Raw genomic sequence first — 61,742 nt, forward strand, 5'->3', positions numbered from 1 at the left:
GGGGGTGTAGGCTGTGCAGATACTTCCTGCCTTTAAACCATGAGCCATTAATTTTCTTGCCCAGAAGGAAAAAACAGTCCCTCAGCTCCCTTCTCTAAGATGCCAAGTGTCCACGCGGCCTGGGGCTTCAAGGCCTGGGAGCTAGCCAGACCCTGGCAGGCCCAGGACCTGGACTTCCAGCAGCTGGTCTCAGAAGTACCAGTGTTCGAGTTCTCCAGCAAGGGAGGTGAGCCAGTGCCCCTTCCCACAGCATGCACGGGCACACCCTCCTCCTAATGTGTTCCTGTGTCAGGAGAGAGTCACATGTCCCACTACCGCCTCAGGTCAAGGGGAACCAGGGTCCCAAGCCCTTCATTAGCTAACCCCAACACACCCCGCCTGCCCCCTACCCCTCCATCCGAACCCTGACTGGTCCCTCCAAGTCCCTCATCCACCCAGCAGAGTCAGGGACATGGCTCAAGCCCACAGGAAATGGCCCCAGGACCTGCTTTCAAATGTTCTCTTCAGTCCCTTTCTGACTCCAGAAATCCTCAAATGATGCCCCTGCTTTAAAACCTTGTGTGATTAGCCCTACTTTTAGGACATTTGTTTGGCATTTAAGGCCCTGAATGAAACTGCTCACTACTGCTTGCTCTACCCTTAGCTCCACTGTTCCCCTTCTAAGGATCCAAAAGCCAGTTATCCCGCAGAAGGTGAGGACCAGATCTGCAGACCTTGCTAAACCCATTGAGGACTGTCCACTTGGTCCTGAGGGGTGATTGCAGAGCTGATGTGGTCAGGTCTTCTGCCTGGAGGATGGGCCAGAGGGAGGTGAGATCAAGAGTGAGCTGCAACTGCCATTCACTCGATGAAAACATGAATTAGGCAGGGAGGGTCCCAGATCAGACGCTATCAGGCCCCTCCTATTTTCCTAAAAGTTGTTACAGCACACTCTCAGGTCCTGGCCGAGCTTGCCAAAATTTGATACCCGGCTGCTTTGACAAAAGCAAAGTACTCAAAAGTCAAATGTTGGTGAAAATGGAAGTCAGCTTTTATTCAGGAATACCGGTGACCTGAGGAGAGATGTTAAGTTAACCCATCTCCCTAGTAAACCTGAAGAATGCCAGACTAAAGCCATCGCAAAGACTCAGGTTTACTGAGAGGTTTTTTAAAGAGGGGGCTGACAGAATGGAAAGTGGGAAATGAAAAGCAGGAGGGAGGCGGACGTGAGCAGCGAGGGCTTCATGCAAGGTCTCAGGTGCAAGGTCTCGCCAAGACTCCCTCTGGTCTCTGCTCCCATCTTTACTGTTATCCCAGGGTCTGGGTACTACGTACAGGTCTGCAGCTTCAGGCTGGCTGTAAAGCAACTTTACATTTATGTAATTAATATCATCTGGCCCCACAACCAAGGTTCAAAATATCAAATAACCATGGGAAAAGAAGGAACTCAGAGAAATGCATGCCAAAAAATTAACTGTGTCCTTTCAAAATCTTTTAGAGCCCATGCAGTTTTAGGCCCCGACATGGCTTCAGTCCTGCTCCCTCCAACAAAGCCAGCTTCCCAGGAGGAGAGAAGATTAACGACAGGGGCTCCAGGGCTTAGGGCTGTGCACCTTGGACGGTATAGGTTCACCCCGTGGGGAAGCGTCCGTGGGACCCACCCCCATCCACACGGGGAGGGGGCAGAGGGGCCTGCTTTCCTACCCTCAGCCTTCCGGCTTCATTGGCACAGAAGCGGCCGCGGCCAGGAGGAGGCGGCTGCCGCACAGGCAGGGGAAGTGCTGGGTTCCTGAGGCCAGCCGGGCCTGCAGCTTCCCCTCTCCCCGCCCGCCTCCTCCCGCAGTTCCCACCTCCGCCCAGGAAACCTAACCGCCTGGCGGCAAGCGGCCCGCCAGGGACACAGGGCGCGGAGGGCAGAGGGCAGGCCGAGTCCACGTGGGCTGGCGCGGCAGGAGGACGGCTCGGCGCGCGCGTGGGAGCCTTCGCCAGCTCCCTCCCCTCGGCGCCCGGGCGCGGCCGAGGCAGCGCGCATGCCCGGCCGCTCCGCCGCGCAGAGGCCAGCCCCCGCGCCGCCGGGCCAATCGGAGCCTGGGAACGAAGCCTGACGCCAGCTTGCCAACCGGAAGGAACTGACGCCAGGAGCTGAGGGCGGGACGAGGCTCCGCTCCGAGCCATACAAAGGGAAGCCTGCGACTTGATCCAATCATAACACAGCCTCGCCCGAGCAGGCGAGGGGGAGAGCGGCCGGGGTGCGCAGGCGCGCCTTCCGGCCCCGCCCCCCAGTCTACGCTTCACCAGCTGCCTGTTGGTCACGTGCCAGGAGCCAGCCAAAGAGAGTAGCCCGGGCGTGGCGAATTATTCATCCCAGCGGGGTAGCGGAGTGTCACCTGCAGTAGCAGGGGCATGACGTGTAGTGACAGCTCCGGAGTGCAGAGCTCGCCTAGGGACTAGAAGCAAGCGATGGCGTTGTGGCCAGAGGGCAGGGAGGAAATGCTCAGGAGCGCGTGTTAGGGCTAGGGTGAGGCCACGACAAACAGGGTTTATATCCTGTGTGAAACTGTAATGGTGGACACATGGTTTTATGCAACGCAGACAGGGAACCCTAATGTTATCCAGACTGCCAATACTATATAGTATTGGCTCATTCATAGTAAATTATCCCACCTAATGCAAAATGTTAATAGGGGAAACTATGAGAGGGGCGAGCAGGGGTAAGTGGAACTCTATTATCTGACCAATTCCTCTGCCGACCTAAAACTGTACTAGAAATGAAGTCTATTCTTAAATGAGGGCTCAGGCTAGAGAGTAGATTCAACAGGTATTAGGGTAATTGAACACACAGGACTTGCTGACCATTTGGGTGGCTGGGGAGGGTGAAATCATGGACCGTTGACAGGGCTGGAGCAACTGGGTAGCTGGTTGGGCTACTACCCAGACAGCTGTAGATAACCCCAACGTCTGCATCTGGAGCCCAGGAAGTAAGAATTGGAGCTGCTACAGCCTAAAGTGTCAGTAGTGAGAGAAAAAGGCAGAAGACGGGACATTCAACATACAAGCCAAGCAGAGGTAGTGAAGAATGTCAAAAATGGGATAACTACCTTTGAGGTCTGAGGCTGGCTAGCCCAGGCTTGTTCCTCAAAACACATTCAGAGTGGAAGAGCTAAAAGGGCCCTGAAGGACCATCTAGTTCAGCCCTGGGGCATTAATGAGGACACAAGGCCCAGCAAGGCAGTGGCAGAGCAGGGCTCTGAAGGCAGGGCGTCTGCCTACATGGCAGGGGTCTCCCTCCCTGAGCCCAAAGCTGCTCAAAGTGGTCAGATTTGGGAGTCCCACCTCCAAAGCCCTGACAGAGCTCTCTCCTTGTACTTGGGCTTGGCAGGACGCTCTGGGCCATGAGGCTGGGAGGCTCACATCCACACGGTCACAGAGGAGCTGGGGAGAGGCACACACCCTTGGATGTGCGCACACAGGCATGCACACGCACACGCACACACGCGTGTGCACACACAAATCCCCCAGGCCACGAGGTGAAGTTTATTGTGAAAGCTCGTGGGGTGAGGATGGGATGCGGCAGCTCTAGGAGGCTGAGTCAGAGGCCTCCGAGCTGTCCTTGACGTCAGTGCTCTCTGTGGTCTCGCTGACCTCGCTGAGGTCCTTGCTGTCCCCACCACTATCCTCCGCGGCCAGACTCTTCTCCTCACGACACGCTTCCCCTGCACTCGGAAGCGAATTGCCTTTGCTCTCCACCTTGTTCTCGATGGCACCCAGCACCACGTGTCTGCCTTTTTCCTTCAGCTCCAGGTGCCGCCTCAGCTGCCACCGGGAGCCCAGGGAGAAGCGAGAGGACAGAGATAGCGCCTAAGTTTCCAGACAACGGGGCGGTGAGAGCCTGGCCCTGTCGCCTGCCAGGGGTAGGGCATAATAAGAGGCAGCAGGGCCAGGACAGGAAACAGGACCAAGTGAGGAGACCTGGCTGGAGTCCTGGCTCTGGGCCTCAGCTTCCTCATCTGTAAAATGAGGCTAATCGTGCCCCCTCACACGGGCTGCGGTGAAGCCCCCAAGAGGGAACTATGCCCCTTCACCAGCAGTGCCCCCTGAGGAGCCTTGGGCAGGCCTCTTTCTCCACAGCCTGTTTTGTCTTACCTCTGAGCAAGCAGGCCGCAGCTGTCTCCAGGCCACCCACAGCTGTTCCTGGGCTGTACCCACTGCCCCTCTAGAAAGCCTCCTCCTTTTGCCTCTCACGTCACCCCCACAAGCCTCTTCCTCAGAAAACAGCATCTTGGGGGGATGGCCTCCTCGACAGCTCAGCCGAGGCCTGCCTCCCCACTGGACAGCTTAGGAAACCAAGGGCAAGAGGGGCCACGACTCCCAGCAACATAGCCACAAGGGCTGGCACCAGAGGCAATCTCCCCTTCCAACCACTGTGGACTGCCTCCTGTCTCAGGGCTCCCCGCCTGCCTTGCTCTTCTCCACTGTGGGGACCACTGCCCTGGCCCAGCTGGACTCTTACCTCATCGGCCATCTGGGTGAGGTCCCGCTTCATCGCATACGCATCTTCCCCATCCGCATAGTATTTGGGCTCCACTTCACTGATCCTGGGGGCAGGGGGTGGGGAGCAAGAAGGAAGACCCTGACCTGGTATCCTATGCTAATGCAGTGTTGAGTCATTTTTTCTCTCTGACGGACCCTTGTGGAGACAGCAAGCCCAGCTAGAAGGAATTCTTTTTCAGGAACCCCATTTCCGCCATGGCCTTCCCTCTGCTCTCTCCAGCGAAGCCTAGCAGTAAGTAGCGCCCATGCCCTTCCCTCCCTGTCCTGCTCCCTGTCACTTACTGAGCACGCAGCTAGTTGCTCTGCCTAGCTATGGCGAATGGAACCCGGGAGAGGGGTGCTATGGCCCTGGTTCGAGGGTAGTCACCCCAGGCAACATGGCCCCTGCCCAAGTAGCATGTGTGCAGACTCAGGTGGCCCTGCCACTGGAAGGGGAGCTGGACTTGATGGCCTAGAAAGGCCTGCCAGCCAGCCCTAAGACATGGCAACTGTTGACTTAGCATATGAAACAGTTCCTACCAGAGACATCCTAAGCCGGGTCCAAGATCACTCCCTTAAACACCCAGCCTGGTGGCCACCACCCTTCCTAACAGTCCCTCCTCTTCATCCTCCACCAAATTGGAGCCGAGTGCTCTGTTGACGGGCCCTCCATGGGCAGCCCAACTCAGCCTCACTTTCAAGTGCCTTTTGCCACTGTCTACTGGGCATGCTGACTCCCTGCCAGGTACTCTTTCACCTGTGCTGGATACACAAAGACCCCCACACGTCCTCGAGCAGACCTGCCCCCATCCACCAGGCTGCCCAAGGCTCTAGGTCCCTCCGCTGCTCTAGCTGATGGCCCTGCCCTCCTGGGTGCACACTACCCTTCCTTCTGCTCCTGCTTGGATGCTTCTAGGTGCCTGGTCACCCAGAGTCCTGCTTCTCAGCATCTGCTCATGTCCTAGGCCCGTATCTCTCTACTTCCAAACTTTTGCTAAAAGCCTGATGTGCTCTTCACCACACCGCCCTCCACCAGCCTCAGCCAGCATCAAGCCAAGCCACCTTCTCCATCACCACACACATCAAGCACATTTCATCAGGTAGGTGCCATCTGCATGCTAGCTTTTCAATCAGCAGCCACCAAGTGTGGAGCAGGCATCCCCCGCTTCTCAAGCCATCCCCACCCCTCTGCCTGGAAGGCAGCTCAGCTCATCTCAGCTGCCTGGATGGGCCAGACCCAGGACAAGTCCCAGCCCATTAGAGAAACCTAGATCTACTTACTGAAAGTTGAGGGTGTTGGAATAGAGGTGCAGGGCGGCCCGGTTACTGCAGGGGAATAAGGCACTGCTGAGCTGCACAGACAGGGACAGCATGTCCAGGTCCTGCCCCTCCTTCTAGTCCCCCCTTCCCACTAATCCCACTTCCTGGATCTTCTCCAAAAGCCAAGGTACCCCAAGTCCCCCTATCAAGATGGTATTGCTTCCTCCCCGCATTTCCCCTTCTCTTGGCCCGGCTGCCACCTCTTCCTGACATGCAGAGAGACGTATTTGGCATTGAAGTTCTCTATCATGGCTCGGGAGGCCTGGTCCATCAGCTTCTGAGCCAGGCCAAGGCGCCGGTGGGAACGCTTCACAGCCTGGTGGGAGAAGGGCAGGCAGGGGGTGGGACCTTGAGGGCTGCCCCAACTCAAACTTCCACCCCAGCCAGAGCATAGATGGGCCCTACGTACCAGTGAGGTGATATGTCCATGGGGCACGTCATCTGGGTCCTCTTCCCTAGAGAAGGAGAAAGGAGAGACTAGAAAGAAGTTGCAAGCAGATGCAGTCACGCCCAGGCCGCGAACATGGTGCAGACACAAATTCCTCTAGGCTGGCCCTACAGCCCTCTCGGACTTGGGCTGGGGGAGAGCTGAGAACCTCTCAGATCAGAGCAGCCCATGCTGTTCCCCTCTGCTGCCTCAAAACACATGCAGCATCCACCAGATATGTGCGGTGTCAAGAGAACACTATTCTGTGATCAGAAGAAATGGCTGTCAAGCCACAAAAGAACAGGAGGAGCCTTAAATGCACATTGCCAAGTGAAAAAGCCAGTCTGAAGAGGCAACAGACTGATTCCAACTCAATGACATTCTGGAAAAAGCAGAACTACAAAGACAGTAAAAAGTCCAGTGGTTGCCAGGGCTTGGGGGGAGGGAGGGGCGAGGCAGAGGAGCACGGTGAAACCCTTCTGTGTCATAGGTGGACACATCATTTGTCCGAACCCATAAAGCACACAACTGAGAAAACCACCATAATGTCAACTACGGCTAATAATGCATCAATGGCGGGTCATCGTTTACAATAAAGTACCACGTAACATGTTAGTAATAGGGCTGGCCCGTGGCTCACTTGGGAGAGCGTGGTGCTGACAACACCAAGTCAAGGGTTAAGATCCCTTTACCAGTCATTTTTTTAAAAAAGAAAAAAGAAAGAAACAACATGTTAGTAATAGAGGGAAGTGGGGGGGATTATATGGGAACTCTTTGTATTCTCCGCTCAATTTTTCTATAAACTTTATAGTCTATTAAAAAAAATGCGTATTATTTTTTCGAAAACCCACAGCAGCATCCACCAGGCATATGGTGCTGCCCCCTGCCCCAGCCCCGGCCGTAGGCTTCCCTCTTCCTCCTTGGTGACTCACATTTTGGCCAGGACGTACCCCACAATCTTCCCATTCTCATCCTCAGCAATGTAAGAGAGCTGGTGACAGGGAGGGAAAGAAGTTAGAAAACAATTTCATGTCAGAGTTGGAGGAGCCCTTGGAGGGCAGCTGCTCCTACAGCCCGCCTCCAGCTGTGCGCATGACACAGAAGCTGTTTAAGTGCTGAGCTCTGTGACGGTTCGTGACCTCTGGACACCACGCTGTGCCCTGTCCTTGACCCGGAAGGGGACAGACACAAGGTAGGAGTCCTGCTCCTGTTGTGCTCTCCCTTCAGATACCTCCTTTCCATTTGCCCCCTGACCTCACCGGACCACGCAGCCCCCGGGCTCTCACGGCCTTGCCCACTCCTCCGTAGCCACCCACATGGGCTTTGCTTTTCCTCGCCTGGCTTCCCTCGGCTCCCAATTCCACAGCTGCCCACCTGGGGCCAGGAGAGGCCGTGGTAGAAGTAGTACTTCATCTGATAGTTCTCGGGCAGGCAGAGGAGGTTGCAGTGCTGCATGTTCATCAGGTCCTCCGGCTGCGGGGGAGGGCGGTGGGACGTCAGTGCACGGCGGCGGCGACTAAGCCCCCCGTCTGTCTGCTCGACCCTCCGCGGCGCTGAGCGGCCTGACCCACGGCCGCAGTGCACAACCCGTCTGTTCCAGCAATGAGCGGGAGCGCCCCGGAGGTCCCCGAAGCCCACCCGGGTGACGCGATGCGGCCCCGACATCAGGCAAACGGGGGATGCGCAGCCGCAGCCCCGCGCCCGGCCCCGCCAGCCTCCTCTCCGGGCCGACACGGCGGCCGCGGGCGTTCGGGCCCCCGGGCCGGGCTGGGCCGGGCCCCTCGAGAGCATGCGCACGCGGCCGCCCGGCCCGGGCCCACGCGGCGCGGACAGCCCCCGTCCCGGGCCCTCACCCTGGCATTGCGGATGTTCATAACGGCGGCGGGGCTCGCGGGTCCCAGCGGCTCGCGAACGCGCAGACACCTGCCGCCGCGCTCCGGGACGACGCCGGGGCGGCCGGGCCGGGGCTGGGGCTGGGGCTGGGGCTGGGGCCGGGGCCAGGGCGGGGTACGGAGCTGGAGCTGGGCTTGCGGGGGCGGTGACGGAAGGGGCGGTGCGCGCCGACCGGATACCGGCCGGAAGTGCGCGGCCTAGGGCTCGCCCCTGGCCGTTCGGCCAATGAGAGGCGCGGGCCTATCCGCGGGGCGGAAATCGCCCCGGAGCCGGGGCAGGCGGAAGATGCGGCGCGGCGGCCGCCCCCGCGAGCCCACAGACGCGCGCACACGGGCAGCTGGGCGGGCTCGGCTTTATTCCGCGCCACGGCGGGCGGGGGCGGGGACCTGGGCCGGGGCGAGGCGGCTCAGCAGGGCGTCCAGCATCTCCTCGCACATGGCCAGGCACCGCGGCACGTGGAAGCAGCCTGCGGGGAGAGGCGGGCGGCAGGGTTGGGGGGGGGCCAGAGCGAGACAAGTGCCACGAGCCCCTGCGGCCCAGCCCTGGCCCCACTCACCTTTGAAAGGACCCCCCTTGATGGTGAGGGCGACCTTTCCGTCTCGGTTCAGGTAGCCAAACCATTCCCCATACTCGGGATCGCGAAACTGGAATAGCAAGGAGACAGTGACAGCTAGCGCCTGCAGGACACGCCTACATGCCATGGCCTGGGGAAGGGGCGCTCGCCGGTCCCACTGCACCGCTACCGGGGGTCAGAACCCGGGTTGACCCCAGGTAACGTGGCTCCAGAATCAAGTGCTCTTAACCGGGACACCGAGTCCTGGAGAAAGATGAAAGCAGGGATGGAAGGTAGCAGGCAGTCTGCAGCTGTAGGCCTCGAGATTAAACACTGAGGGGGGAATAGAACCCCACTCTGGGACGATAGAAATGTTCTATATCCTGATTGTGGCGGTCGTTATATAGGTGCACACATTGTCATGACTCTGAACTGGACACATCAAATGGACACATTTAAGGGTGTGTAAGTTGTACTTCAATACAATGGATTTAAAGAAAGAATCTGATGGAGGCAATGACCTGGCACTATATAAGTGACACGCCCGGAGCTCCTGTTTCGTGCCTCACAGGATTTTTAGTAGATGAGACTGTGCACATCCATCACTGACATCTAACTCGTGTCCTTCCTCACCAGTGATTCCCAAATGCATCTTGTCCTCTCTCTGCCCCTGCTCTGCTGCTTCTGATACAGGGAACAGCAGCTCAGTGGACACAGTCCACACTACTTCCTTCTCTCCTGCCCCCATCCCATCACACACCTGTCAGGGCACACTACAGGGCCCTGGCCTGGGTCCTTCCTTTTCCTTACCTGATACAAAGTTAAGTAGAGCCCTTTCTCAGAAGGATCACAGATGAAATCAATTTCATTGACATTGACTATCAAAATGTCTCAAATTGTAGCCTATGAGAGTTAGTGTATTCTTCATAAGGGGTAAAACTTGTTCTGTATCTACTCATACTATTCTCCGAGTTACATTGTTTACATTCTTTACTTTTTGACTACTTGATCTGAAACAGGGAGAAAATGAAGAATTCTTAAATTTTCCACATTAATTGCTTTTCTGTGCAGTTTTGTTTTTGTTTTGTTTTGTTTTGTTTTTTTTTGTTTTTTTGATATCTGGATTCTCTGTTGTTGTTTGGTTGTGGTTTTTTTGGCAGCTGGCCGGTAAGGAGATCCAAATGGATATCTGGATTTTTGCTTTCTGTATTCTCTTATTGGTTAGTGCATAATATATTACCTGTTGACTATAGCTTTTGTAATTGTTTAATGTCATCTCTCTCTCATTGAAATGTATTTCTTCCATTTCACTTTATAGTTAAAACCGGTGGCCTTTAATACATGCTCTTTATGAATGCTTCCGATATGAAGATACACCCACAGATCTAACAACTGGTGCTGTTTGGAAGCATTGCCGCGCCAGCGTGATACTTGGAGATGCCTCTCTGACTGCAACATAATATACACACATCTGGGATTTCTGTTGTTGACAAAGCCAGGTGCTGCTAATACCACTGTGGTTCCTTGCCTCTGTTCATAATGGAAGCAAATGCTAGATTTCAGTTAGAAGTTAGTTCAAATAAAGACGTAATGTTCCCCCAGGTTTTGCAGCCCACAGATCCGGGGATAAGATCCCTTGCTATAGTCCTTCCAGTACCCAGGTTTACCAACGGAGTGAGTCAGTTGTGGCTTTAGAAACACCTGATAAATCTTCATTCACCACCCAGTCCTTGCACCCGTGGGTGCCCTGCCCTGGCGTGGCACTCGCAGGCACAGCTCATCACTCTGCTGTAGTACTTGGACCTCTGGGGGGCCCTGGCTTGGTTTCTTTCCTACCCCACAACTGATTCTTGTCTCCTTTGCCAGGTGTGCTCCTACCCCGTCTTCTCTTCTCCTTGGGCGCTCGGAAGCTTACTTTGCCTCTTGGCTCTCAGTAACTATATCCTTGTGGCACCTAAACATTTGTGGTCAAATAGAGACGGAGAAATCCAACTTCTGCTGGACCAGACCCTGCCCCTTCTGCCCCGCAGCTCTCACCCTGAGCCTCCTTCACTCTCCCGGCCTCTGCCCTGTGCCCTCCAGCAGCCTCCCTTTCCAAAGCCCCCAAACATACCTAAATCAGAGAGGTGACTCCTCTGCACAGAGCCCTTTCCCTGCCCCGTCTGCCTTTATTCCCTCCCACTTGCCCTCATTCCCAAGTCTGCCAGGGCTCCTTGTTTAAAGTTATGAAGCCCCCTTGCTGGGCTCTGGCAGGTCTGACATGCTCCTGCCATGCGCCCTTTCCTCGCTGGGCCCTGCCCCAGTCGCTCAGACACTCCTGCCATACTCGTACATTGACTCAGGTCTCCGCTCTATCTCCTGCTGCCACTCAGGAGGTTTTCCCTGGCCCTGCTTCTCCTGCTTTATTATTTTCTGTAGCTCGATGGTCACTATGTTTGCTTGTTTCCTTGTTTATAGACTGCACACCACCACCCACACCCCTCCCTCACTGAAATGTGAGCTCTAGGAGGGCAGACTCTTTCTCATTGAGTGGACAGAGGGCACTAGAGCCCCAGGAACTCTCAGACCATTTGAGGGGCCACACCCAGGGAGGGGGCAAGGAAGGGGATGGGGAAGAGCCTCCCTGGCCCCAGCCAGGCCAGACGCCCCCCAGGCCTGCCCAGCACAGCCTCTACATGCCCCCCATCCCTGCCCAGCCTCCTCCCACAGCCTCAGGAAAGCCTGGCCCTGGCACGGCCTGCCGGGGGAGGAATGGCTGCCTGCCATCTCCTCTGCACCCTCATAGAGCTTTTAGAGGGGACGAGGAGGCAGCACTCACCTGGCGGAAGGTGTACTCGGCCACCTGGTAGAAGAGGTGTAGCAAAGCAGAGTCCCCACTGTCACTGTAGCCCATGAGGAAGGCAATCATGGCTTCACTGTGCGGCCACCAGAGTTTCATGGCCCACTCCAGCTGAAAGCAGAGCAGAGGCAGTTGTCTGGGTCCCCCCGCCCCCACAGCCCTCTCTGCAGGGTGCGTCCCCCCCCTTCATTTTACCAGACCTGGCTCAGTCTGCATCTGGCCCAAGCACTTGGAGCTTAATTGTGGGACATCTCTGGGGAGAGTATCAGTGGCCCCCCAGAATGGGACTAGCTTCCTGACCTGGATGCACCCCAAGCAGCCCCTCTAAAATTAGAGCGAGGGTGGGGCAGGCTCCCCTAGCCCTTGAATCAAAACCCTGTCTTGTCGGGCCGAACCCGTGGTGCACTCGGTAGAGTGCTGCGCTGGGAGCGCGGCGACGCTCCCGCCGCAGGTTCGGATCCTATATAGGAATGACCGGTGCACTCACTGGCTGAGTGCCGGTCACGAAAAAACGACAAAAAAACAAAAAAAACAAAAAAAAAACCCTGTCTTGTCCATCTGTCCTTAAGCCCCTTGGACACTCGGCTCCTGTTCATGGTCGGGACAATCACCCTCCGGTGACCTGCACCGGATCAAGGTGCAGTCCAAGACAACACAGCATAAGCAACCTCGTCCGGCCACCAACACATTAAAGTTGCCCAGAGAGCCTTTCAAAGGCACTGGGCTCTGGACAGAGGGACATGTGTCTGAGCACCAGCATGTGCACAAGCTCCCTAATGGTCTCCATATGACATGGGCTTAGGAACCACTGGCACAGAAGTCAGGTTCAAATCCCGAGTCCCCTTCCGTGAGACAAGGATGACTACAGCACCCCCCTCCCAGCGCAGAAAGCCTTAGAACAGGGTGAGCAACGCATGGGTCCTGTGTGTGCCCCACCTGGGTGGGGCAGAGGTCGTCGGCGTCCTGGAAATAGAAGAGGCCTCCATGGTCAGGGTCCCATCCAGAGCGGAAAGGCAACAACAGGAACTTGTTGATAACGTGGGCTCGAAGTTCAGGGTCGCCTTTCCGGATGGCATGGCGCAGCAGGAACCAGCCTGCTTCCAGTGCGTGGCCTGGCGAGGGGCTGGGGTGAGGCGGGAACCAGGTCCGCCCCCAGGTGCGGGAGAGTGTGTGTATGTGTGAGTGTGCGTGAGTGTTCGTGTGTGTGCATGAGTGTGAGCGCATGTGTACATGAGCGTGAGTGTGCGCGCATGTGTGCACGAGAGTGTGCGCACGTGAGTGTTCGTGTGTGCACACGAGTGTGCGTGAGTGCGAGTGTGTGACAGCGAGCGCTCTCAGGCCCGGGCAGAGCCTTCCTTCCTCCCGAAAAACTCCCCGCCCCAGACGCCCCCCCCCCCCCCTTTCAGCCCTTCCGCCCTGCCCTGAAGGCCGCTGCAGAAAGCTTCCCCTGACTCCTGCTCCTGCCGCCCCGCCGAGGCCCGGGCCCTGGGAGGCCTGGCCCCTCTCCTTTGCCTGCTTCTCCATGCAGGGTGAAAGGAGGAAAGCAGCCCCACGTGCTCCCCGTATCTGAAGCCCAGGGCCCAAGGCTGAGCACACCCCTCCTCCTGGGAGGCCCCCAGCCCACCCTGCCCCCTCACCTGGGTTCTGGTGTCTCCCCAAGCAACCAGAAAGTTCCTTGCCATCCTCTGACACATTCTCCAGCACAGCCTGTCCATCCCTCTGCCAGAGGAGAGGAGAAAGTAGCTCTGCCTCCAGCCGCCCCCCAAGTCCCAGCAGAAAGACCCAGCCTCAGAAACCCCTTTCTCCCACCCGAGCCTCCCGAGCTGCAGGCCTGGGCTGGCCTGACTCAGAGGGGTGTCTGAGGAGGGACCAGTTCACTCCCCCGTCGGAGAAGCCTCTAATCCTTCCTTCAGGCATTGAGCCTCTGGGGGGAGGGCGAAACATTACATGGGGACAGACATGGCGGGCTTGGTCACCCACAGAGGCCTGGGAGGATTAGGGGCCACCTGGATCTCCTGCTCTCAGGACTTGCCTGGGGCTCTGGCCTCTCCCACAGCCCTCAGCCCTACCTGGCTCTCTCCTTCCCGAGGACCCTGGCCACACCTCGCCCGGAGCCTCCCGTGTCTCCCATGGTAAAGGTGGAGGGTGGGTGCAGGTGGAGGAGGCACCCCGGAGAGTGGGGTGTGGGCTGGGGTCGCCCTGCCCCCCGGTTCCCCAGCGGCCCCACCTGGACGTGCTGTAGAATCCTGTGGGCACACCAGTCGCCCAGCTCCGCGTGTCTGGCTGCCAGCTCCTCGTCCGCCTCCCCGAGCTGCTCCACCAGGCACAGCAGCATCATGGGCACCGCCATGGGCTCCGCGGCTGGGGCCCCTGGGAGTTGGGGCCGGCCCAGCCCGGATGGATCCTCTCGCACCCAGCGGACGATCTGATCCATCATCTCCACCGCTTCCCTCTGGCGGGGCAGGCAAGGGGAGGCCCAGGCTGAGGCTGCATCCTGTCCCATCTGTCCCATCCCCCAGGGTCCCGAGGACCGGGCCTGGGCCTGGGCCTGGTCCCAAGGTCGGGTGCTGGGCGCCAGGAGATGGCCACACCCTGCCACGGGGGCTCCCAATCTGGGGGTGCAGGCCACTCGCACGTAGCGGGTCGGGGTCTGGCAGCACGGGGTCCCAGAGGGGGAGAAGCCCCCTCCCAGCCAGGGGTGGGGCGTGGCTAGGGCCCTCCTCTGCCCGAGGCCCCGGGGGTGTTCGGGGGTTCAGAGGGGAAGGAGACTCAGGGGGAGGGGAGACACCCACAAACACACGATGACAATACAGTGCAATAAGGGAGACATGGGCCGTGGTGGCCCAGAGGAAGGACCTCGGGACTCTGCAGAATTTACAACACGGAAGAAAGGGATGAACAGACTTCAACTTTCAGGGGAAGCTGGACTGTCTGAGGAGGGGGGAAAGGAGAGGGATGGACAGAGAACTAGGGGCGCGGTCCCCAAGAGGGACGCAGCTGAGCCAGCTCACAGCACCGTGCGGGGCCGCCTTTGAAATGCTGGGAGACGGTGCAGCCTTAGACCCAGTGGTTGCCGTGGCAGCCTTCCTTCCACACACCTGGTAGCGCGTGTCCCCTGTCACCCTCCACAGCTCGTTCATGGCCATGGTGTAGAAACACTCGCTGAAAATGGTTCGCTGCACCTTGACTGGGCGGCCGTCCCGAGTCAGTACAAAGGCACACTTTTTGCCAGGAGGTGCCACCCGAGCATAACGCAGCAGAAATTCGCCACCTGGCGGGGGAAGTTGGCATGCTAGGACTCAGGTGAGGACGGCCCCGCCATGCTGCCTTCGAGCCTCCCCAAGCCCTTTGCTGCTTCTAGACCACTCTGGCACTCTGGGAACTGGGCACACGTGCCCTATCGAGTAAACATGGGCGGGCTGCTGGGAGATGGGGGCAGGGCAGAGGGCACCTGCTTTTGCTGAGTCCAGGAGCTCAGAGTGGTGGAAGCGCTCAAACTTTCGGTACAGGCGACAATACATCCATACCTGTGGTGGAAAAGGAGGGAACACGGTTCAAGGAGGGAGCGGCTAGGGTGACGGGGAATCCTAAGTGTCCTTATGGTGAGGACAATGTTGAGATCATGAGCCTTGTCGTGTGCGTGTGCGCCTGTGTGCGCGCCTGTGTGTGCGTGTGTGCGCGTGTGCGTGTGCGTGTGGCCTGAATGAATCTGGACACGCCAAGCTGACTCTGGCTTCCGCCCCTGGGTAAGCTGCCAGGCTGGGAACATTCCCTACCTGCCTCCCCTGCAGCCAGACATATTTGAGGTCGTCATACACCTGCCCATCGCGGCCGAGGCAGGTGAAGAAGCCCCTGTGGGATGCGCAGGGTTAGCGAGGGCGGGGAAGGGGCCCGTCCTGCCCGCAGATCTGAGGGTTGCCTGAGAATGAGGTAGGGGCTTGGGAGGGGCGAAGACGCTGCTGAGGCGTACCCATGCTCCTGGTCGTGGGAGTGCTCTGTCCAGAAAGCCACCACGCGGTCCAGCTCCTGTCCCACACGCTCCTTCCAGGCCTGCAGGGTCTCCCGCTCCTTCTCCATGTCCTGGGGGGACTCGGGGCTTGGAGGAGCAGTTCCCCTACGGGACTTCCCCATCTCTCCGGGTCCCGAGTTCCCCACTGTGCTCCAGCGGACCCCAGCGCTGCCCGCCCCGTCCCTCCACAGGCCCCGGGCCTCAGGAGCCAGCCGTCGGGGATCCCCCCACCTCTGCGTCGGGCTTCTGACCCCACCTTCCCCCGCAAGCCCCACCACTGACCAGTCGCAGTCGGAGACCCCCGCTCATCCCTCCCTATCCTCCAGGAAGGCAGACGGAGCTGGTCGCGGTCCCGTGACCGTCACTCAGCTGACCGAGCCGAGCCCCACCCACCCCCTTCCTCAGGGTTCCGCAGGGCCCGGGGGCGGGGCCCACGGCGGGGGCGGAGCTTGCCGTCTCCGCCTCCGCCATCGGCCTCGTCAGGACCCTCCGGCGGCCAAGTCCCTGGAGGCCTGAGATGGCCTCTGCTGGGCGCCCTCAACTCAAGATCCTCTTGGTGGGAAATGCTGGGTGAGCTGGCAGGACGGTCTGGGACGAGGGGGCACCGCGGGGCTGGCCTCCCCCCACCAGCCACTTTTCCCTGCCCTTGAAGTGAGCCTGGAGAGGACCCTAGGGGGCCTGGGGGGCCTGGGCTGAGCCTGGGCAGTGGCCCCAGCAAGCTTGTGGCACGGGGATGCAGCAGGAGAGGGGACAGCTGGAAATGTCTGAATCCACAGACCCCTCTGACCTGTGACCCCACAGGGTGGGCAAGTCCTCTCTGTCAAATCAGTTCATCACCAACAGCTTCAGCAGTCAGTATGGGGCAACCATTGGTGCTGATTTCACGGTGATGCAGCTCGAAGGCCAGGCGGTAACTGCGGGTAAGGGCCAGCATCCCCTCACTGGCTCTATAACTGTCTGACCCGCCCAGATGCTCCCAGCAGGCTGGCTGAACTGGGCAGCCTCACTGCTCAACAGAATTATGTGAAGCAGCAGCTCCAGGGGCCACGATGCCCCGGGGTTCCCAGTATGGCTTGAGGGAGCTTGGATTTCTGCGTTGTCCTTTCTTCCAGAAGGATGGATTGTAGCCCAGGAATGTAACCAAGCCTTTCTGCCTCATTGGGGCAGCCCTGGGACATGGCAGGCATGGAGATGTTCCAGTCCCTGGGCATGCTGTGTGCTGGTCTTTGATGTCACAGTGGCTGCCTCCTTCCCGGCTGCGGCCACTTGTCAGGCAGAGTTCCTGCTGCAAACTGACCCACCCAAACCCAAATGATTCCCCTTTGTGATGCTTGGGAGTAGGACTAACCTCCCTGGCTGGCAGGTAGGTGTCCACTCCCGTTGCTCTGTGTTCACATCCACTTTCAACCTTAGCTCATGCTTAGGGGATCTTGGCTTTGTGGCCAGCTGGACTTGTGTCCACCTGTTCTGTTCACAGTTCCCTGTCATTATTTATGGTGCATCTGTTCATGTCAAACCTCTCCCCTGCCTCCCTTGCCTGTACATGCCCCTTACACCTAGCCAAGGACAAGTCTTGGTATGTGGAGGGTTCCAGGTTCCTATGGGTAGGCCCCTTGGCCTTGGGTCCAGTGGATGGTGCCTTGGTCAATGCAGAGGAAGAGAACGGGAAGAGCTTTCTCCAGCAGCCAGGGAGCAGGGTGGGCACAGGTGTCATGCCACATCTTCCTGCCCAGGTCTCTCCCCAGGATGCTGAGGAGGGGTGTGCTCGGACTCAACTCAGTACTTTGACCAGTGCCCTTGCCTTCAGGAGTGCGATGCAGGCCGCCATGAGGCAGGATAACATAGGGAAGGTGGAGGGTTGGTGGCCCTGCAGGTGCTGGCTACAGGAGTAGGGTGGGAAGAACCCTTGGTCCACAAAACCATCTGTCACACTTCTGGCAAATCTGCACAGGCCCCTCCCCTTCTGGGACCAGCTCCACATGGATCCTTCACTCCAGCTGGCCCATGTCCTCCCCACCCCCTGCATTGCTCCTACTGCTCTGCTCTGAGGGACAGTTCCCCTCACCTCTCCCTGGGCCTTGCCTCCTGTGAGGCCGCTGTCCTGACTCCCTGAGGACCATACTCTGGGCTCAAAGGCAGGTCAGAACTGGTGCAGTGGGGAAGACAGAGCCATGGACTCTGGTGCCAAGACCAACAAGCTAGGTGCGGGGCACAGCGGACCACACATAGTATGAGACACCACAGAGCCCAGCAGCGTGGGAATCAGGGTAAGGCTCACCCTGCAGAGGGTTCCCGAAGTCCAGTGGGCCTGGAACTTCCTGTGGTCCATCAGCAGGCATATCCCCCCCACCCCCACGTCACAGGCAGAGATGGAGGCTTTTGATACCTAGGGGATCTTCTGGTACCAGAGTGACTGGACTTTCTGGGGGCCCTGAGCTCACGGCGGAAAGCACGTGGAAGCTGTGGCTCAGCCCCCTCCCCACAACCCATCCGGAGAGGCCACCAGTGACCTGCCAGGCCTTTGCCTCAGTCCCCTGCCCTCTAACGGGAGCGGGGATGGGGAGTGAAGGTGATCCAGCCTCCAGATGCGGAGTCAGCAGCCACTGCTGCCCAAGGGGCCCCTCGGCCCTTGCCCTGCAAGGCAGTTGCCAGAGAGTTAGGCTCAGTCCAAAGGCCACAGCAGGGGCCTAGCCCTGGAGCCCTCTGCACTGGGGAAGCAGAGTCCTAGGGATTCTAGGGAGCCTTGGGCAGGTCCCAGACACAGTGAGAGACACCAGATGGTTATTTCAAAAAAAGTCTTTTAATTGTTCAAAATAGCACAAAACGACATCGCACTATGGTAATATTGAGTCACAGGGGTTACTCTACAATAGATGAATGGGTGTGCTGTTCTCAGAAACAAGAGAAATCAAAGGGCGCTTGGGAGAAGGGAGAGGGTAAAACAATGGGACCAGGCGAGTGGGCTGAGATGACTAAACGTGACATTTTCCACAGCGAAATACATTATAATACAACAAACCAAGGGGCCTGCAGGGCACAGACCAGAGGTGGGGAGCCACCCCCACCCCCCGCCATGTCTCCAGGCAGAGATGGAGGGCTGAAAATTGGCTGCTTATTTTAAACCCACCTGTAACCTGCTTGCAAGTCTTGCTCCTTGCCTAAAGCTCAGGTGTGAAGCAGAAAACTCCAAGCAGAGCCCCCAACTCCCCAGTCTAACCCTTAGGAGGAGGACTGGCCTGGCCTGGGGGACAGTGCTGAAAATTAAGAGCCAATGGCTGGTGCTGTTAATCTGCTCCATTGCCGCAGCGCCCCTCGTGGGTGACAGCACATAATTGCCCTCTCTGGGCTGCCTCTATGGAGGCCTAGTCCCCCTACTACAACTGGGGGTGGGGGAGCTGCAGGAAACAACAGTTAAAGAGTATCAGGGTCTCCGAGCCAGTGACACTGAGGGAGAGAGCTTCTTGGCCTCAATTCTGGCCAGGGGTGGAGAAAGCTGTGAGCCCAGGGCAAGGAGGTTCTAGCTTCAGCTCCCTCGAGCTCAAGCCTATAGGCATGGAGTGTCACCCAGGGGGAGTGAGTTTTGACAGCTCACCTTCTTTTTGTCCCAGAGGCCTGGGGACAGGCAAAGGGACAGAGGGCAGGGGCCAGCAATAGGAAATTGGGTTGGGCAGCAAACACCAGGCCCCACATGGGAAATTCCACATCTCTCCTGCCCCGGCTGCCCCCAGCTTTTCCTCCAGAAAGATCCCTGACAAGGATTAGCCAAGGAGAAAAGAAGAAAAGAAAAAAAAGATACACATTCTGTACACAGCTCACTACAAAAAAGGGACAAAACCCCACACGCTAAGGTTAAAATTACAATAAAAATGGTAACTTCATCGATTTCAACTTAAAAAATACAACAAATGCAGCAGTGGGTGAGGCGGCCCCCGCCTTGGGCAGGGCAGGCAGCCTGGTGGTGGGGTGGGCTATGCCGCACCCGTCGGGAGATCTCGGACACTGCTCGGGTCGCCACGGGGTTCCTTCTTTCCCCTCCTTTTCCTTTTCCATTTCTTTTCTTTTTTTTAAACGGGAAAGAGGAGGGGAGGGCAGAAGAGGCGGGAGCACGAAGGCCTCTGAGAAAATAGGTCAAGCTTCCTGCAGACGCAGGCTGGGCGGGCCTGAGGAAGCAGTGCCAGGCGGCTGCAAACACAAGGGCAACAGAACAGAAGCAGACAGACACCCTGGATAGGGCGCCTGGGGTAGCCTCTTGCACGGGGTCCACGGGTGCCTTTCTTCGGCTCCTATGCCTGCCCCCACCCAGCCCTTGGCTGGCCCCTCAGGCCAAGGGTGATGAACCACAAAACATATGCAGGCTTTGAAGTGTGGGTGCTTTCTGCCGTCCTCCTCTGAAATTTCATTTTCTCTTTCCCGTAAAGGTCTCTAAGTCCTCTAGTCGCTCGGCCCTAGGCACAGGCGCTGCAGGAAGGAGAGCTGCTCTCTCACTTGCTCTCTGCTCTTTCCAATCCACCTCTGCTTCCTCCCAACAGCATGGTCAAATGTGCTTTCTTTAGATTTTAAAAACAGAGAGAAAGGGGAGAGGGGATGGATGGTGGCCAGTGGCTCATGATGGTGAAGTGCGAACGCTGGGTGGGGTTGGAGGGGTGGGCCCTGGCAGGTGGTTCCTGAAGCAGAAGGGGGATCTGGAGAAGAATCCAGGGGCTGGTCAGCTTCCTTTCACTGACCATCTGCCTTAGACTTCTTTGGAGCAGATTTTCTTGGAAGACAAAAAAGGGAAAGAGAAAGTCAACATGGGCCCTGACAGTACTGCAGGTCCCACCAACACAGGACTTATCACGGTTAAGGTCACCCAAGTTGTTTGATGAGAGGCTAAGCCCTACTGCTTCCACCCCCAAGCCTCAGAAGGTTCCTGGAAGGGGCTTCCTGCTTACATTTCCGGAGAAGACAAGGGCCGCTTGCTGGCCGGCTTGTTGCCAGAGCTGTCTTTACTAGTTTCTGAAAGAAACGAGGGATGAGTGAGCAGCACATGGAGAACGAGAGCAGGGAGCCCCCACCCCTCAGCATGCCCTGCAAGCACAGCAGGACCACCTGTGGGTACGCTCCACAGAGTCCAGGCCACCTATGCAAACCCCCCCCCTCCCCACGGGCCCAGAACAGGGCACTACTCCCCTGTCCTTGGGCCCAGGTTAGAAACCCTCGTGGCTCAGCTCCCACATCTCACCACCCTCCCTGACGCTGATCCCCAGCCTGGTCAGCCCCAGGGGAGCTGGAGCACTACCTGACCAGAGGGGCGGCCCTCCCGTGGCTGCTCTGTCCCCCATGGGGCTCTGGCCTCATCCTGTGCCTCCTGCTTCAGGGTCTTAGAACATACCACTCTCAGGCCTGGAAACCTTTGCTTCCCTGCACCCCCAGACTAGGTGAGACACCCCCACAACACCCTATGGTGTCACACCTCTGCTTGATGCCTGCCCCCGCACAGCCAGGGTGTGTGTGGAGGATGTGCAAAGTCTTCTGCTGTGCCTGGCTCCCGTGCCTTCCCCAGAAGCTGTCCAAGCAGCCCGTGAAGGATACTCACCTTGCAACCACCTCACTTGCGTAGCGGGGCCATAGCCCTTCTCATTGCGGGCGGCAATGCGGAAGATGATGGCGGGCTTGGTGGTGTAGTCAATGTGGGCATTGGAGAGGCTGGAGGACTGCACCAGGCAGGAGGGGCTGGGCCCACAGTACACCCGCATGAAGGCCAGCTGGGCCGGGGTTGAGCTCTTGGGCTCGCCGCCGGCCTGCGAGCTCTGGATGGCCAAGTATACCGAGTACTCAACGATCTTGCCGGAGGTCACAGAGGGCGGCTCCCAGGTGAGGTGAGCACCATCTGGACTCTAGAACCAAGGGGCAGAAGATCAAGCCTTGCCTTCTTCAGCTGCTGTGGCCTTAGCCCACCCTGCCTGGCCCCAAAAGGGGCTAGAAGCTTCCAGAACTGAATGTTCATACTTCACTCAAGCCATATTTCCCCTAACACAATAGAGATACTCCAGACCAGAGTTCAAAGAGTTTCAAAGAGATCTGCCATCAAGCGGAAAAAATAAAATGAACTAGGATTCAAAACATAGCCTTCCGATATATGTTCCCACTCTGCCACCGGCTGTGTGACTTGTTACTTAGCCCCTTGGTGCCTGTTTCTGCATCTGGAAAATGGAGCTTAACAACAGGACCCAGACCTCCTTGGAATGTTTTCAGGATGAGATAAAAGAACACACTGAACAGCACAGGACCTGGCACTTACTGGATGCTCACTGAACATTAGCTACCAGGTTAGAGAAGGGAACAGGCCAGACAGGGAAAGGAAGGGAACTCACCCTCGTCACACTGGCAATTGGTGACAGAGCCAGGACCAGAAGCCAGGGCTCCTGACACTAACCCCGAGGCAGCAGCCTGTGTTCACGAAAGGCAGGCCTGGCTGACTTCACCCACATCCCAGGGACCCTCCTGAGTGACCCGTCTGGCCTTGCTATGGAGCTCCGTGTGTGTGCACTGAGCTGAAGTCTGCTCTGCTCCAGGCAGGCAGGGGACCAACTGGGGACAGAAGACCACCCACAGCAAGGCTCACTTTGCTGATTTTAATGGCACAAGGGGCCCCTGGGAAACCAGGCAGACACGTCTTAAAGGCGGAGATCTCGCTGAAAGGCCCCCGGCCACAGGCATTGATCCCGGCCACACGAAACTTATAGGCCGTGCCCGGCTGCAGCTCCTGCTTCTTCAGCTGGTTATAGTCGGGGACAGTGCCTGAGTCATCCTGCAGGAAGAGGACAACAGAAGAATGGAAAAAGACAGAATAAAGGGACATGAACTCTACCGTCAAGAAAGCAGCTCTGGGACTGGCCGGCTGGCTCAGCTGGTTAGAGCGCGGTGTTATAACACCAAAGTCAACGGTTCCAATCCCTGTACTGGCCAGCCGAAAATCAATCAATCAATTAATTAATTAATTAACTTTTAAAAAACACCATAACCAAAGAAGGTAGCTCTGGGTCTAGCCAAGCAGTTCTCACCTGTGGTGACAACAGGGGCAGAGGGAAAAGAGGTCAGCGATGGCTGCCCCTTCATAGTAAGGAGGGACATGGCTTTGTCAGGGAAGGACCAAAAGCTCTGGCTTCTTTTCTACTGTCAGGGGTAGGGTCTCCGCCTGGCTGTCCTCAGGTTTCCTTGTCACTCAAGTTGGCCCAAAGATAGAAAAGCTTCTTGTGAGCCCCTGCTCAGGGCAGCAGGGCTGAGCCCACCTCTGCTGGTATCTGCCTCAAGGCCAGGATCCACCCACCCCAGGGTGTCAGCTCCTCGGGACACTTACGTCCGATGGGACAGCATCATCTGGTGGCATGAAATAGTGTGTCACCATTATACTGGTACCCTTAATGACCCCCACATCAAACCACTGGTTCTCCTTCTTCACAGGTGCTTTGCTGGGTGGGGGTGGCAGGTCTGGCTTCTGGAAGACAGTAATGGGGAGACAAGATGAGACCCTCAGTCTGAAGCAGCACACCCCCTCCCTGCCCAAGGCCCTACCACACCCAGCTCACCACGCCCAGGGACTCGATGCCATTGGCCACTTCAGTCAGGGTAGCTGCGGCCTGCAGCTTCGCTGAGCTGGCTGCCACAACTGGCTGGGGGGCCACGAATGTGTTGGATGGAGTCAGGCCTGGGAAGACAGAAGGTGTCCAAGAGACAGGCTCAGAGATCCAGTTTCTGTGCAAGGGCCTTGGCCTCCCCCCAGCCCACCTCCCAGCCACCATAGCACCAATTCACCCTCAGCCCAGATGCCTCCTCTCCCCAGTCAACTGAGTTCTCTGGGAGCAGAAGTCAAGGCCAAGGAAGGGTCCTGCTTACTCTCAGTGGCTGTCGAGGGTAGCAGGGCCACGGTACTGGGGACAGCACCAGCCAGCTCGTTGAGGCAATTGCTCTCGATGGCTGGGTCGTTGAGGCTGTCAGCCGGGGCCAGGGCCTCGGTGGGGAGGTGGTGGTGCTGCTGCTGGGCCTGGGCCTGGGCCTCCTGTAGCTGCTGCTGCTGCTGCACCAGGGCGGCCAGCTCCTGCTGTGTCAGCACGATGGGGATGGTGGTGGCCTGTCCCTCCTGGCCCTCAGCTGACAGGTGCCCCAGCTCCGCCTGCGTCACAGCTGCCGCCGCCTCAGACGTGTCCATGGGCTCCCCAGTACCTGCTCCAGGGTCGAGAAAAAGACGACTCAAAAGGAACGCCAGCATGTCTGTCCAATGGAAACAGGGGCCCAGGCAGGAGGTTCACAGGGCCTGTCTTGTACACTTTGTTTCGCTGACCACCTGTGTCCCACCCACACCTCACTACAGGTTAAGTCCTGGCCAAGCGGCCCCGCCTCCTTCCTGGGCACTATCCCCAGCCCACCTGTCCAACATGGCCCTATCACCCAGACTGCCCAGGACCCACAGTACCCATCCACTCCTGTCACGTCTGACTTGTGCCACCCTCATAGGAAGTGGACCTCCTCTTCTCAGGCTGTCCCTGTTGCCTGTCACCTTAGCCCTCCGTCTGGGGCTGTCATTCTTTCCGAGGGGACTGTCTTCTCCTTCGGGCTCCCTGTTGGAACCTACCCATCACGGCCTGCTGCGCGGCCTGGAGTACCGCCTGGATGGCCAGGGCCTGGGCTTCCTCTGTGGCTGCAGCCTGGGCGGCCGCTTCAGCAGCAGCTGTCACCGCCAGCTCCTCAGGGGTGAGCCCTGTTACCATGAGGGTGGTGGTGCCCGCCTGGGCCTCTGCCATCAGCTCCTGGGGAAGTGATAACTGGTCTACTTCGGACTGTGTGGGTGGGGGTGGCTGGACCACCACAGTGGCCACTACTGCTGAGCTGGCAGGCTCCTGGCCTGAAGATGGGTCCCCTGTGCTGCTCAGATCCACGGCGGCCTGGAGCTCAGGGTTCTGGGAGGCTGACAGGACCTCGGTGGACTCCCCCATCAGGGGTGTGGAGGCAGACTGCAGGAGTTGCCGTGGTGGCAGCTGCTGGCGAGGCCCTGGTGAGACCTGGAGCTCCTCTGGGGGCTGCAGGATGTCAACAGCAGAGAAGGGCATGTCAGAAGTTTCTGTGTTGGCTATGGTCACTGTTATCGTGGCCGGGATGGGGACTTCGGTAGTCAGAGCCCCTGGGGTAGTCTCAGTCATTGATGAGATCTTCTAGAAATGGAGAGAAGCCCCTGTCAGAGGGGAGGACAGCAAGGCCAGAACCAGGCAGCAACAGGGCTGAGAAGCAAGGCAGCCCTCACCTTTCCCCCAGGCCTGAGTTTTCATTGTTGATGGGCCATGTAGATAGACCCCATGCTAAAAGGGGAAGGGGACGGCGGCTCACTGAGCAGCATGAGCACAGGCGGTGCAGCACAAGGCGAGACCCCACCCCTACCCCACCCCCATCAAGACAAAGGCACTCAGACCCCAGCTGCCTCACTTTTAGAGGCTACAGCTTAACGACAGCGAAACGACAGGCAGTGGGAAACAAGCAAAGGAATTAAAGCCCCCAGCGAGGTGCTGCAGCCTCCTGCCTGGGCAGGCACTGGGCTGCCCTTTTATGGTCTGGAAAAGGGATGAGGAGCTGCTCGGTGTCTGGTACAAGAGCGACATCTGGTGTCCATCGCTGGAACAGCATGGGCCAAAGGCGCAGTGGGCAGGAAGGAGGCAAAAGGGACCCTCAGGGCTCTTACCGGCACTGAGGGGCCTGGGACCGGTGTGGACTGTGTCACAGTGGTCACAGCCCGCGTCAGCGTGGATGACACGGTTGTTGTGATGGCACTGGAGCTGGGGATGTTCACGCTGTCACTTTGTGTGCTCTCCACCTCTGCCTGGTCGCTGGCAGCTGTTGGGGGGTCTGTGAGGGTGACAGGCAGGAAACTGGTCAACAGGAGCCCGAGGCCTCCAACACGGCTTTCCCACCATAGACTATCCTCAAGGGGAGGCCAAGTGTGGGACAGACTCTCCTGGAGAGCCCCGTGTGTGTGTGACACAGCCAGGACGTCCCTGCCCCGCCCCATCCCACCGGTAAACGGGGTACGTAACTGTTGGGCTCTGAACGCATCTTTCTGCCACTGCTCCTCTCCTCCGCTGAGCCTGGGGTCTAGGAGAGCACGGATGCCAGGCTGCTGCCATCACTCACCTTGGTTTGAACTCATGTTGGAGGTGACGGTGGTGGCCGTGTGTGTGGTGCCTGTCTCGTGGGTCTCGCAGGGGGGGTTGGAGCACACCCTCTGTGTTCGGAAAGGAGCCAGCAAGGCAGCACTGGCCTGGGGGGTGGCAGCGGTTGGTGCCACCTCCACGCCACACTCCAGGGTCCTGTGGGAGGTGGCAGCGTCGGGGAGCAGGGTGCCCACACTGACCGACATGGTGGTGCCAGTCGAAGTGGTCTGGTGTGTCTCACAGGCACGGCTGGTGGGGGGCTGCTGCCCACCTTCAGCCTGTCCTGTGCCCCCGCTGGAAGTGGCGGTGGTGGCCGTGTGGGTGGTTCCCGTCTCGTGTGTCTCACAGGGTGGGTTGGAGCACACCCGCTGGGCACTGCCTGCGTTCGAGGTAGTGGCAGTGTGGGTGGTTCCCGTCTCGTGGGTCTCACACGGTGGGTTGGAGCAGACTTGGGTCATGGTGGCCGAGGGGCACAGCAGCGCCTCCAGGGCTGTCAGAGTCACGGTGGTGCTAGATGAGCCGGTCTGAAGGCTCTCGTAGGCAGGCATGGGGGCCCCCCGTGCCACACTGGCCTCCCCAGCCCCCATGCTGGAGCGGGCCATGGTGGGAGTGTTGGTCGTGTGGGTGTGCTGCGTCTCCAACCGGCGCCCCATGGGCACATCCTTGCTGCCAGGGCCACTCAGCCCGACTCTGCCACTCAGAGGGGCCAAGTGCACAAAAGCAGTGCTGTGGCCCCCAGCCTCCAACACCACGCCTGGCCCAAGAGGCGGGCCAGCCAAACACGGGGCGCCAGTGGCCGTCACAGTCATGGTGGTGCTGGTCACGCTGGTCTGGCGGGTTTGGCACTGGGACTTGATAGAACCCTGGGCTCCCTCTGATGTCCCAGCAGCCACACTGATCCGGACCACACTGGGGGTGCCGGCCACACAGGCATGACGTGCGTCTCGTGGCTGGCCAGCGCCGATGCTCGACATAGCCGTGGTGGCAGTGCTGGTGGTGCCCGTCTCATGTGTTTCACAGGGCGGGTTGGAGCAGCCATGCTGCCCAGCCATGTTGGAGGTGGCAGTGGTGGCAGTGTTGGTGGTGCCTGTCTCATGGGTCTCGCAGGGTGGGTTTGAGCAGACGCGGACTACACTACCATTCTGCTGCCCCACAGTCGAGGTCACAAGAGAAGCAGCTGCCTCCTGCCTGTCACATACGAACTGCACTTGGGTGGGCTGGGGGTGTCCCCCAAGGTTAGCCACGACGGTGGTGGTGGCTGTGTTGGTGGTGCCTGTCTCATGGGTCTCGCAGGGTGGGTTGGAGCACACCAGTGTCACGGTGCCAGGCTGAACATCACCCTGGCCCGAGTCAGCGATGGTGACTGTGGCTGTGGGTTGTTCTGTAGTAGGTGAGGCCAGGATGGACACGGGGAGGTCATGCACGGGCTGGGCCTCAACCCCGCTGGGTGCTGTGATCAGAGTCACCTGGGTAGGCTGGGAGACAGGCTGGGAGAGACATGAGACCAGAATAGTTAATGTCACAACTGGCCATTTCTGTTACCCCTACCATCCTGCACTGTCACCCACATCAGCTGGGACCACCGACTCTGCTCCTGAACAACCCTGGCAAACCCAAGATCCACTTGCCCTCTGATCACAAGACACTGACTCACGCAGAGCCCAGGAAAGAGGCAAGGGGAGGACAGGAGCCTGTCAGGGAATGGACCCCTCGTGCCATACAAAGGCCAGGCACAGACACTTCACCACTTCCAAGAATTCAGCTTGAAAAGTACGAAGAGAAGAAAAACGCTATACGCATACGAAGACGAACTGCAGCAACCTCTACAATGTGATAAGACAAAGAACCTAGTATTCGCAAACTGAGTACAGCTGCCAACATGGCACCTCACCGAGACAGGCTCCGAGACAGCGAAACCCACCCCAGCTGCGCACAGAAGCAGAGAGCGGAACCCTCAGGTACCCTGGTGTGTGGGGGTCGCTGCCACACACGGCCCTACCTGCATGGTGATGGTGGGGGTGGTGAGCCCGCCAGCCGCCGTCAGCGTGGTCTGTGCAGCTGACACGGTGATGGCAGTGGGGTTGATCACCTGGCTCGAGAGGGTGGCGATAGTGCCCAAGGTGGTGATGGGTGTGGCCAGTGAGGCACTGGTGCTGTGGCCCCCAGCTCCAGCAAGGCTGGTGGACACGGTGCCTGTCACCGTGCCTAGGGTTGTGACACCTAAAGGAAGGAAAGTCGAGGTGGAATGAGGCCTGCTGCTACCTCCTTTCTAGCAGCTGCTCTCTGCGGATGGGGCTAGGGTACTGGGGACTCTGGAGCACAGCCAGCAAGAACCAAGGCTCGAGAGAGAGCACCTGCCGTCCTCCCCCAGCCGCACGATTGTGAAGTGGCCACAAGAAGACTATGGGGACTGGAACCCAGTGGCTGCTGAGGCCCTGGCCTGCGGGCTACACACCTGTGGTGCCCTTCACAACCAATGTGGTGACGGCTGGCTTGACGGCAGAGACGGTGACAGGGGTGACCAGGCGAATGCCCCCCGTGGGCACAGTGCGGAGGATGGTGCCTGGCTGTCCAGGGGCCCCCTTTAGCACCACCTGGAACACCAGAGGAAAGCGCCACCCAGGTCATTCCCGGGCTGGCTGCAGGCCACTGCCTCCCCCAGGCCCGTGAGGAGGAGGCTGGCCTGCCAAGGGGTGCTGTCCTGGATGCTGGGGTGGCAGAGGGTCAAGCACATCTCACCTGCGTCACTCCTTGCTGCCCGTGGCCAGTGGCAATCTTGGGGACGGCAGTGATGATTTTGGCGGGCGTTCCAGTACCCGAAGTCATAACCTTGGTGGTGATAATGGTGATGGGGGACTTGATACCAGGAGTGCTGGTCACACCTGGATGGAGGAGAGGGAAGACGGCTCTGTGGTGGTTGTGTCCCTCAGGCCCCCTCTGCCAGCAGTTGTTCTTGCTGCCCCAAGATCAAAATGAGTTACAAATCATAGCCATGCCCCTGCCGTCTCCCTACAAACGTCAGAAACAACAACAGAAGGCAAGGAGAGGGTGGAAAGGAGAGGAAAAGAAAACAAAAACAAAAAACACGTGGCAACCCAGCCTCCACTTCCCCTTCCTGCTTTCGTCCACTGACAGCTACTTGCCAGCAAGGACCTCAGGAATCCATGCCTTGGGGGAGGCCCCTACCCGTGGCACCCGCCTGGGTGATGATGGCCGACATGGGGATGGTTTTGATGATGGTGGTCGTGCCAGGTTTGGTGGTGCTGGGGGAGACACTGCTGATGCCCAGGATGGTGGGCTTGGTCCCCACCCCACTGGCTTGTGTGGTAGTGATGATGGTGGTGGGCTTGCCATCTGCTGAGGTCACCAGCTTCAGGATTGTCCCTGCTGGCAAGGGCCCTTTGGTCTGAAAGGGGAAAGCAGGGCGCGTGAACTGGTGAGCTGAACTGGCACCACTGCCAGAAAGGCCAGTTTGGTCTGGCTACTCTCCACGAGCAGCCTAAGCAGCTCAGGGAGTGCTCAGGGGTGATGGGACTGAGCAGCAGGACTTTCTGAGCCACATGTGCTCATGAAACCATCTGTGGGCAGGAATGCAAGCTTTCCCCAGGGCCCAGCACTTGCTTGTGCTTGTGTGGCAGCATCTGGGGACCACCTCTGGCAGGGACCAAGAGCTCACCTGAATGATCTGAGTCACAGGGCCCGTAGATGCCTGGCCTGTGACTGCTGAAGTCTGAACTGGTTTGGTCTGGACCACTGACATTACTTTGCCCAGATTGGAAATCTAAAAAGGAAAGGATGGAGGAGGGAGTGATCTGGAAACTAAACAAGGACATGGCCTAGGCTTAGACTCTCCTAGATCTGGCCCAGGACATCAAGTCACCACTGGCAGTAGCCACAATCTGGCAGCTGTCACATGCAGCCGGGTAGCACCTGTCACTCACCAGAGCACTGCCTCCTGGGACGGAGATGGGGCTCTTCACCAGGGTGATGGTCTTGGTGACCCCGCCCACCACTGTGGTCACCACCTGGGCTTGCTGGGCCACTGTCACAGTCCCTGACTTGTGCACCGTGATGATAGGGCGGGTAGATGTGTTGGCGGCAGAGGAGACAGATGTGCCCACCTGGGCGGCTGCAGTCTTCAGCATGCGAGTGGCCGGGTTGCTCACCTGGAGAAGCAGAGACAAGCGATGAGTAGGACCGAGAAAGACTGCCCAGAGTGTCTGTGGCAGCCCACGCCTCCAGCCTCTGCTCGCCTTCCTCCTCTTCCCCCCAGGCTGAACACAGGTTGGTTTACCTTTCCTTTAAGAACAGGAGGGAGCAGACTGAACTACCACAGGTCTAGCCTAGGGCTGTCACACCCCTAAGGATGACAGCTTATTCCACAGCCCATGGTAAGCACTAGTTATGTACCGATGACCTCATGGATTGGTCCAAAGCCCAGAAAGAATGACCACTCTTGTCCTATCACAGTGACCAGCTGCTGCTGGCCCTGAGGCTGCTGACTCAGAAACCAGGCTCACCATGACTGGCGAGGAAGCCACCTTCACAGTGGCTGGTAGGGTAGTAGTGCCAGGTGTCACAGCCACAGTCTTGACGATGGTGGTGCCCGCTGGGACACTTAGCACTGTGGGTGCCGAGGAAGGAGGAATCTTCTGGGTGGCAGCGGCCGCGGCTGCCAGTGCAGCCATCCCGCTCATCTGCGGGCTGCTCCCAATCACCTGCGGCAGGCACAAGGTGTATGAGCCCACGAGGAGCATCATCTACTCTGCTTTGCAGACCCCAGCAGAACTTGCCAAGGGGCTCAGCCCTGCTCACGGAGCCTCCATCCTGCCAGCATCTCTCAGCATCTCTCAGCTCTTCCTATGCCAGACCCTGCTCTCCTGGCCCCAAACACAGAGGCCTCCTACCACCGACCAGGCACAGCAAGCCCAGTGGCAGGAGTTTGCCAGGAGCTCTGGATTTTTTTTGCAAGACCATAGCATCCAATATAGTTCATTTCTCACAGGCCTGGGTCAGACCCTGCTGGCTAGATTCTCCCCTCAGGCTCCAAGACAAGAAAGTCCATCAACTCGCACCACAACCCTATCAGAGAGACTGCGCCACCAGCACTGTGCAGGTGGGAAAGGCGACTAGAGCTGGGGGGTGGGTGGGTGTCGGAAACCCATCAGAGTGCTTTCTTTTCATTCCATTAAATCACCAGGAAGTCCTACCCCCACCCCCCAGCCCAGCCTGGCAACCACTCCTCACCGTGCCCTGAGCACTCTGCGTCGGCACAACCATTCGCACACCCGCAGGCAGGGAGGTCACAGTGACGGGGGCTTTCCCAGCCTGGCTGGCAGGTCGCATGGTGACCAACGGGGTTCCTGTTGTAGCCTGAGGACCGGTCACTTTGAGAACAGCAGGAACACCTAATGAGAGAAGGGGTTAGCTATCAGCATGTCACATACCTTCCACATAACATCCCCAGAGCCTCTGCTGTTGACCTGCTTGTGACTGACATCTGGCTCTTCTCTGTGCCCTCAGAGTGCTCGTCTCCACAGGTGGAACCAGCATTTTCACCACCCACCCCCAGCACTCACAAAGCACCATGGCAGCTCCCACCAGGTACCGAATCTACCCGGGGGGCCAGCCCCTGGCTCACCTTGAGTCCTGGCTGCAGTGGGCACGGAAATGGAGCTGCCTGGCACCGTTGGCAAGACCTGGATGGTGGTGGTGGTCGGGGGCGCGGCAGCAGCCTGGGGCAGGAGCGTGATGCCTACTTGGGTCAGCGGCTGCACAGCAGGTGCGGCTGCTGCTGGGGCTGGGCTCTTGGGAGGGTTAGCAGGCACGGATGGGACTGGATTGGGTGTGGGGGAGGCGGCAGTAGCAGCCGTGGCAGGAATGTCATATTTCTGGAGCTGCAGAAGGTAACTGTCGGCTGCTGCCACTGCCCCCCAGCTCACCTCCAGGGAGTTGGTGTTGGCTCGTACCAGCTGTACTCGGGCTGGGGGCTGTGGCTTTTCTGTTAAGAGAACACAGCTGGTGAGAAGGGGAGGGGCAGGCGCCAGGGATGGCAGTGGCGGGGGCTCAGCTAGACTGCGCCTTACCTGTCTCCAGGTACCAGAGGTCCTTGCAGCACACCTGGTTGTTCCAGGCCTTGCGGTAGCCATCGCGCCCACTCCAAATGTACAGGCGGGTGTTGATGGCAACTGCGCAGTGGCCGGCTCGAGCCCGGGGAATGTTGTCCTCCAGTGTGTCCATCAGGACGGTCTCCCAGGCCATGGTGTCTGGGGGAGGGATCAGCAGGGAGGGCAGATGAAACCCACTACCAGTCCCAGTTGCCCTTTGTCCTTTTGTTGTCAGGAAGGGGAAATTAAAGCCAAGAAGTTGTCAGAGACTACTAAACTAAAAACAACAAACAAAAAATCAACTCTGTATGGCAAAGAACACCATAAAAAATCAAATTGTAAGTCACAAACAACAAACCAGGGAAAACTACTTGAAACGCACAGCCAAAGGTTTAACTCCTTGCACATCAAATAATACAACCACCCACAGAAAGATGGGTAATAGAAGGATCTTAAGAAAAACACACACCCTCACTCAAAATAAGAGAAACGCGAATTTAAACCACACGGCGCCTGGCAGTTTGATTTCCGTGCCTGCTGCAGCTGGGCTCAAGGCGAGCCAGGCAGGGGCCAGCTGTGGGGAGCTTCAGCCACCTACTGGGCTTGGCCAAGAGTGGTTTGACTGTGTGGCAAGGGCCAGGTTCCGGGAACACAGGCACCACTGGGGGCGTCTACAGCAGCCTCTGTACAGGGTGGTTCAGCAGCATCTGACAGCAACTCTACCGGGTTTTCACCCTTCGAGTGCACTTGCACATGGTTGAAACTGGTACGAGGATACTCACAGAGCAGTGTCTGTACAAGCCGGAGCACCATGATAGCAGTTCAAAGAATGAGGCTGCTTGCTGTGCAGGTGTGGAATGGTCTCCAGGTCATAGTGAGTGAAAAAAAGGCCAGGTGCAGCACTGCCTGTAGCAGGCTGCCACTGTTTTGTCTGGTTGTTCTTAAAGGAACCTATAGCTAACACTTGCGTATGCAGAAGATGTCCTGCGGGGTGAATAAGAAACCTCCCACGTGGCTGCTCTGAGAAGTGGCCAGAGGGAGGAGGCTTTGCACCGGATGTGCTTTTCTACTCTTAAAGGGTCTCAAGACTGTGCGGACGGAGAACCCATTGAAAAAACTAGAAGGGGGAGCTTCACTTCAGAGCGCTCTGCCCACTGGATACGTCTGGTGGATTCTCCACAGAGACACGGGCCCAGCTCTGTTCCCTGCACCCCCACGCAGATCTCAGGGCTGCGGAGGGTTAGCCACTCCCAGCCCGAGGAAGCCATACCTAGGTTGAGACAAGCCAGTGTGTTGGTACACTTCCACTCCTTCTCGTGTGTAGCCACTTTGACATCATCCATGACAAGAGGCACCCAGCCACCAAACACGTACATTCTGGGAGGGGGAAAGAAGAGTAAGAGAGGACTGTAGAGGAGGCACCAAGCTAGAGGCTATCTCTTCTACCCAGGAAGCTCTAAACATGGTTGGTCCTGTAGTTCTCCCCGGGAAAGCCCCCAGGATGGCATGAAGCCTTCTGAGGCGGCCCTCTCCTACCTGGTGGCTCAGCCCTCACAAGAATGGTGTCATGTCTACTACATAAAACCACTCATCTAAAGCTCACCTTAATTTCCATCATTCTTAGATTCCCTTTAGGGCCCTGGCATTCAGAGACACCCAGCTGTTTCCATAGAGGATCTAGAACAATCTATACCCTTGATGAGGCAGAGCATCACAGGCCTGGGAAGGGTCTCAAGCTGGGCTTATGTGCAGCTCCCTCCACCCTGAATTTGTCTTCTCCCGGGTCCCCCAGGGTCATAATGAAAAAATGGGGCTGCTGAATGCCAGCCTAGCCAGAAAGAGGCATCCTGGGGCCTTAGAGATTGTCAGAACAAAACTGAGAATCCCTTGGGGCTAGGAGCGGCGATAGGTTAGAAAATAGAAAAGTGGGCGAACAAGCCACTCACTTGTTTCCTATGGTAGTTGCTGAGTGTAGACTGCGAGGAAGAGGTGCCACCCCGCTGAGACAGGGTTTATTCCACGTCAGAGTCTCTGTATAGAGAGAGGAGGGAGAACGGAGGGTTACCCATGCTGGATCAGAAGCAAAGGACAGTCCTTGGACTCAGGGAAGGCACAGGAAGGCAGGTTCCAACCCAGTGCAAGAAGTCCACCGCAGGCCCTCTGACTGTTGTTCTAATAGCCAGATTCTAGCAATTCCCAAGCTGTCTTGACCATCCTAGCAATGTTTCTACAAACATGTACCGAGCACCTGCTACAAGCCAGCACTGTTCTCGGTGCCGGGCAGGAGTGGGGAGCTCATCCTTCAGCTGCGCTGGCTCCTCTTCCTGATCTCCATGAAATACATGCATCCCCATAGCGCCTCAACAGTCTACAGAATATTTTGGGAAATACTGTGCTGGAAATTTCTCTCATACTAAACTGTTTCTTTTGAGTGCTGACTCTGATCTATAGGACAACATAGCCAACATCTACTCTACAGACAGCTCCCTAAAAGTTCCATAGTTAGCAATCTTCTGCCAACTACTCCTGTGCCATCACCTGCTTACCTGCCCAACTAGCCACCAAAGGCCTAATGGTCTAGCGACATCCAATTTTACTGCGACAGTCAGACCAGGATGCACTATTCCACATACAGTCTGACCACTGATGAGCCAACAGTGACTAATGCTACCCAAATCGAGAGAATTCCATTCTAGAAAGGCCTTAATCTCCCTTTATTCTCCTATAAGCCAGCAGGCCAACTTGGCCAACTGAGCTTTGCTTTTTCTTAAAAGCAATGCCACCAGTGCAGGGTAAAAATAACACCTTAAAACCTAGGGACAATCTCGGGTCTTGCCCCCAGCCCATCATCACAAGAGGAAAGAGCTAAGCGAAACGCACCAGTTCCTGTGAGCCCCACCTCAACATCCAATGCTGGCGGCCCATGAGGTCAGGTGACCAGCAGACTTGCTTTGCCCCAAGCCTGCTGGAGCACTGCTACCCAGCTTCTTACCAATATCCAGGGTCCAGAGGTCGCCTAGCCTGCAGCCACTCATTCCTCCATAGATCACCAGCTTGGATTTCTTGTTGTCTCTTTCAGTGTAGACCACGGCAGTATGTGACTCCCGGGGTGGGGGCAGGACCCCGTAAGTGATGGGGATGTCCCAGGCCACTACTCCAGAGCCTGGCCGTAATTCCAGGATATATAAGTCATTTAGGTACCTGAAGAACAAATGCCAGTTATGGCCAGTTTCGGCTCCCCGAGCCACAGGCTTCAGTGGGTATCAGGGAACAGCAGACTCCCTGGAACTTAAAGGGGCCAAGACCATGTGAACTCCAAGTTCTTCTTCCACCCTTGCCTCTGAGGAAGGGGCTGCCAGAAGCTCCCAAGGTGAGTCCAACTGGAGCAGTAGGATGGTGTGTATAAAAGCGAGCAGCAGCCTCTAATTCACACCCACCATGCACACAAAGCTGGCCATTATACAAGGGCCTCCCTAGAGCAAGAGGGGGCGTCAGCTTGGGACTACCTCCAGACAGAAAGGCCCTTGGCCACGGGCCTTGGAAAATACCCCTCAGGAAACTTGTAGGTAGCGGAGGCTGAGAAGGACCGCAACCAGCTTTAAATTGGTTCTCAGGAGCATGGCCCAGTCCAAGGCAAAGTAGGCTTTCAGCTCCTGGTTCGGCCCTCTGCCCATGAGGCCTACTCAGGGTTAGAGATTTTAGAGCCAGAAAGCTCCTTAGAGGGCAATGAGCTCCACTCTCTCATTTTACAACCCAGCACAGGAAAGAAACTTGGCTTTAGGATTCCACCGAGCCCCATATATGTGCGAGCACATTGGCCTTGGTAGGATTCTACAGGAAAGAAGACAAAGCCTCACCGTGGAATGTTGTTCTTGGGGTCCTCGCTATCGTTGGCCAGACCCCCAAACAGGTAGCATTTGTTGCCCACAAGGGAGAAGCTGTGCCCAAGCCGAGGACACGGAGGAGGCCCGTTTTTGGGAGTCTTTGCTTTGAGTTTCTTCCACTCCCACCGACTTGCCTGTGAAATCAAGACTTGGAGACTGAATCCTGGGGTGAGAAGGCCACCACTGGGGGGCCCGGGGCAATTTGTCATGTGGGGAGAAGACGGCCTGGGGTGAGATAAGCACGTTGCTGGAGCATGCAGGTCCTTGGCCATTCAGGCCCAACCTCCTCTGAGGCTGGCCAAGCTCAGAGCAGCCTTGGAAGGCTCTTGAGCAGTCCCCTCCACCTCCTCACTCATCCCAACCCCCCAAGACACTATCGTATTGAACACTAAGAGGGGGTCACATAGGGCCAAAGACGAGGCAGCTCCCAGGGGCTCTCTGCTCTGTTACCTGGAGCTCATAGAGGTCATTGCTGTATTTCCCATATTCCACCATCCCACCAAACACCAGGAGGCGAGTCCCGTCGCACACGAAGCCATAGGCTGCACACCCAGGAGGGATGTCCCCTCTCACAGCTGGGATGAACCACTGGTTGGTCGCTAGGGAACAAAAGGAAGCAAAAGTCAGAACACCCGGGAGCTCTGAGAACTAGAGTCCCCACTCTTCTTAGTCCCAAAATCCATCGGCCTTCAAATGCAGCCAGAGAAAGGAGGGACCAAGCCAGAGCCCCATCTCTAAGGGACCTCTCCCGGACCTCCTCCTGTCAGTACCCAGCCCCAGCCATTATCCAAGCCATCTTCCAATCCTCTCGACTTCAGACCACTGCAAAAAAGCCTGTGATCACCCTGCTTCTCATCAAGGTCATCTTAACAAGCAGGAAGTCACTGACCAAGATAATTCATCAGCTTCTGGGAATGTGGCCACTGACTTCCTTCCCTACTGCTTGGTGGATCATCAGAAATAAACTTCTATATCCAAAATACCCTCTATGTGGCCCCATACTCCTCCTCCCGGGAACCCATGTTTCTCTCTCTCTGCACCACAGGGTCAAGATAGCAAGAGCCCATGGCTGCACCTCTGAGTGGCCAAAACAGCAACCACTGCAGGACGGTGCCTTCCCTCCACGCAGGTGGCCGTGGACAAGCATGGGAGGCCAGACAGCACCAGCCCCATTTGCTGGCTAGGGAGAGTCACTAGGTGTGCCTCAGCCTCAGCCTGTGCCTCTGCTCCAACTTCCCTGGCCTCGCTCATCTCTGCTCTGACTTCCCTGACGCTCTGTCTCCTAGGTGATGGTCCTCAGGCTCCGTAGCAACACCACCTCTCCCCCACTGCTGCCACGCCTACGCCACTCCAGAACATTCTTGCAAGCCAGAGGTGGCAGCCACAGCAGAGCTTCTGTAACAGAAGCTTCTCAAAAGTCCATTGCTTCTAGCTGGGGGTGGGGTGGGGTGGGGAGACCACTAAGAGAGAAGGCAAATCAACCCCCAGGGACTGCCTTGTCTCCCCAAGACAGTGGAAACAGCACGGGCCAGCCTTCAGCTAGGATCACACCCATGTCCCCTCACACCTGCTGTGCCAGGGCTTCCTGGAAAATGAGGGGTCCTTCCCATTACATGTTACTTAAAGGGCTGTCTTTCAGGATATGCTACACTGTCTCCAAAACCCCCAAACTATGGGCCAGATGCAAACCTGACTCCTTCTAAATGAGTTTTGGTCTGAGCAAGTACACTACAGGAAGGAGTTGACGCTCTGGCTCCAAGGCGGTGGTGCTGCATAGAGACAGGCAGAGAAGAGGCAAAGCCTCTTCACACGATGGGAGAATCAAGATGGCCCACCCCCAAATTTTACGGGTGACAGGGGGTAGAATATTCCTGCTGGGAGGGAACTTGGGAGGCTTCTGCAGACCAGTCCCAGTTGCTCACTGCTTCTCAGCCTGACTTTCCACACAGGGATGCTGTGATACTGTAATACCATAGGAAATATATGTTTCATTCGGTGACCAGAAGTGCTACGAGAGTACAGAAGAGGAAAAGGTTTGTGTTTTCCTTACTCGGATGCATTTAGGAAAAGGGGCCGGCCATGGGAACAAATACACCCCCCCCACTGCATTCTGTGAGTCCTACACTGTCACCCCTAAGGCTCAACATGCAACTCAGCATGGCAGAGGCGGCCACCCTCATCTAGAGCGCAGCCGCACCCTTGTGGTTCACCCGCCCGCACTAAGCGTGCCTCTCTAGCTCTCTGCTGGCCAACCTACAGGTGGACTGTGAACAGGCTGTTGGTCTCCTCAGCCGTTTAGCTACGTCACTGGGACTCCAGAATGCTGAGCACCGACCCTCCACTGCTGTTTTCCTAAAGCCAAGGCCCGGCATGTGAACTGCCAGCACACATACAGTCACACATGAGCCCAGACCACGGCTCTCTGCCTCTTTCTCATTCCTGGTGCAAAAAAACAAGAAAAGCTGGAGCTTTCAATGCCAAGGCAAATCAACCTTGCACAAATTGGGAGAAACGGCCTCAAACAATCCCTGGAAGGAACTTCATCCAGGCTACCAGGATAAAAGCTGAGTAACCTCTGAGATTGCCTCAGTCAACCTCTCTCAAGTGAGAAAGGAATATAGGCCAGGAGGAAAAGTGACTTACCTGAGGTCACAGAGTTAAAACAGGAAGACAAGAATCTTGTCACTGACTTAAAATGATCAATATGTGCCTGCCTAAGGGTCCCATGTACATTCAGCCACCAGCCATCCTAACTCACCTGAGCACCCCTGTGTCCGACACACATAGCTATCAGGGCCATCAGTCAGGGTTTGGGACAAATCTAAATGGCAAATGGGATCTGCCTGTGGCCTTCCCATCACACTGTGATCACTGGCCCAGCTAGCCAGGCTAGAAGCAAACTGTGATGTCCCTGGAGCTCTTGATCATCAGATCCTTCTATGCGACCCAAGAGGTGCTGATCTCATTCTAGAATACTCCAGGCAGAGCAGGGGCCCTCACCAACCCCCCATAAAAAAAAGTGCATCAGAGACTGCAGTTCTTGGTGTAAAGATGAACTCCATCTCTCTTCACTTCTTCCACAAGCCCCAGCTCCATCCCCTGAAAGAGCACAGGGGAGCAGTCAAGCTCTTCTCTTTTGTCCCGCCCCTCAATCATTTGGGGGCGTCATGTAACCAGTCCCTGGGCCCCTCATTCTGGATATGCTCTAGCTTGTCACTGGCCTCCAGGCTGGCTCTCAGGTGTGAGAGGCATTTGAGGAAAGGAGGCCACCGGCCCGCAGGACCCTTCATGGGACAAACACCATTCCACCTTCCCTCTTTCCCTCTCCTCAGCAAGACCAAAACTCCAGCTTCTATTTGTTCTTTCAGCTCCCCCACCAGTTTTCATGCTTTGCCAACTCCATTTATAGCTGCTGTTGCTGTCCCATCGGCTTCTAGTGCGTCACCATCTCTTAGAGACAGATACCCACGCAGTGGGGCAGTTCAAGGAAGTGCCTTCCTTTCAGTAGAGCATTTCCTGTGTGGCAAACAGCGTGCTGGGTGGCACAGAGGAGACCGCTCTTGTGCTCATACTCCCATCTGACAGGAAGGCTGTGCACCCTCCTCCCATGATGGGAGGAGCACTCCGGAGGAGCTCTGAACCAAGCCAGACCCTTGGGAGCACAGAGCAGGGGCTCTGGGGTGGGGGAGAGCGGGAGTAGAAAGGGCTTCTCAGAAGAGTGACACTTGAGCTGGGCCTTGAAGGTGAACAGGATTTCCCAACAAATGAAGCTAGCGAGGCCAATCGGGAAGTGACTACAAGAGCCTTGTAAGAAGTGAGGCGAACCAGAATGGAGGGGCAACAGATCTGACACCAGCTTGACTAAGTGACCAACTAGATACAGGGACAGAGGAAAAGGGAGATGTCTCTACCGTGGCGGCTGCAGCCTGTTAAACGAAGTAAGAGACAGACAGCAGAACAGTCCCTGTGAAGGTCTGCACTCCTGCCCAATTCCACTACCAGCTGGTGAGGTGACCCTGGACCTGTCGTTTCCCCTCTCAGAACCCAATTTCCTCATCTGCAGAAACAAGGAAGCTCCACCAGATGTCTTCAAGGTTCCTTCCAGCTGTAAGTCTATGGACATTAAAGAACCACTAAGGCAAAAACAGACGTGGGCAAGCACCCCCACCCTGGCAGCACTGTGGATCCTTTGGCTAGGGCTCTGGGTAATCTGCTCTGCCAAAAAGCAAAATTTTATTTATTTTTTTTCGAAGTAAAATTCCCTGAGAACAAGGACAGTAGCTACCCTAAGCCCTCCCAAAGGCCAGTCAAGTGTCCTGCTGTCGCAGTGGGGACTGAAGTTTGCTCGCTCTCTCTCTCATGCTCTACCCTTCCAGTGCACACACTCCATCCCCCTGGACCCTGCACCCCCAGATCACAGAGCTAGAGACAGTGAAGAGCGCACACATCCCCTGAAGCTTTTTTATCTTAGCAATGGGGAGTGGGAGTGGGGGTGCTTTCAGATCAGACTTCTCTCCAGAGGAGCAAGTCTTTTTGAGGACTGATCCTGTAGAAGGAACTGTGAGAGGCAGAGGCATGTGGGGAGTATGCCCTGACCTCATGTAAAATAAAACAAAAGGAAACAAAACAGCGGTGCGCAGGACAGCAGCTGCTGGGTGCTGTAGGAGAGGGGCCCGCCAGGCTCCACAGGCGCAAAACCCGCAGCTGCCAAGTGCTCTGCAGATCCCCGCTCCGTCAAAATAATGAAGGAACAACAGGGCGTTGGGTCTGCTAGCTGCTCTCTAAGAGAACTCACCTAAAGAATTGATTACGACGGTTTCCAAACTGCTACCCTAAGGATCCCAGCCCTTTGGAAGGCTGGCTACCCTCTAACACAGAACCCATTTTTGCAGGATGGCAATGAATGAATGCCAAAGTGGTCAATTCATTTTAATAAACCAATGAATATGCAGAGGCCCCAGGAAGCCAAGGCTGGCGGATGGCAGTGGACTTTGGAGCTGACTGTAATTAGGCCCCTGCCCTACTTTCTAAAATTGCATTTTCGGCCAGGGAGCCTGCTCCAGGACTTAGAAGAGAGTCGGTCCAAGGAGTTGAGAAGGTGCTGCTCACGGCGACAGCATCTCTAAAAACAGCCCTACCACACTTGAGAACTTGTATCCCTGCCCCTTGGCCTTAGCTTACTGGGATAATCCCTGCCACCACAGCTGCCTGGGCTGGCACTGAGCACCACCAACCACCCCCCACCCACCCCTGCCAGCCCCTGGGGGCCCCGAGAAAGGCCCCACTCCCTGGGGGCAACAGGTGCTGACAGACTGCAGTGAAAACGAAAAGGGTCACCAGAAACCTACCAGACTTTCAAAGTCAACGTGGAAGGGGCAATAACGTACAAGGTGCAGAGAAACCTGTGCTCTGCCTTATCAAGTGGGGAGAGGACCACCCGATCAAGAACCCAAACCCAGCCCCAGCCCTCCCACCCCCCAAACCAGTGCCACCACCCGCTTCCCACCGCCAGAGCTACGAGGCGACTGGGGGCCAGTCAAAAGAACAGTGCCCAGGACGTGAAGCCCACAAAGGGCTCGTCTTCAGGACACCGATGCAGGCTGAACCTCAAAGCCGGGAGTAGGTGCCCGCGATCTCCAGAGCCCTAGGAGAAGATGGACAAGGCAAGAAAGGAGCTGTGACAGCGGCAAGGGGGAAAGCGCTGGTGGACGCACCTCCCTGCTGAGGAGAGGACTTCCTGAAGCCCACTGTCTGCCATGGGGGCTTTCTCCTGCACCCAACGCGCCACCATCCTTGTAAGTCTTTCTTGCAGGCTCTCCCCTAGGATAGAACTCACTAAGGGCTTCTCAGAAGAAGAGACCTTCCTACAGGGCAAGGCGAGGGTCCTGTGGGCCTATGATTAGTCAACAGGCAACTCAGGAGCCAACCCTGTGCCAGGTGTATGAAATGGGGGAAAGATGTGACAAAGTGTCGTGGAAAGCAGCAGGCTTTCTGCCCTATGCCCTAGAGACCGAGCAAGGCTCCCAAGAGGGAGAGGGGCACAAGGCCCGCCGGTGCATCAGCGGTACCCGGAGAGAGAGAGAGGCTCCTCCCGGTAACAAGGAGGCAGAAAAGCAGGCGGGATAACCCCCTCGATCTCGCAGGAGCCAGGTACACGACTACCCAGCCCGCTGCGGAGAAACTGGAAGGCACAGGACTAGGGAAGGAGACAATTTGAAAAGAAATACTGTAGAAATAAATGCCAAAAGCCTGGCGGGGGGGGCGGGGGGGGAGAGGGAACAGCACGTCCTATCATATCTGTCCCCGCGGCTCTGGCACAACCAGGGAGACAGTCCCCCACCGCTGCACACAACCCCCGCAGGTTGCATGAGGCTGTTACACTCTGCCTCTCAAGAGAGCTTCCCTCCCTTTTTCTAGAGACAGACCCAATCTGTAATCTAGAAATCGTCATTTCTCCAGCATCGGCACTGGAGACGAGGAAGAACGGAGCAGGCGCAGGAGGAGGGTGGGAGGCGGAGAGGGAGGGGGGCCCTGCCTGCGCCAAGGGGACATATCCGCCCGCCCCAGCCGTGGGGTAACGGTGTCTGTCTGGGCTCATCACCGCGGGCGACACCCTCCCCCTCGGCAGCGGACTAGAGGATTTCTGTCAAGTACCGAAAAGCCATCCTCAAACACAGTAGAGACGGGGCGGGGGAGCCAAAAACGGGGAGAAGATCAGGGAGAAGCAGCGAAGCTCGGCAGAGCCAAGGGGAGGGAAAAGAAGAGAGGGAGAGGGAGGAATGGAAAGAGGGACAGAGGAAAGGGGAGGCGGGGAGGGAGAGACGGAAGGGAGGAAATCGAGGGAGGGAAAGCTCCGAAGACCCAGCGGGCTTTGCACTCACCCGTGTTGTACACGTGCAGTTCGTCCACTATCCCCTCGTTGCCGCCGCCAAACACGACGATGAGATCCTTGATGGCCACGGCACGGTGGCCGTGGCGGGGCCGGGGCACCGGACCCGACCAGCCCACTACTCGCTTCCAGCGGGGCTGCAGGAGCACCGCTGGCGAGTTGGCGGGCGACACGGCCGAAGCCATAGTTCCCGGAAAGGGTGCAGTGGCAAGAAGTCACCAAGCGGGAATGGAGCCCCTCAATTCCTCACACACACACCCCTTTTCGTCTAAGACAGCTCTCACAGACAAGCGGTTCCTCACACAGCGGTAGACGACTCCATGGAGGCCGCCATCTTAACTATCCTCCTTCCCTTTGGCTCTTCCCCTTCTTCTCGCTCACCCCGTCTCCTCAAGAGCCTCCCGAAACTGTCCGGCGCGTAGGCCCGAGAAGCTGGAGGCCGCCGAGCCCCCCCGCTCTGACTATCTGTCCAGGCGCTCCCGCTTACAAGCTCGGGCGGGAGGCCCTGGGAGCCGCCATCTTGAGCCGCCTCTCTCTCCTCCCTTCCTCAGTTGTAGCCCTCCCCCGCCGGAAATGGCGGAGCCCCGGCCCGGTTCCCACACCCCCAAGTCCCCAGCACTGGCCGGCTTCCGGGGCGGGTGGAAAGGAGCCACAAGCGCCGCGATCGTCCCAGCCCCGCCGGCGCTCAGACCACAATTGTGGGAGCCGCCATCTTGAGACCGTCCCGCTTCCCCGCCTAGCGCTTAGCGCAGCCGCCGCTCCCGAAACAGCCTCGTCACTCCTAAGGAATAGAGGCACTCTGGAGGCCGGTGGAACCTGCTCGAATTCTTGGAGGCTGCTCTGGAATTCGCGCCGTAGGGCTCGTGAGGTCTCACACCTCTCTCCTTAGTCCGCCTCTGCTGCTCAGGCTGCGCCTACCGCCCTGGGAGCCGCCATCTTGAGACACGCTCACCCTTGCTCCCTATTCTCTTCCTCCTGGGTCAGTTCTTCCACTGCAAACCAAACGCAAGGCAGCGTCCGATCCTCGCTTCCCTCCTTGTGACTCCTTCCCACAGAAGCCGCTCCAAAGATCCAGAGTTAGACCCAGAAGTGGCAACTGTACGGCAGGAGGAGCGGTAACGGCAGGGCGCTCATGCCTCCTCCCTGGGAGCCGCCATCTTGTGTGAAGAAGTAACAACTAAACATGGCGGCGGCGGTCGGGCGAGGGGGCGGGGCGGGGCTACGTCAGTGCTCTCCCGCCCCCGCCCTCACGGCTTCGCCTCCGGGTCCAAGCTTCTTAAAGGAGCCCTGCGGTGCCTCGCGGCGTAGGAACCGGCGCCGCTGAGCGCTGAGCTAGGACTCGAGCGGCGCTTGGGTCAGGTGCCGATGCGCCCCGCCCCACGGTCCCCCCCGAGAGCGCCTCCACGCCTCCGCCCTGGGAGCCGCCATCTTGCCACTTCCCCTCGCCCGGCCGTCCGCGGGCGTCAATAGCGACTTTCACCACAAAACAAATATGGCGGCAGCGGCATCTGTGGAATGCCCGGATGAGAGTGCTAACCCCTCAGACGCGCTCAGCCCCGCCCCCTTGGGAACTGTCTCCCGGGTCGTGGGAGGGACACACGTCCAAGGAGTTGCTTTTAAAGAGCAGTGCAGACAGGGGCACGGGTTGCTAAGGGTGGCAGGGAGGAGACATTACAGCCGGGCAGCGGGCTTTTTCCCGCCCCACACACCCAACAGCAGCAAGAGACCGCCCGAGACTCGTCACGGGGGGAGTCGGAGGCGGGGTGAGTGGGTGGTGACGCGACCGAGCGCTCGGGGCCGGGGAGGAGCCGCCGCCAGCTCCCAGGCTCGCTGGCCCCGCCTCCGGGTGCCGCCCTCTCCACCCGCGTTCGCGTCCGCGTCCGCGCCCAGCGAAATGAGCAGGGCAGCGCGCCCGTGGCCGCCGCGCGCCGGGCCGCCACTGCGACCACTCCCCGCCCCGCCGGCCGCAGGGCGAGGAGACAGGCCGCCGCTCTCGAGCCGGGCAGGCGCAGGAGCGGTTCGCGTCACTCGCGTCACCCGCGTCACCGCTCCCGCCTGCTTCCCAGGGCCCCACGTCCCTCCCCGCGCGCAGGCGCACGGTCGCCTGTCGGGTCCGCCCTTTTTCAAGATTTGAATTTCCCCCAGCAAAGCGAAAGAAGCAAAATACCCGTATGGTGATCGCTGGCCATTTCGCGCCAATACTGTAAGTTCTGGCAACAACCCTAATAGATGGGTACTAACATCCACATCTTCCCGGAGGCCACCTGGGCGCTCGCTGCAACGTCGTCCTTTGCCACACGCAGGCTGCAGCGCAGGGGTCTTAAGCTGGCCTCCGGGAGCTCGGAGCGAGAACAGATGATGATATCTCCACTTTAACTCATCTTTATTTCATCCTCATTGTCACTAACGTCTAGGCGGAATTTGGCATTTCCCACAATTAGGGATGTAAGCAGAAGAGCATAGAAGAGCTTTTGTTGTAGATGTCTAGAAGTTCGATTGAATTGTAATCACTTCGAAGTTACTGTAGTTACCCAGCCTGCCGGCAGATCTTGGGATTTAATGTGTGAGCAGGGAAGCACATATATTGCCATATCACACATTTTGGAAAATGTTTTAATAACTGTCTTTTGACATATGGAATTTATTTTGTAATTCTCTGTGTTTTAATTTATGCACTTGGAAGCATTCATTTAAGAAAGGCCAAAGAGGCCTGTGGCACAGCCAAAGAAGAGCCCCAGCTTGTGCGGCTGTGCCACCAACTGCCTGTGTGACCTTGGCCAGTCACCTTATCTCTCTGGCCCTGGTCCCTCCCCTGTAAAATAAGGAAGCTTAGCTGCGGTTTTCCAGGGGCCTTGCCTGCGTTCAGTGTTTCTCTCCCCAAAATTCAGAAATCATTGTGGTTGCTCCTGGCTACTTGGGCGTCCAGGTGTCCCAGGTTCACCTCATCTGCATGTTATGTCCCCTTATCTGCAAAAAGACAGCAAAGAGGGTCATCGGGGACCCAAAAAGTTGTTATAGGGTGGCTGGTTAGCTCAGTTGGTCAGAGCACAGCCTTGTAACACCAAGGTCAAGAGTTTGGTTCCCTGCACAGGCCAGCCTCCAAAAAAAAAAAAAAAAGTTGTCATAAATGCTACAGGCTAAAGAAGCCTCCCCTGTTCCTTCGCCTGGAGTTGACAGTGGCTCCCGCTTAAATGCATATTAGCCTCAGGAAGCAGGGGAGTCTAAGGAGCACGTGTTATGTGAACAGCTTTGAGTGTCATGTAACAAGGGTCATGGCAACTCAATGGCACTGAGGAGCTAGGCCATAAAGTGACTAGCTTGGTTTTTCTGGGGGACTTGGGCAGTTGGTTTGATTACATGTCACTTTCAGCTTTTGCTCACGCTCAGGTGGACTCTGCTCCTGCAGCAGGAAAGAAGAGTCACTTTCCACACCCTTCCTGGATTTCCTCCTCTATCAAGTTGACAGTGTTTGACTCCTCTTCCCAGCTCTTCACCCTGCTTGCTGGCAGACAGGAGGGTCAGGCTACTGCGGGCAGCATGGGGCCCCAGATGGGTGCAGGGAAGGACCCAGAGACACCAGGCGGAACCTCAGCTGGTGTCCCAGCTGGAGTCAGGAGCTGAATGGGGAAGTGCCTAAGAGGAAATGAGTTGAGGGTGTGAGCAGGCCAGGGAGGGCACACAGGGCTTCCCTGACTACAGAGTCTTGTTCTGGCCAGAGGACAGAGCTGGGTCTGGCCAAGAGGTTTGGGCATGATCATGCGCAGTGCAGAGCTGGTCAGTGAATGGTGTTAAGCAGGGCTGCACACAATCTGATCCAGAGGTACTTGAAGAACATTCTGGGAGCTGCTGTGTGCAGACCATGTTAGTGGTGGCCAGCTTGGAGGTGGGAACCCCAGGGCAAGGGGGCCTCCCAGGCTGGAAGTCTCCTTAGCTGGTGAGGACTGGGTGGGAGGAGTCCAGGGTGCTCCATGCTGAAAGGGGGAGGCTTGTGTGAAGAAGCGAGGAGATACAGAGTTGGCTGAGGGCTTCAGTTCCCTCATGGAAATGCTGAGCTTTAGAGGATAGTGGGACATGCACATGCTGTGCCTGGTGATCCTCAGTAGCAAAAGAGCACCAAGGACCAAGGCAAGAAAGTTCAGTGTGAGGCCCAGAGGACCAGGGCCTGTCTGAGAAGTAAAAGTAGCGATTTGAGCTGGCAAGAAGTGAGGGAAGTGCAAAGGCCCTGGCTTTGTGCTTTGTGTAACTCTGTGAAAACGGAGCTGTGCGTCGCTGGGCACCTGGGAAAGCAAAGCCTCAGACCCTGCCCCACCCTTCTGGGGCCTAACCTGCATGCGAGGATGTGGACAGGACATTGTGCCTCAGAAATAAACAGTGCCAAGTGACCTACGTGTATAAGAACTCATTTAATCTACACAACAACCCTGAGGGGGAGGTACTGACAGCATCCCCATTTTACAGATGAGCAAACTGAGGCCCAGAACGGTTAAATCCCAAGGTCACACAGTTAGTAAGTGGGAGAGCTGGGGTTTGAATGCAGGCAGTCTGGCATCAGACCACCTGGAAGTTGAGGCCCACCCTTCTCTCTCTCCCACGCCTGCCCGCCCATGCCCCCTCTTGGCTTTGAGTCATTTTCAGAGAAAGAAGGTGATTTGGGGCTTGGCACTTCAGGGGAGGGCAGGAGGGCAAGCCAGGGCAAATGTGGTGTGCCGTCCCTGGCCTTTGTTACCAGAACTTCGACCACATTTAATGGTTTGTAGTTCAACTGGATATTTGGTTAAAAGGGCTTTGGAGCTGTCCTGGAAACTTCCATTTTTATAATGCCGCTCACGTTGGAAAGACTGTTGTGAATTGTAATGACAGACCTGGGAAAGGTTTCAGTCTCTAAATGCAGTGGTTTTAAGGGAACTAGGACAATGAGCAGGATTTTTATAGTACACAGATGAAAGGAGAGCAGCATAAAACGAAAAAAAAAGAAAAAGAGCAGCATAGGTGCCAGGAGAGTCACGAAACCCCTAGGCAGCAGAGGATTCTAGAGTCTTCTAGAGGCCATGAGTAAGAAGGTGAACATACCAAGGGTATTGTTTCACTTTTATTTGTTTTTTCTAATGGAAACTGTTAGTGGATCCTGAGGCTGAGAGTCGGGAAGATGGAGGCTCTTTTTTGGATGTTTTTTTTTCTAACCACACTCTTTTATAACCGCAAAGGAAAAAGGCAGAACATTCCTCCACTTGTGCCAGCCAATCAGCAGGACTCCTGCCTTGCTCCGGCCTGCCACTGCCACTGCGAGGCAAGGTCTCAGCATCTGCATCGGAAATCACAGGGACTTCTTCCTGCAGGCTCAGCTGGGAGGCCAAGGAGTGTTTTGCAAAAGCTGTTTAGCTGAAGTCTGAAATAACAGTGGAGACAGCGTTCTTTTAAGCTCTCTGCCCCGGGTGGCACTGAAGGTTCCAAATGCAACCAGAGTCCGGGCAGGCCCTCTTGCACGTGGCAGTGGCCAGCTGCCTCTGCGCTGCCGCCGTCTCCGTGGGCGTTTTCGACGGCGTCACGGTCCAAGTGGGCTACGAGCACTATGCCGAGGCGTGCATAGCCGGCCTTCCCTCCTTCCTGGCCATGCCCTTCAACTCGCTCGTGAACCTGGCCTATGTGCTCCTGGGAGTGCACTGGCTACGGAGAGAGGCCCGCACCCCGGGGCACGGGGCCGGCTACCTGAAGGCGGCCTTTGCCGGCATGGCCCTGGTCTACGGCCCCGTTCAGTGGCTGCGGATCGGGACGCAGGCGCGGCCTGCCGCGGTGCTCGACCAGTGGCTCACCCTGCCCATCTTCGCGTGGCCGGTGGCCTGGTGCCTCTACCTGGACAGGGGCTGGGAGCCCTGGTTGCTCCTCTCGGTCGAGGGCCTCTCCCTGTGCAGTTACAGCCTCGCCCTGCTGCACCCCCACGGCTTCGAGGTGGCGCTGGGGGCTCACGTGGCGGCCGCTGTGGGCCAGGCCCTGCGCGCCCAAGGGCGGTATGGCAGCGCCGCCTCGGCCGCCTACCTAGCTCTGGGCGTGCTCTCCTGCCTGGGCTTTGTTGTCCTCAAGCTGTGTGACCATCAGCTCGCACAATGGCATCTCTTCCAGCGCCTCACTGGCCACTTCTGGTCCAAGGTCTGTGACGTGCTCCAGTTCCACTTTGCGTTTTTGTTTCTGACAACTTTAAACACTTGCCAAAGACCCTGCCCTGAGGGGAAGATGCATTAACGTGTGGAAAGAAGCTGCTGAAGACTGATGACCCGCACTGTTGGAGTGGACTATCAGATGACATTCTCTTATCAGTGTTACATGTCCTGGGTGTGATAATATATGAGGATTACACAGAAGACTGTCCTTCTCTGAGAAGGTGCAAGCTTCAGTATTTGGGGGTGAAATGTTATGATCTCTGCCGCTTACTTCCAAAGACACAAAGCAGAGATCCAGTGCAGGGGATGTGGGTTTTCATCATAGTATTCTTGTAACTTTCCTGTAGTTTGAAATGTTTCAAAATAGAGCGTCGGGTAGGTGGGGGAATGACCCCAAGAACGCCCTCACATGATTGGAGAGAGAACAGTTGTCTGCAATATCTTCAGGGTGTCAGTGACAGGTGTGGGCTGGCGACAGCTGGGTGGGCCAGTCAGTGGGGCTACTGAGTATCCCAAGAAGTGACTGGGTTCAGTGTCCGGGGCCAAAGAGCCTGGTCATAGCCTGCCCAGGGTCATGAAGCCCTGCCAATAGCCCTCTGACACTAAAGATACACATGCTGTGACCTTTCCGCCCTTTTCTCCTTACTGCTTGCACAGCCCTAGGCGTAGATCACCGCTGCTTTGCTTTAGATAGCTGAGAAACGTTCCATTTCCTGGAATGATTTGCCCTGTGATTTTTCCCCAGAAAACATCTGCATACTTCCTTATCTGCTGATTCCCTCCTGCTGTCTATATAAGCTGTGACCTTCTGGCTAATAAATGAGACTTGATCAGAATACTGTCTTGTTTCCATTTCTCGCGTCTCTTGTCCCATCCAATTCCCACTCCCCCCTCCAGGGTCTGCGTTGAATATACCGCGGGTCGGGACATTTTTGGTGCCCAAACATGGGGCACTGGATACGGGGGATACCGTGAGGAAGACGGCGCATCGGAGGGTCGACCACTGAAAATGAAAGAGTAAAACCTTCGTCCGCTGCGGGAACCTGCCGCGTCAGGATAAGGTGAGTAAGCGCGCCCGATAATGGGACAGGAATTAAGTTGTCATGACGTCTACATAAGACAGTTACAAAAAGCTTTAAAGACGCGAGGAGTAAAGGTTAAAACAAGTGATCTATTAAGATTTTTTGATTTCGTGCGGAATCTTTGTCCTTGGTTCCCAGAAGAAGGGACTATTAATTATAAAAAAGGGTCTCGAGTTGGAGACGCTTTACAAGATTTCTATGAGACTTTCGGGCCGGAAAAGGTCCCCGTTACTGCCTTCTCCTATTGGAATTTAATCAGGGACATGATTCAGGATAGGGAAAAATCCCCAGAAGTTTCAGAAACTGTGGCCCAAACTGAAAAAATATTAAAAGCCAGTTCCAAGACTGACCTCCGAAATCCCTCTCCACCGCCTAAGGGAGGACGTAGATCTAATCTCCCTAGAAGATGAGAGTGAGGAGGTCAAGGCAGACAGTGCCATACCTAAGAGATCTAAAAAGTATCCACTATTAAGATTCCAGGATGATAAGGAGGCACAGAATCCTGATCCCCTCAGGAGTTGATTGGGGCGATCTGGACACAGAGGCCGCTGAATACCATGCACCAGATGATGCATTTTTGGCTCAGCCCTTGTCGTGCCCTCCCCCTTACAATTTGCCCTCCGCTCCTGCGGTGGTGACGGTATCAGATCCTTTAAAAAATTTAGAGTCAAAAGATCAACAATTAGAAAAACAAATTCTCTTAGAGGAAAAGCTCCAGGTCTTAATGACCAAACTGCAAGAATTACAAACAAAATGTAAGAATGCAACATGTCAAACTAAAGCCACTGGCTATTGCCCTCTGTTAAACAAGTTAGCCCCCCCCCCCCACAGAAAGAGCTCCCATTCATGTAGATCAAAGTCTTTTTGACCAACTTGAGGCCTTCCCAGTATCCGAATCTGTGGATAACGTGGGACGAATGACCCGCAAACATGACAGGCTGTGATTTAATGTTATCAAAGAGCTAAAAGGCGCCATTTCCCAATATGGGCCCACAGCGCCTTATACCCTTGCTATAGCTGTGGCTAGAATCTGTGGCTGAAAGCTGGCTCACTTCTATAGATTGGAACACCCTTGTCAGAGCCACACTCTCGGGGGGTGATCACTTACTCTGGAAGTCCGAATTTTTTGAAAACTGCAAAGACGTTGCTAGAAAAAACCTTCAGGCTGATAAAGATTGGGGTCTTGATATGTTGACCGGCTCCGGTGACTATTCTAGTATTGAGGAACAAAAAAACTATGACCCAGGTCTATTTTCCCAAATTCAAACAGCCGCTTTAAAGGCTTGGAGAAGGCTCCCAGCTAAGGGGGATTCAAGCGCTTCACTTACAGAAGTAAAAAACAAGGGCCTGAAGAGCCTTTTTCAGATTTTGTTAGCCGGCTAATGACAACAGCAGATAGGTTGTTAGGCAATGTGGATGCCAATCTTGATTATATAAAACAATTGGCTTTTGAAAATGCTAATCCTGCATGCCAAGCGGCCATTAGGCCCCGCAAAAATAAAACTGACCTCCAAGGATATATTCGTCTTTGCTCGGACATTGGCTCCTCTTATCAACAAGGTCTAGCCATGGCCGCAGCCCTCAGTGGACAAACAGTAAAGGATTTTTTAGCTAATAAAGGCCAAGATAATAAAGGTTGCTTTAAATGTGGCAAGCCTGGTCATTTTGCTAAAAACTGTCAGGAATACCAGACAAAAGCCGTAGTCACCAAGCCTCCTGGACTTTGCCCACCATGTAAAAGAGGAAAACATTGGGCAAATGAATGTAGATCCAAAACTGATGCTCAAGGAAATCCCTTACCACCACCTCAGGGAAACAGGAAAAGGGGCCAGCCCCAGGCCCCGAACCAAAGTGGGGCTATCAAGTTTGTCCCAGCCAACAACAACAATCCGTTTCAAACCTCACTAGAGCAACCCCAGGGAGTGCAGGACTGGACCTCTGTTCCACCTCCTGCACAGTATTAACTTCTGAAATGGGACCTCAAATTTTAAATACAGGGGTCTTTGGTCCATTGCCCCCTGGTACTTTCGGACTTGTCCTAGGTCGTGGCTGTTCAGTATTCAAAGGGCTACAAATTTTTCCCAGAGTACTTGATAATGATTTTACTGGAGAAATTAAGCTTCTGGCCAAAGCAACTACTGACATTGTCACGATTCCACAAGGAGAAAGAGTAGCCCAGCTTATCCTACTTCCTCTAGTTAAAACAAATAATAAAGCCCATAATATTGTGAGAGGTGCAGGCAATTTTGGATCCTCAGATGCTTACTGGGTCCAACAGATTTCCCATCAAAAACCCTCTCTTACCTTATGGTTGGATGGTAAACAATTCAATTCACTGACCTAATAGATACTGGGGCTGATGTTACTATCATTAGACAAGAGGACTGGCCCGCCACTTGGCCCCTTTGTGATACCTTAACCAATCTAAAGGGAATTGGACAAAGCCGCAATCCTAAACAGAGTTCTAAATTTCTTATGTGGACAGATAAGGAAAATAATTCAGGTCTTATTCAACCGTATGTCATCCCTTACTTGCCTGTCAGTCTTTGGGGCAGGGATCTGCTCTCACAAATGAAAATAATAATGTGCAGCCCTAATGAAATAGTTACAGCACAGATGCTGGCTCAAGGATATAGTCCAGGCAAAGGTTTAGGAAAACAGGAACAAGGTATTTTACACCCCATTCAGGCAACAGGCCAACTTAATAAACAGGGCTTTGGAAATTTTTGATTTCGGCCATTGACAAGCCTGTACCCCAAAGGCATGCTGACCCCATAACTTGGAAGTCAAGCGAGCCCATTTGGATTGATCAGTGGCCATTAACCTCGGAAAAATTATGTGTCGCCCAACAGTTAGTACAGGAACAGTTACTGGCAGGACACATTGTTGAGAGTAACTCCCCCTGGAATACTCCTATATTTGTTATTAGAAAAAAATCTGGAAAATGGAGACTGCTTCAGGACCTAAGAGCTGTTAATGCCACAATGGTGGTTATGGGTGCTTTGCAACCTGGCTTGCCATCCCCAGTGGCAATTCCTTCAGGCTCTTTTAAATTTGTTATAGATCTCAAAGATTGCTTTTTAACAATTCCCCTACATGCTAGTGACCAAAAACGTTTTGCTTTTAGTCTCCCCTCCATAAATTTTAAGGAACCCATGAAATGATACCAATGGTGGGTCCTGCCCCAGGGAATGGCCAATAGTCCTACCTTATGCCAAAAGTTTCTGGCTGCAGTCATCCAACCAATCAGAGATCTGTGGAAAGTTATGTACATTATACACTATATGGATGACATTTTACTTGCTGGCGTTTCAAAAGACAGGGTTTTACAATGTTTTATCCAGCTTGAAAAGCAGTTAGCTTTATCGGGTTTACAAATAGCTCCAGAAAAGATACAGTTTCATGATCCCTACACCTTTTTGGGTTTTCATATGACGGGACACAAAATTACTAACCAGAAGGCTTCCATCCACACAGATCAATTACAAACCCTTAATGATTTTCAAAAACTTTTAGGCGATATAAATTGGCTCCGTCCATATTTAAAACTTACTACTGGAGACCTAAAGCCCTTATTTGATATTTTAAAAGGAAATCCTGACCCTAAATCTTCCAGATCTCTCTCTCCAGAAGCACTGACTACATTACAAAAAGTAGAAAATGCTATTGCAGCTCAATCCGTCTCTTACTTGGATTACACCCAACCCTTAACGTTTATTATAGTCAATACGGCTCTTGTCCCTACTGGGCTATTTTGGCAGAACAACCCTATTATGTGGGTTCATTTACCCTCATCACCAAAAAAACCCTTGCTTCCTTACTTTGATGCTGTTGTAGATTTAATTATATTAGGTCGAGAAAATAGTAGAAAGTACTTTGGGCTTGAACCACACAAATTAATCCAGCCCTACACCCAGCAACAGGTCCACTGGCTTTTACAAAATTCTGATACTTGGGTAGTGGCTTGTGCCTCTTATGAAGGCACAATAGACAATCATTATCCATCCAATAAACTTATTCAGTTTTGTAACTTACACACTTTTGTTTTTCCCCGAGTTACTCGTAACTCACCGGTAACTAATGCCCTTTTGGTTTTTACTGATGGTTCATCCACAGGGACTGCAGCTTATACCATTAATAATCACACAGTCCGCTTTACTACTTGTTATACTTCTGCCCAACTTGTGGAGTTACAAGCTGTTATTCAGGTTTTTTTAACCTTCCCAAATCAGGCCCTCAATCTTTATACTGATAGTGCCTATTTAGCCAATTCTATCCCCCTCTTAGAAACAGTTCCCCAAATCAAACATACCTCCACTGCCACTGAACTTTTTTTGCAATGCCAAAAACTGATTCAACAAAGACGTTTGCCCTTTTTTATAGGTCATGTTAGAGCACATTCCTACCTCCCAGGCCCTCTCGCCATGGGAAATAAATTGGCTGATGCGGCCACTAAAACAGTGGCCACCATTACCACTGATCCTGTTACACAGGCACAAACTACTCACTCCCTTCATCGTATTAATGCTCACACACTTAGGTTAATGTTTCAAATCACTAGAGAACAAGCTAGACAGATAGTTAAACAGTGTCCTTCCTGTGTTACACTCTTGCCTGTTCCCCATTTGGGAGTGAATCCTCAAGGACTTGTCCCAAATATGCTTTGGCAAATGGATGTTACTCATTTATCAGAATTTGGTAATCTAATATGTTCACGTGTCCGTAGACACCTACAGTGGGTTTTTGCTCGCCACTTTACAGACAGGAGAAGCAACCAAACATGTTATTGCTCATTTGCTACATTGTTTTTCAATCCTGGGAATCCCAAAACAGATTAAAATGGACAATGGCCCTGGCTATACCTCCAAGGCTTTCCAAGATTTTTGTGCTAGATTACAAATTCAACATATTACAGGCATTCCCTATAACCCTCAAGGCCAAGGAATTGTCGAAAGAGCCCACTTATCTCTAAAAACTTGCCTTGAAAAAAAAAGGGGGGGAATGGTACCCCACAAGAGGCTCCCCCAGGAATTTACTAAGTCATGCCCTTTTCATCCTTAATTTTTTAAATCTTGATGTCAATGGCAAATCGGCAGCTGACCGTTTTTGGCATTCCGAGTCCCAATCACAATTTGCCATGGTCAAAAGGAAGGACCCCCTAGATAACTCCTGGAATGGCCCAGATCCAGTTTTGATCTGGGGTAGAGGTTCAGTCTGTGTTTTTTTCTCGCACTCATAACTCGGCCAGATGGCTTCCAGAACGGCTGGTTAAACAAGTTGATCATAACCTCTCAGCCAGGGATTCGGTAGATCCCTGAGAATGTCTTTTTCTTTTCTTTTCCACAGGGGTCATGGCAACCAGCATTTTCTTCCTGATTGTGGGTTTGTCTGGTCAACTGCCCAAGGTCCAGTCCGGCTTTGGAGATCCTGGACTCGCTCGCCAATTGGTGAACAAACAGTACGGAAAACCATGTGATTGCAATGATGGGACCGTTTCTAGTCCTCCTACATCACACATATCTGTTGTAGATTGTGACACCCATTCAGCTTATTTGTCCTCATCATCTTCCCGCTTATAGTTGTGTTGAAAAACCTAAGTTCATAGCCAGCAGTGGTGGGAGCCTTAAGCCATGTCCTTGCTGCACGTTTGCTGAATCTATGCATAGCACTTGTTATTCTTCATACCAATTGTGCACTTCTGGAAACCAAACATTCTTCACAGCCACCCTGATTAAAAATTATGCGGGGACTTTTGGAGGGGATCTTGCAAGTCCTCCTTCTGCTGTTGGGCTTGCCTCAAATAAGTATGCCCAAGCCTCTTGTACAGGTTCAGTAGGTCAACCTGTTTGTTGGTCCACCACTCCCCTCGTTCACATATCTGATGGAGGAGGCCCTCAAGACCAAACTAGAATTCTAAAAGGGGAAATAAAAATTCAAGAAATGCATGACATTTTGTTTCCTCAACTTACCTATTACCCCCTGGCCCTGCCCAAGAACAGGGGTGATTTAGGGCTTGATCCTCAGACCTCAACCTTCTTTATGCAACTCATAAGTTGCTTAATGCCACCAATCCTGATCTTGCTCAAAATTGTTGGCTCTGTCTGATAGTAGGACAGCCTGTCCCTGTTGCTTTTCCCGCTTTGTCTTTTAATTATTCTGATGGTCATCAGTGTTCATTAACTTTCCCTTTGCAGGTACAACCTTTACAGTTTTATAATGCTACTTGTTTCATTTCCCCTTCAGTTAATAATAGTTTTGAGGTCGATGTTGGGTTTGCTACATTTGCAAATTGTCAGTCGTTTATCAACATTTCTACTTCCTTGTGTTCCCATCACAGTTGAGTTTTTGTCTGCGGTAGCAATAAAGCTTATACCCATTTGCCCACGAACTGGACAGGGTTGTGTTTTGGCTCTCCTTCTGCCCGATGTAGATGTTATATCTGGGAGCGAACCCGTCCCTGTCCCTACTTTTGAGCATATAGCTGGAAGATCTAAAAGGGCTGTACAGTTTATTCCTTTACTTGCTGGTTTGGGAATTTCTGCAGCAGTTGCTACTGGAACTGCCGGTCTCACCCATTCTCTATCTCAATATACAAAATTGTCTACCCAGCTGATTTCAGATGTACAAGCCCTTTCCCAAACTATACAGGACCTCTAAGACCAATTAGATTCCCTGGCAGAAGTAGTCTTACAAAACAGAAGAGGTCTTGATTTACTAACTGCAGAACAAGGAGGTGTTTGTTTAGCCCTACAGGAAAGATGCTGCTTCTATGCCAACAATTCCGGGATAGTTCGAGACCGTATCAAACAACTACAAGACGACTTAGAAAAGAGAAGAAAACAACTGGCAGAAAACCCCGTTGGACTAGACTTAATGGATTCCGGCCTTATCTCTTACCCTTTTTAGGGCCGCTTGTGGGCTTGCTTTTCTTTTGCTTTCTCTGGGGCCCTTTTTGCTTAATAAAGTCACAAATTGAGGCTATTCAGGCAAGGCCTGTACAGGTCCATTATCAACGCCTTGAGATGCAAGAACAAAGTGGTGCCTATATACCACTACATTCACCTTAACCAATGCTGCCCCTGTGAGCTGAACTGGATAGCCAAAGACGGGTAAGAGGGTAAGTCCCCCGCACCACCCTAAACAAAAGGCTGCCATTAATGGCAACCCATTTCTATGATGGGTACCATGCTCGGGATGGGTTACCCCAACCTAAGACAGGCACAGTTCCCGAGAGGTTCTCTTGGCTTGAAAAAATAAAAAAGGGGGACCTGTCCAGGGCCAAAGAGCCGGGTCATAGCCTGCCCAGGGTCATGAAGCCCTGCCAATAGCCCTCTGACACTAAAGATATAAATGCTGTGACCTTTCCGCCCTTTTCTCCTTACTGCTTGCACAGCCCTAGGCGTAGATCACCGCTGCTTTGCTTTAGATAGCTGAGAAACGTTCCATTTCCTGGAACGATTTGCCCTGTGATTTCTCCCAGAAAACATCTGCATACTTATCTGCTGATTCCCTCCTGCTATCTACATAAGCTGTGACCTTCTGGCTAATGAACGAGACTTGATCAGAATACTGTCTTGTCTCCATTTCTCGCGTCTCTTGTCCCATCCAATTCCCACTCCCCCCTCCAGGGTCTGCGTTGAATATCCCTCGGGTCGGGACAGTTCAGGGAGATTGAATCACACTAAACACATTCCCAGCAGAGTGATGGGGAAATCACTTAACTCCCCACGTCATCTGTGATTACCAAGCTGACTTGATGTTCATATTAGCTGTAGGCAGGTCACATGAAAGCCATGTCACCTCAGATCCTTTGTGTAACAAGGCAGGGCACATCTAGATGAAGAAACACACACATAAATCAAAAGTTGAATTCTCAACAGAAAGTTGCGTGGTGAGTCTACCCTCAGAGCCAGGTTGTGGCTTAGATCTCCTTAGGAGCTAGAGTTACTGCTACGGGTTAAATGTATCTCCCGAAGTTTCATGTATTGGAAACTTAATCTCCATTATAACAGTATTAAGAGGATGGGAAATCCTATCATGGTAACTGAAAGGTGGGGTCTTTAAGAGGTGATTAGATTGTGAGGGCTATACCCCCATGAGTGGATTAATCCATTGTTGGTTAATGGGTGGCCATGGGTGTGATTCTTTGTTTTGGGGGGTTTTTTTGGTGGCTAGTAGCTTGAAAAGGAGAGCCAGTGAGGAGGTTATCTCTTGCTCAGCCTGTTCAGCATGTGACACCCTGCGCTGCTGTGGAGAGCCCCTACCAAGAAGAACGCCCTCACCAGAGGCAACCCCTGGACGGTAGACTTCCCAGCCTCCCAACTGTAAGAAATAAATTCTATTTTTTAATAAATTACCCAGTTTCAGGTACTCTGTTATAAGCAACAGAAACAGGCTAACACAATTACTGTATGGTCAGGTGTCTGTCGCCACGAGAGAGACCCAGGAGCACAGTCTGAGCAATCCCCACGTGCCCATCACCCAGGTCCTTAAGAACCATGCTCTCCTGCTGATGTCTCAGGGCACAGCCCTGGAGCTGGTGTTTTGAATCCTCCAGTGTGCTTCTCATACAGATGACAATTTTTGAACCCTCGGGCTAAGGGGTCAGACCTTCTGTTTTGCAGGCCAGGGTGCTCTCTCCCTTGGGCGATGCTGGGGCTAAAGAGGCTCTGAAGTTTCTGCCTTTGGATTGCCCTCAGACTCCTGAAGACCACTCCTCTGAATGTATTCTTCCCTCCTGCTCATTAATATTTATTTAGAGCTTGTTTCACCACCTTTCACCTGAAAGAGGACTTCTGAAGAAAGCTAATGTCACCCACTTATTTAACTCAGGATCTCTCCAGTTCCAGATTCCAGGGCTCTTGTCCCGTAGCCTCAGGTACCGAGTATGATCTTCTTTTTTTTTTTTTTTTTTTTTTAAAGATGACCGGTAAGGGGATCTCAACCCTTGGCTTGGTGTTGTCAACACCACGCTGCTCAGCTAGTGAGCGAACTGGCCATCCCTATATGGGATCCGAACCTGCGGCCTTGGTGTTATCAGCACCGCACTCTCCCGAGTGAGCCACAGGCCGGCCCCCGAGTAGGATCGTCTGCTTTAAGCTTTTCTTATTCCCTGGTAGACAACAATTTGGGCCCATCTCAGTGGCCATCCACAAATTAAATGGGTAAGTGATCAGCCACAAAGCCGATGGCAGAGGAGAGAGGATGCCCTGTCCCTGCTGAAAGGCTCTCAGGAGGGGCCACCCACACGCACCTGCTGAGTGCCCCTGAGGCATTTCCCAGAGTCTCTGTGGGTTGGCATGCAGACTATTGCTATGACTACCGAGACACTTTTGAAATTGGGCACCTGGGCTGGACATTCTGTCCTGGCTGAGCACATCTCAAGTGGGTAGCAGAGTGGTGGGTGTCAACCCAACCCACACCTGAAGAACCTTCTGGAAACTCCACCAGAAAAGGGCCCAGGAGCATTGCCCCTGCCCACTCCCTTGGGGCCTGGGGCCCAGGACAAATGACAGGACCTGGCCCAGGGTTGGGGCCCGAAGGTGGGGCACACTAGTGGGTGGAGAGCAGGGAGGGGCAGCATTTGCTTGAGAAGCAGCTTTGTTGCATTTGAAGTTCTGTTTGGAAGGCTCCATATGCCCTAGAAGAGGGAAAAGGCTGTGGCCTCCCCAGAGAGGCCACCCTTCCTTCAGAGAGCACGGAGGAAGGGAGAAGGAAGACATGGGGGGCAGGAGCCAGGGCCTTATGGGGGGTGGGCTCTTCACCTGGTATCTGGGTGACCCCCCTTTTGCTTTTCTCCAGTAGTAGCTGTTTCCCCTCATTGACAGAGCCGACCTGCTGAGAATTGCTGGAGCTTGTACATGCCACACCTTGAGTGGCAAGCACCAGTAACTATTTTATTTATTTTCTTTTTTTCTTTTTTTGGCTGCTGGCTGGTACAGGGATCGAACCCTGGACCTTGGTGTTACCAGCACCATGCTCTAACACTGGGCTAACCGGCCAGCCCTATTTTATTTTTTATTTTCACCATTAACTATGTAATAAATAACCCTGCAAACCTTCTGGTTTTCTTTTCGCTCCTGTGTCAGGCTGGGTCCCCACAGGAAACAGGTGGCATGCTCAGATTAGGGCAACTCAGGACACTTTCATGGAGAACGACACACACCACGATGGGGGCGGGGGGTAGGGGAACCACAGGGGGCCTTTACTACTCCGGGGCCTGGGGAGACGCGGGGGGTGGACCTCACCCAAAGGAGAGGCTCATGTAGAGGGGACACCTCAGGAGGGCAGAGACCTTGGGAAGCCCAACCCCACTCTCCTCTCTGCTGTCAGGGCTCCCATCCAGGATTGACAGATCACTCGCAGGACGGTGAATGATGTTTAGCACAAATGTGTCCCAAATATTGCATGAGACGTGCTTATACTAAAAAAAAATTCGTTTCTCTGAAATTCAGTTTTAACTGGGCATCCCGTATTTTAATTTGCTGAATCTGGCAACCCTCCATTGAACGAATCCATCTGCAGCCCAAAGCCCTGGAGCCGGTGCAAGACTGAACAGGTGGGACGAGAGGGCACCTGGCAGGCCATGGCCTGGAACCTTCCCTCCCCACCCCCTTTTTTGGATCAGTGTCTGTCAAAGTGTGGTTGATGTTAGCTACGTAGTTTTCTGCATTCCTTCCTGCCCAGACGAGCCCCACTTCTCGGGCTGAGACCTCAGAGTGCCTCAGCCCTGACCCGCAGGGAATCCTGAGACGCTGGGGACGGAGGCCGTGGCCGCGCCTCCGCCGGGCCCTGCTGGCAGCTGCGCGGCCCTTGCTGTGTGTCGCTGCTCCGCTGTGCCCCATGGGGAGCCAGTGGCTACCAGATGGGGCCTCTCCCCCACCTCTGGCCTAACGGTTTACAGGTTCCAAACCTGGGAGGGATCTCAGAAGCCATTTGTGCCAACTCCCTCATTTCACAAATAAAGAAACCGAAACTCTAGAAGTTTGACTTGGCTGAAAGTGACAACACGGGTCAGACATCCAGCCATCCCCCCTCCCCCCAGTTCTGTCCACTCTACTTCCCCCTGGAAGAAGTGACGAAAGTGTTGCTGCGTGGCCTCTTCCCTGCTTTCTGGCACCACATCTGCGTATTTTCTCCCCAGAGAAAATTATTTTCTGGGTTTTGCTCTGACTATGTAGATAATACAGGCTCCTTGATGGGAAAATGATAGAGCAATACAGAAAAGTATAGAGAAGGATGTAAATGTCGCCCACAGCCACCTGGGAGGACTGTCAGGATTCTGGTGACCCTGCCTCCACACGTGTCTCTCCACACGCGGTCACACATGCAATCTTACATGGATTCGACAGCACATGTGTGTGCTGCCTGATCCGGACACGTTCATAATTGTCACCTCCCCTATGCCACTCTCCTCCTCCGCCTGGGTCTCATGTTGACAGCAGTGTACCCTTCAATTCCCTTGGAACATACAGGGGCGCGTTGTCACGGATCTTTGGAGGTGGGGCCAGGGGACTCACTCCCGTGCATGTACTTCTCCAGCCCCATGTTGCCTTGGGCCCTTCCACGGTCCTTCACCCCGTCTTCCTTCAGGGCTAGAAGCTGCACATGGCGGCCTCTGCAGGACTGCAGGCCTGGAGGGGACTGGTGTTTTGCATCCCTGGATTGCTTTTCCCAGTGACGTTCATGATTCAGATTTCTACCAGTAAGGTCAGAGGCTTCCCCCTGCCCCCACCCACCGATCTAATGGGGGCGAAGTGAGATCCCCTCTGACTTCACCTCAGCACCACCCGCCCCCAACTATAGTGCACGTGCAATCGTCTGTGGCAAGTTTGGGTTTGTTCTGTAAATTGCTTGTTTATATCCTTTCTCCATTTGGGGGCTGTCTTTTTCTCATC

The 61,742-nt window shown here is 55.2% G+C and overlaps 4 protein-coding genes across 12 annotated transcripts; 1 reads left to right on the forward strand and 3 right to left on the reverse strand.

Moving 5' to 3' along the window:
- Positions 1 to 3,498: 3,498 nt before the first annotated feature.
- NAA10 (N-alpha-acetyltransferase 10, NatA catalytic subunit) lies at positions 3,499 to 8,311 on the reverse strand. Its single transcript, XM_063083591.1, has 8 exons — positions 8,110 to 8,311; positions 7,631 to 7,729; positions 7,189 to 7,247; positions 6,239 to 6,284; positions 6,030 to 6,145; positions 5,791 to 5,835; positions 4,490 to 4,574; positions 3,499 to 3,792 (listed from the first exon to the last, which is right to left on the reverse strand). Exons 1-8 carry the CDS (start codon positions 8,128 to 8,130, stop codon positions 3,556 to 3,558), a joined length of 708 nt encoding a protein of 235 aa, XP_062939661.1. The 5' UTR covers positions 8,131 to 8,311; the 3' UTR covers positions 3,499 to 3,555.
- A 176-nt stretch (positions 8,312 to 8,487) lies between these two features.
- RENBP (renin binding protein) lies at positions 8,488 to 15,911 on the reverse strand. 2 transcript variants are annotated; one of them, XM_063083616.1, is made up of 11 exons: positions 15,833 to 15,911; positions 15,512 to 15,621; positions 15,318 to 15,393; positions 14,993 to 15,068; positions 14,640 to 14,812; positions 13,769 to 13,993; positions 13,179 to 13,260; positions 12,478 to 12,653; positions 11,521 to 11,652; positions 8,706 to 8,793; positions 8,488 to 8,615 (listed from the first exon to the last, which is right to left on the reverse strand). In XM_063083616.1, the coding sequence occupies exons 1-11, from the start codon at positions 15,857 to 15,859 to the stop codon at positions 8,503 to 8,505; spliced, it is 1,278 nt and encodes a 425-aa protein (XP_062939686.1). In that variant the 5' UTR covers positions 15,860 to 15,911; the 3' UTR covers positions 8,488 to 8,502. The 2 variants fall into 2 exon arrangements, with proteins under 2 accessions (XP_062939686.1, XP_062939687.1); XM_063083617.1 differs by lacking the exons at positions 8,488 to 8,615; positions 8,706 to 8,793 and adding an exon at positions 10,417 to 10,656.
- Positions 15,912 to 18,330: 2,419 nt separating this feature from the next.
- On the reverse strand, positions 18,331 to 43,960 carry HCFC1 (host cell factor C1). Of its 7 annotated transcripts, XM_063082978.1 has the most exons (27): positions 42,601 to 43,959; positions 36,170 to 36,318; positions 35,693 to 35,853; positions 34,828 to 35,036; positions 33,782 to 33,866; positions 33,106 to 33,212; positions 31,815 to 31,994; positions 31,671 to 31,729; positions 31,370 to 31,463; positions 30,976 to 31,136; positions 30,249 to 30,446; positions 29,670 to 29,894; positions 29,405 to 29,509; positions 28,915 to 29,134; positions 28,468 to 28,610; positions 28,184 to 28,322; positions 27,728 to 27,948; positions 25,709 to 27,215; positions 25,260 to 25,423; positions 24,162 to 24,738; positions 23,426 to 23,755; positions 23,119 to 23,237; positions 22,890 to 23,027; positions 22,155 to 22,340; positions 21,126 to 21,426; positions 20,482 to 20,545; positions 18,331 to 20,306 (listed from the first exon to the last, which is right to left on the reverse strand). In XM_063082978.1, the coding sequence occupies exons 1-27, from the start codon at positions 42,791 to 42,793 to the stop codon at positions 20,267 to 20,269; spliced, it is 6,075 nt and encodes a 2,024-aa protein (XP_062939048.1). In that variant the 5' UTR covers positions 42,794 to 43,959; the 3' UTR covers positions 18,331 to 20,266. The 7 variants fall into 7 exon arrangements, with proteins under 7 accessions (XP_062939048.1, XP_062939044.1, XP_062939043.1 ...); XM_063082974.1 differs by having other exon boundaries at positions 24,162 to 24,735; positions 31,370 to 31,729; positions 42,601 to 43,960; XM_063082973.1 differs by having other exon boundaries at positions 23,426 to 23,752; positions 31,370 to 31,729; positions 42,601 to 43,960.
- Positions 43,961 to 44,742: 782 nt separating this feature from the next.
- On the forward strand, positions 44,743 to 56,170 carry TMEM187 (transmembrane protein 187). 2 transcript variants are annotated; one of them, XR_010022402.1, is made up of 3 exons: positions 44,743 to 44,811; positions 49,661 to 49,824; positions 55,192 to 56,170. XR_010022402.1 is itself a non-coding variant. In XM_063084035.1 (2 exons), the coding sequence occupies exon 2, from the start codon at positions 48,060 to 48,062 to the stop codon at positions 48,843 to 48,845; it is 786 nt and encodes a 261-aa protein (XP_062940105.1). In that variant the 5' UTR covers positions 44,746 to 44,811; positions 47,813 to 48,059; the 3' UTR covers positions 48,846 to 49,560. The 2 variants fall into 2 exon arrangements, 1 of the variants encoding a protein (XP_062940105.1); XM_063084035.1 differs by lacking the exons at positions 49,661 to 49,824; positions 55,192 to 56,170 and adding an exon at positions 47,813 to 49,560 and having other exon boundaries at positions 44,746 to 44,811.
- Positions 56,171 to 61,742: the final 5,572 nt, after the last annotated feature.

This window comes from Cynocephalus volans, chromosome X (genome assembly GCF_027409185.1).
Source record: "Cynocephalus volans isolate mCynVol1 chromosome X, mCynVol1.pri, whole genome shotgun sequence".
In the NCBI taxonomy this organism is placed as follows: Eukaryota; Metazoa; Chordata; class Mammalia; order Dermoptera; family Cynocephalidae; genus Cynocephalus; species Cynocephalus volans.

Excerpts from the sequence above, each read along its gene's own strand:
- NAA10 (XM_063083591.1), bottom strand. The coding sequence starts at position 8,130 with ATGAACATCCGCAATGCCAGG. Across the intron at positions 5,836-6,029 it reads TCTCTGCATGTCAGGAAGAG|TAACCGGGCCGCCCTGCACC; the intron begins GTGGCAGCCGGG and ends ATTCCCCTGCAG. Across the intron at positions 4,575-5,790 it reads TCCAACACCCTCAACTTTCA|GATCAGTGAAGTGGAGCCCA; the intron begins GTAAGTAGATCT and ends CCCTGCCCCCAG.
- RENBP (XM_063083616.1), bottom strand. The coding sequence starts at position 15,859 with ATGAGCGGGGGTCTCCGACTGCGACTG. Across the intron at positions 15,622-15,832 it reads GGGGTCTCCGACTGCGACTG|GACATGGAGAAGGAGCGGGA; the intron begins GTCAGTGGTGGG and ends GAGTCCCCCCAG. Across the intron at positions 8,616-8,705 it reads CAAGGGGGGTCCTTTCAAAG|GCTGCTTCCACGTGCCGCGG; the intron begins GTGAGTGGGGCC and ends CTCTCCCCGCAG.
- HCFC1 (XM_063082972.1), bottom strand. The coding sequence starts at position 42,793 with ATGGCTTCGGCCGTGTCGCCCGCCAACTCGCCAGCGGTGCTCCTGCAG. Across the intron at positions 31,137-31,369 it reads CACTGCAGCCAGGACTCAAG|GTGTTCCTGCTGTTCTCAAA; the intron begins GTGAGCCAGGGG and ends TTCTCTCATTAG. Across the intron at positions 23,028-23,118 it reads GCATCGAGTCCCTGGGCGTG|AAGCCAGACCTGCCACCCCC; the intron begins GTGAGCTGGGTG and ends ACTGTCTTCCAG.
- TMEM187 (XM_063084035.1), top strand. The coding sequence starts at position 48,060 with ATGCAACCAGAGTCCGGGCAGGCCCTCTTGCACGTGGCAGTGGCCAGC.